Raw genomic sequence first — 72089 nt, forward strand, 5'->3', positions numbered from 1 at the left:
GTTGTATGCACTTGCAAAATACTCAGTGACTATATCTCAATTGTCATCATTGAATGAATATGCTATGAATGCAAATAGTAGTGGTGAATATGTTTGTGAGCTCTGAATAGTGAGCAACAACTGCTTAAGTGGTCTGAAATTTGCAACAGTAGTGAGCAGTAGTTCTGAGACTTGAAGCAATAGTGGGCAACAATTCCTTACGTGGTCTGAAGTTTAAAGCAACAGTGAGAAACATTAGTAGGTAGCATGTATGCATATACTCAACCACATTGTCCCTATGGACAACAACACGGTTCCTATCAGCAACATGCATATGGAGATTCTTATGCCACGCAACCATATGGGAAGCTGCCTCATGGAGACCCTCATGCAATGTAGGAGTGACAAGCAAGTGATTATGACCGACATCATGCCGATACCTATGCTCATGGACTTGCCAATCATCATACTTATGGTCAGCCTAGGATGCAAGGACACCATTGTAGTCATGTTGGATAGTCATCATGCAATCTTGGGTAGCATGTTTATGGGCAACAATATGACCAAAGTTTTGGTAGTAGGCAACAGAAAATAGATGTATTTGGGCAGCAGCATGGACATTTTTGTGACATGCATTCTCATGTTGAATAGTCATCATGCAATCTTAGGCAACATGTTGATGGGCAACAATATGACCAAATTTTTGGTAGTAGACAACAACAAATAGATGTATTTGGGCAGCATCATGAACATTTTTGTGACATGCATTCTCATAGAGATTATGGATAGCATGACCAATGTTGTGGGATCAATGATCAAAGGCAGCATGATTATGACGGTTATGCGTGTGATGCGCAACAGGGCTATTATCACCACATGCGGTATGGACATCATGAGTATCATTATGAGCAGCAGCCACATTGCTACGACCATCCATATGGACAGCATGAGCATTATGGTCGTGAGCATGGATAGCCATCTGTTGTATATGAGTAGCATGCTTATGTACGTGAGCAGCAAACATTAGTGGAAGCAAATGCATATACTCAACCACATTGTCCCTCTAATGCGCAGTAGGGCTATTATCACCATATGTAGTATGGACAATATGAATATCATTATGAGCAGCAACCACATTGGTATGACCATCCATATGGACAGCATGAGCATTATGGTCATGAGCATGGACAGCCATCTGCTATACATGAGCAGCAAGATGACTATGAGCAGCATGCCAGAACTATTACTAAGCTGACTGATGGTGATGAGCATGTGTGTAAATTGCTATTTAAGGCTAAATGCATTAGACACCTTACTAGTGATACGATACGGGAATTGCATGTTGCGGGCTTATGCTATCGATGTGCTAAGTCAATATCTTGTAATCATCAAGCCACATGTAGGGAAAAGACTACCAAAATACTTTTGGTATTCGAGTATTATAATGCAAAGGATGGAGAAGATCTTGTTGAAGACCATTTTGGTATGGGTCCACAACAAGAACTTTAGCTCAAGAAAGAAGATCATGGGTAGCACGTGGATTTGGATAATCATGACCCCATGCGGGAGCCCCTTCAGTCCACAAACCTATAGTTTAAATGCTTGAACATCACTAAGAATGCAGGGTCCATGAATATGCAATACTTAGGGGCTAATGCAGTCCATGGAATGGTGACTTCAGCCTCATATGCTTCAGTCATACAGAGCATGGTGATGCCTAAGAGGCTTATGGAAGAGCTAGCGAATACCACCATGCTGATCATGCTTCCAACTATACTTGACTTTGACCTTATGGAAGCTGATCCAATGCATGGCAGTGATACCACTTTCCCTTTTGATCCGGGTGGCTACAGGCTGACCTTGACCCTCTACATAGACTAGTACTACTCTTGAATATTAGGCAATCTTTTATTGGGTCTATGCCAAGAACCCCTTCCCCCCACTATCTTTTGCCACTTGTAATGCTGTACAGAGTAGTACTCTATAGCCCACTACTTGGCTATATCAATAAGTCCAATCTTTGTTTTTGAGGACAAAAACTTCATTTTGAGTGGGGATGGATTGTAATGGAGGGAAATACTTAGGTCAAGTTGACCTAAGTATAAAAGGTGTAAGGGACACTACATAGGGATGATTTTTTGAATATACATCTGTCCTTTCACCTTCTTCCCTGTCCTTCCATGGCTTCCAGCCATTTCTCTCTCCTCTTCTTATCTTTCTCTCTCTTCAGCTAGTATTTCTCTCTCTTCTTCCCTCATCTTCTTTCCTTTCTCTCTCCTCTCTGCAGTCTCTCCCTTCTCTCCTTCTCTCTCCTAGGTCTCCTTCATTGCAGAGGGGGACACAAATAGAGAGATAGAGGTAAAGATAATAATAGAGAGCCAGAGAGAAAGAGAGAAAAGTAGAGAGAGATGGGGAAAGATAAATAATAAGGAAAACATGAGTATATAGTCTATCATAAAATATACAAAATATACAATGATGATGGATGTGATATTCAAAATCATGAGGTGTATCTGAATCAGTATGTCTCGTGTCCTTATACTCAATGTAAGCTGCTAATTGGACAAAAGTGTCGCTTATCTATATAGCACGTGCGATGCGTTGGCGAGTTTCAATTGGAGATCATTGATCAAGCAATCTTAGAATTTGAACAAAAGTCTAAGATTGCTGGTAATTGGACAAAAGTGTTGCTTATCTATATAGCACGTGTGATGCGTTGGCGAGTTTCAATCGGAGATCATTGATCAAGCAATCTTAGACTTTGAACTAATGGTAAGAAAAGTATGTACCAATTATGGTGTACATTCAAATTGTAATTAAATATCATGTACAATTATACTAGATGTATATTGGAGATGTCTTCAGAGAGGTATTGTTTCGTCCCAAGGAATATACCTATTGTAGCCTATAAGAAGAGTTCATGGGTATGCAATGGATAGATTACCTAAGCTAATAAACCCATTAGAGAGCATGATGCTAGTAAACCCAAGGAATATATCTATTGTAGCCTATAAGGAGAGTTCATGGTTATGCAATGGATAGATTACCTAAGCTAATAAACCCATTGGAGAGCATGATACTAACTACACCCTTGACACCAGTAGAGATGATGGGCCGTTTGGACATTTTTCCAATCTTGGAGCCCGAGATGGAGGCAACGATCGATGCATTACTATCCATGGATGCTAAGTCATATAATCCATTAGGAGATGAGATGTCCACACCATTATGTGATGGGTGTTATGTATCTCACATAAAGATGCTACTTATGCTCTTAAGTGTACAAGAGAAGTATGGATGGAGCAATTGTGAGTGCGATTGAGTTGTTTAAGTACACACTATGCTCCTTTGTCTTTGACTCCATTATAAAAATAGCTTTTATGCTCTTCAAAGGTTCTTGAGTTTCTTTTTTCAAGTTTCTAAAATATTACATATTGCCACTTGAAAACATAATGCATGAGTCTCATGATGGTACACCACTAGTGTTACAAAAGCTTGGTATGGACTACAATAGTATTTATGCATGTGTGAACGACTATACAATGTTTTGAGGAGACTATGGGATTATGGAGACATGTCCAAGGTGTGATTTTCACAAGTATCAATAAGACCAGTAAGGAAAAACTATCTCTCTAAAGATTCTCAGTCACTTTTCACTTATATCGCATACATACCACATTTTTCACAAGTCACACATGGTGATCTTGACAATGTGGCATTCTTAAAATAGATTCTTAAATGGATTCAAATGAATACCAATACATTCATGTGCATGGAGTCACATTGACTCCACCTTTACAATCTTTGCGGGAGAGACAAGAAATCTTTGGCTCCATCTTGCTATGAATGGCATGAATCCATTCAGTCTTCACTAAACTTCTTACAATGTGTGGCTTGAAGTCCTCGTAAACTACAACATCCCACCATGGATTTCTATGAAGAAGGCATATCTAATTCTTAGCTTACTTCTTCTTGGACACTATAAATTCAAGAACATGGACATCTATCTCTGTCTAGGCTCAAGATTTTGTGGGAGGAAGGGGTTGTGGTGAAAGACAAGAGCAAGCATACTGGTCAAGAATTTGCTAATATACGAGCCATTCTTATGTGGATAATGCATGAATTTCTAGGATTTAGAGAGTGCTTAAGTAAATGAGCTTCCATTCTCATTTGTTGATATCAGACATGGCTTGTTTATATTTATGCTGACTAGATAGAGATATTGTGATAGGTCTGATTACCTCAAGTTATCATTCTTGTCCATTGTGTGGTGGACCATAGTTAGACTCTCAAAGTTCATGCAACATTAAGAAAATGGTATATGAGGGACATGCTACTTTCTTACTAGAGGGCTATAAATTGAGGGCATGTTTTCTTGCACAACCTTCAGCATGAATGAATACCCAAAGATGGTACAATTTGAAAATGGTCCATGAGAAGTTGCTTCTAAGTGAAATGTGAGTGTTCTTAGTTTTCTATGGGTTGCAATATTGGACCCAATTATCATTTGTTGGATCCCATGCACATCTTTAAGAATGCAGGTAGATTATTATAGGACCATATCATAGGAAAGAGAGACACTATAGGGGCACGGATGGATTTGAAGGAGATAGGCAAGATGGAGGCACTTTGGCCACAATCCCAATAGCTCTAATGGTCATATGCAACACCTTGTGCTCCTTGGGTTCTATCTACTAAAGAAGAGTGCTTGGTGAAGCAAATTATAAAGTCTATCCACACCTCAATGGCAATGATACATTTCCTTAGTTCTACTTTTTCTAAAGACGACCAACTAACATGACTAAAATCCTATGATTGGCACAAGATATGCCTAGTTTATCCCAACCTTAATACCAAGTCCAATCAATATTTCAATATTGATTTGATGTTTGTAATGCTTTAAATTTTTGATAGTTTGTACTACCAATCTTTATTGAAAGTTGTCTCACTTGAGAAATATGTTCAATGATTTATAAGTTGTCAAATTTAGTACAATGGATCTCACAGAAGGAGCTAAGGATATCCTCTATTGAATTCACAAGGTGGGGAGCAGTGGAGATGATCTATCTCTTTGAGAAGTACTTGCCCAGGAGTATGCCCACAATATAAACTCACCTCCTACATGCAGTAGAGATTCTGAGACCTATCCATACCCAATGGTTGTTCTTCTTAAAGCACTTCATGAAAACCCTAAAGGGATTTTTGCATCAACAAGATTCTCTTGAGGGTAGTATGGCTAAAGGTTGGCTAGTGTCTCTATTAATTTCAACACCCATTCTAGTGTATTCAATTGTTTCTAAAGATTTCATTATATGTGCAGATACTAATGGAAGATATATTGGAACTATTCTATATTAAGAGCATGATATAATTACTTTTGAGAGTAGAAAAACGAAAAGTTCATGTTTGAGTAGGAAATGCTATCCATTAAATATGCAATCACAAAATGGTATCATGCATCTATGGTAGCCATTTTAAGATCAAGAGTGATCATAAAGCATCGAAATATTTTCTCTCAGTCCCCTTTGTCTCCTAAGCAATAATGATGGTAAAGACAATAGTTCCAACTGATACTTTATCAAGCACATGGGCTTGTTGACTTTCTTCTATTTCTACTTTATACAAAGCATGGATTCATGATATAGCAAAATAGTACTTAGTGAGAATCTAGCCATTATGATGAGAGCATTTCAGTAAGAATGAGGTGAAGAGTATCCAAATTTTACATGGCATAATGGATTGTTGTGGTTCAAAGGTTGGGTTTGTTTGATACCTCAAACATATCTCAAGCATCACATTTTTCAATTCGCCTTTGGAAAGTCACCATGGGTCCTTGCAATTGACACTATCCATAAGACTTTTTGTTAAAAGGGCATTTGGAGGGATGTCAAAGATTATGTCATGCAATCTTTACGACATCAACAAAATGAAGATTTTGCACTTCTATCCGATGGATTACTTCAACATTTACCTATTTATCAAGGAAAATGGATTGATACTATCATTATTTTCATAATGAGATTTCCAATCATGAATCATGGTTGTAATAGCATTTATGTCGATGTTGATATGTTAAAAAATCTACCCATTTCATCCCTACTAAAGTCCGATTTATAGCTAGTGGCTAATAAATTTATGAAGAGTGTGTTTAAGATTTATGGATTGCCACTAAATATAGTACTCAATCATGATATTAAATTTGTGGGTAATTTTTGGTAAACTCTATTTTCTTCTATGGGCACTAAGTTGACTCCTAGTATGGTCTATCAACCCCAAATGGATGGACAAACAATGTGCCAATAAATGGTTGGAAGCTCATCTTTGCTAATTTTTCCATGACACTCAAGCTTCTTGCAACCAATGGTTGCATTTGGCTAAATTTTTTTACAATGATACTCATCATATGAGTATTAGCATGTTATCTTTGGAAGTGCTCTATCATGGGTATAAAGTGCAAATACCTTCCATTCTTTTCCATGATGACGTAAACCCACAAGCTAAGGATGAACTTGAGAAGATGGAAGATTTTATGAGTCAATGCAAGGAAAATATTTGCAAATATCAAAGTATCATGAAAGCTTATGCTAATGAGAAAGCAAGGCCATTGGAATTTCATGAGGGTGATTAGGTTTCTTCCAAAGTACCCATGCCTAAGTATGCCTCTTTGAAGGGAGGCAATAATGAGGTTACTCATTGATTTTATGGTCCTTATCAAATCCTTAGGCAAGTGGGAGTTCCTTATTATAAGCTTTAATTTCCTTCTTCATCACACACATTCATGATGTCTTCCATGTTTCTCAATTCAAGAAGTATGTAGATATAGCCATTATAGTTTTGGAAGGGTTGTCTTTAATGGATAAAGATGTACTTATCATTTATGAGCCAAAAAACTTAATTGAAAAGAGAGAAATTTTTGAGGAATTATGATGGCCATACATACCTTGTTGTCCATACATACCATGTTGTGCATTCATCCCATGTTTCCCATTGTAGCCATTCTACCCATTAATGCCATGCTACCCATTACTACCATACTAGCCATTAATGCTATACTATCCATGATGGGTCTAAGCAATACAAGTTTCATTGGGGCTCCAAGGAAGAGAAGGGGAGCCTCTACCAATGGTGGGTGAGGGTCTCACAAGAGGGTTGATTGCATGGATGATGGGGGAGCTCAGCAGAGACTTGTCATTAACATGAAAGGATTCACCAACTTCATAGTAGACGAAAACTATTGTTAACCCTTAGAAGACTAAGACAAAAAATCCAAAAATTTGGAAGCAGAAGATAATCTAAAGGAAAAATCTCTAAATGTAAGAGGGAGGCACATAAGAATAAACACACCTTAAGATTTTTTCAAGAACAGAGCCAAGGCCACTGTAATTTATTTTGTAAAAGAGTGTCGACTCTTTCTCATGCAAGTTGTGAAGAATGAGAGGCATGGGTTAAGGTTGTGCTAATAGAAAGGAGGAGAAAAGAGGGAGGAGGAATGGTGGATAAAGACAAGACCAAAAAGAGAGATGGATATCCAAGGAGAAGATAGGGCATGTATAGATGTTAAAAAGTGAATGAAAAGGCTCATTATATGTGTAGTCAAACCTACTATCTTCTTGCTTCTTGCTCTTGCTTCATTCTTGTGTATAAGAGAGGGAGAGAGGGAGTGAGAGAGAGAGAGAGTGTGTGTGTGTGTATGTGGAAGAGTGAGGGATTGTAGAGAAGCTCTTATTCTCCTCTCTTCATATTATCCTTCCTCATGTATGACTATGGAGCTTCAAGATGGAATTTTTAAAAAAGTGCATCATAAATCATTGAGCTACCAAGAGATTTGTGGGAGGAGGCAACTCGATTGGATTCAAAGATAATTTCACTACATTTATGTGGGGCAGAGTACACCTAGCCATGTGAGAGATAGACATACCTCTTAGCTTGAAATGATTGAACCAATAAGTGGTTTGTGGATCTTGGTAGTGTGCTCGTGAGAGTAAAAATATTTTAGTTTCATTATTTGTAGATGCCAACAATTTCAAGCTTGAGAGTTTGCATGCTCTAAATAATCGAGTGATGGAATAGGCATTCATCTCTAAAAAAACACTTGGTTTAGGTAGGAAGTGATGGAGTTGGAGGCCATTTGATCTCCCTTGTGGATTAGTTTAGGTTTAGGAAGCCTAGTGTGCATTGGTTAGAGTAGAAGAAGTGTATTTTGATTGGATTTAAGACATGAAGGTTTGAGAAATAAGGAAAAAATAAGGAAAATGAAAGTCTATGTAATAACCAAGAAACAAGAGAACATAGAAAGAAAGAAAAAAAACTTTTTATACTTGGGAAGAAAATTAGAGTATAAGGGAAGAGAGACATAAAGAAAAGGTGAGAAAGGGGGAAGGGAGATCTCATTTGTATACTGAGAGATTGATAGAGAGAGCTATTGAGAGAGAGAGAGAGCCACAAGTCAAGAGACAACAGCAGTAAAAGTGACAATCTATGGCATCATCATATTTGTATGTTCTAGGTATGCTCTAAGTCTTTCCTAATGTTTACTGCATGAAGTCAGAATCTTGGATACGTCAATAATTGTTGCATGTAATTGGTTTGATCCATTTCTTGCCATTCAGCATTTTTTGTTCACTGCTTAGATAGCAATCCACAAGCCTTGGACACTCAATCAAGTACCCCTCATTTGAGTCTAAATCTAATGACTCGGATGGTCACAAAGCCTAGTTGGACAATGGAGTCTAGGACTCATATGGGTGGTCTAATACATAGAATTTGACCATTTTTTACCATTCCAAGACTTGCTAAGGCAAACATATAGCTACCCAGTAATCAAGTTGGAATCCCATCTGAAAATGAGACCATAGAGTTGATTGCCCCTAGAACTTTGACCTAACAGTCTAGGAGCAACTAAAGTTACCCATTTCCAGCAGTTTACCTCTCATAGAGACCTAATTTGACCTACCAAGCTGATCACCCATTAGATCACCTGTCAAAACTTAGGAGGGACCCAAAATCAATTGTTAGAAGTACTCAAAATTCGTGCAAAAGAGATGCCACTACATAAAATTGATTGGATTTATTGAGTTCAAATCAAAGATTGAACCCTACAACATAAACACTTAATTGCATAGAGCTCACATCCAGACATCAATAACTTATTACACAATATGACTCAATAGACAGGGATAACACATCATGAAAGGCCTACATTAGGCCAATATCGTAGTTGATCTTGAGGAGGAGAGAACATTAGGAAGGATTGCATTGTAGTACATAGCCAACTATAGCTAGGAGCAATGGGATCAAAGGTTATGCTAGGAGAGAGAACTCAGTGAGATTCACAGGATCCTAGTCATCTCAAGTAGAAAGAGAATGAGAGGCAATGGTGATAGAGAGAGAACCTTAGAAGCAGACCTTACAATGAGTCAGCTATTCATGAATCAATTGCTAGTAGACACCACCAACACCAAATAAAGTGGGGAAACCTTGGCACCATCATTGCTAGTAAGGGTGGGAGTCACCCTAAACGCCAAGTTGATAGAGATATCCATACTTGCTAAAAAATTTGACAAATATCAAGTGATGATATCTATAGCTTCTTTGACCAATTTGAGAAAGTGTGCGAGGTTAACAACCTCATGGATCCCCTCAACAAGCACAATCATTTGGTCTTTTCTTAGGAGACAAGGGAAAACTTGGTTTACTAGTCTAGATAATGTTGAATGCAATGCTTTTAATGATCTAAAGGATCTCTTCATCAAGAGATTCCTGGAGGCAAGATACTCCAACAAACTCATCGTTGAGCTAATGAATGTCAACCAAAAAGACAAAGAGAACATACAAGACTACATCACTCGTGTCAGGAGTCTCTATAAGGGGATACCTACAGCACTTGAGTTACCCAATAAGAGAGGGGTCTCCATCGTATTCATTAATGGGATTTGCAATGAAGAACTCTATAAGGCCTTAGCAAGCAACTCCAACCTACAAAGGGTTGTGCTAATAGGAGCCTTTAAGAAGGCCATAGCAAGGGAACAACATGTTTAGAAATGGCAAGAGAACTGCAATACTTAGCAAATGATTAATCCCTAGTGAGAAAGATAAAAGAAACAATGTTGAGGAGACCTAAGCAATAGCTGATTGCAAGAAACAACTCTATAAGGCCTTAGTGAGCAACTCAAACCTACAAAGGGGTGTGCTAGCAAGAGTCTTTGAGAAGGCCATATGAGTGCATGACTTGGTTAGAGAGAGAGGCTCTAGGGCTATCAACATAGGAACAACACATTGAGAAATTGTGAGAAAACTGCAGTACTTAGGAAATGATTAAATCCTAGTGAGCAAGATAAAAGAAAGAATTTTTACTAGACCTAAGAAATAGTTGCGGAGCTAATTTAAACACCATATTGGGGAATATGGGAATTTTCCATAAGTTTAGGACATGTGGTCAAATCTTTGGATTTGTCATAACTTGAACACTATAACTCCAAATTGAGCGCTCTATAGCTCAATAGATTCCATTTCTCAATCGCTTTCCAATGATAGGTCACATAATATAGTTTTGAAAAACTTATGGGCATGTTATATGGGTGCCACCTTTTTAGTATTCAAAAAATGGGACTTGGGAGATTCCCAAACTCACTAATATTGTGTTTTTAGACAACATAAGTCAATATGAAGGCCATTGTGACCTCACCTACAATGTGTGCATTGTGAAGGGAACCACATGCCATCTAAGTATTTTGATCCTAGATCTTGGCCTTGTCCCAATTGTGGAAGATTCCAACATGAGGTTATACACTATTGATTGCCAAGACAGCCGTCATACCAACAACCCTATGCTCAACCATACTATCTAGGAGTTACACAATCTTATTTTGTAAGGGGAGTCTCTTTGGCTCTACTCACACACTAATGATTCAAAGCCAACTGCTTCAAGTATTCACATCAACCCAACAAGAATCCCCAGACTGCAAGGAACTATAGTGACCCACCCACTAAGAAATGCTCCAATGCACTTTTGTAGAGTGTAACGTGTCCACCTATTCGCTTGCAGGACATGTCTTAGCAGCCCATCGAAAAGAGGGTCTAGAAAGCTCCACCCGGCACTGATCCCATGGAATGTTACGGGGTTTGCAATCTAGATCTTTTTGAGTCTGCCACGTAGCAGAAGTATTTCGGCCATTCCCACTTAGGATCGACCTGAATCAGGGTTTCCCTAATGGTCAAGTTCCGAGAGAGTAAGCAACATCGAACCCCAGGCGAACTACTTTACATAGAAATGTCCGGGTCGAAGCAGATTCATGCTGCACTTGGTTCAAGGAGAATGGGAAATGAGAGAGATGCAAAGCTTGACCTCTCTTCCCATAAGACATAGTCCCATTCTGTTCCCCTAAAATAGCATAAATTGGGATTCTAGTAACCTAAACTCTAGGTCAGCATTGCCTGCTATTCATTTCCTTCAAGAAAAGTTCCCTATTGTCCATTTCGCTTGAGAAAAGTTCGCGGCCAACCGGGACTACCCATCTGTAGGATAGACCCATGGCCACATCCAGCGCACTTTCCTCAAGGTTGCTTTAGTTGTCTAATTACCTACCACATTTAGTTGGACATGCATAAAAAAACTTTCTTAATTAGATAATTAGTGGTTCCTTCACGTAATCTTAGCACTTGACATAAAAAAACAGTGTCAATCAAACTCCTTTTTAATAGGTTATCTTATTTATCTTTGGAATACATCCATATAATCCAGCTCGTAGGCTAATCCATAATCCGCCCGAAGGCAATCCATAATCCGCCCGAAGGCAATCCAGCAATCCACATGGATTACTAATCCAAGATTTTACCCGTAGACTGGTATGCGGGCCTTGAGATCCAATCCCGAGTCGCGTTGGCTTCTTGTGCAAGGCCAAAAAGGCAAGGGATTTACGTCCAGAGCCCCCTAGCACCCAAGCGTCCTCCTGCTCCAAGTAGCGCCCAATAGAGAGACCTCTTGCGGTGGGTTTGGTCCACATTCCTGGTGTGGCTAACAACCCCCTTGGTTAGGGTCAGGCAGATAGTCGGGGGTAACTGATGCTGCCTCTCCCTTCAGGCCTTCAACTTGAAGCATTAATTATCTTTTCATCTTTAGTTCCTTGAGCAAACAATGTAAACAGTGCTCCTAAGTTGTTACAAGCACAATCAATCCAGTGGTCGTTTATTTGGCCAACTACTAAGGAGTGAGTCCTCCTCTCTGAATGCATCCAACATTCGATCCAGGATCAATTGCGACTTGGCAAGATCCCCAAGGGTTTCATTGTTTGTGTACCCTTGTATCCTTGGGCTAGGGTTATACCTTGTTAACCCAACTTAACCAACACCTTAGTGTTTCTTAAATTAAGACAGTAAATCTTGGCAACCATGTCGCTCTAACTTGATTGATCCTTTTCTTGCTAAGCAATATATAACTTCCCTTAACTTGGCAAATCAGCCCAAGAAAGGTGATGTCACAGGATGACTACTCATCCTCTTGTAAGTTAGACTTTCCCTAGAACTTGCCAACCTCATACCAAGAAATGGTAAATCCATCTTGTGATTAAACCACAAAGCCATGCGACGTTGCAACTTATTGCACAAGTGTCGCACCTAACTCATGGGATTATTTCACCCATCAATGGCATTTCTTGTCAAGGAGTATGTTTAGTTAAGATGTAGGGTTCGGGGTGTCTTCTTACCTAACCCAACCCTAATTGTACTAGGCTGACAACGGTCCTAGGGTTTCCATGAGTTTTAGCATTAGGTCGATTCATCCTTAGGGTAGAAACCCTAGATCGTTGTTTGGATGGGCATCCAATTAACCCAAAAATTCCGTGAATGTAGGTAAGAACTTTGGGTTTAAGGTCTCAACTTGGCATCCAAGTGCGATACTAGGCAGAATTTCTATCGTGCTAAAACCTAGTTAGCACTTGAGGTGTTCATCGTATCGACTAGTTATACCTATATGAATCCCTTGAGGGTTATACCCTTACAAGTGATCCCCAGCCAAAACCGGTCTACTTGTCTTGCGACAAGAAATGATCTCTTCTTAGAGATGCTAAATTTGTTCTAAGGGTGTGAATAGTTGCAAGACATCACATTACATGTAAATATGCGATTCGATACCTCTATGTACTATAAGGTTTGCAATAGCCCTTTTCTTCTCTCTCCTAAAGTCATGACGAATGACAATTTGGAGAATAGCTTGCATGAAACCTACAAGGATTTACATAAAGGAACTATGCCTACAACCTTTCATTTAATGCAATGGAGTTTCATGCTTTGATATGACATGCAACCTTTTCTACATGCAACTTCGATGAAATGAAATTTACACATCACGAATATGTAACATGCAACCCTTTCCTAGGTACAACATCGTTAATGAAGTTCATGAAAGAAGAATATGTACCATGCAACCTTAATCCATTCTACAAGCGTCCTCGCATGCAACATGCAGTGTCCATGGTTTCATTTCCATGCCATGCAATGGATGTTTAACAATTTTCTCATGCGAGTCATAGCAAGGAAGTTATTGACTAAATGCAAGATACACTTGTTCTTTCACGGCCAATCAAGGATGCACTTAACAATTTCATCTTTTACCCTAAGCAATATGCGTTTAGGCTCATTAATTTGGAAATACACCAAAATGGCAACTTGCAACTACGCTCGTAAGATGAATAAGAAATTTATATTCATAGCTTCCCTATGAATTTTAAACATGCCCAACGCAAAATTAACTTTGAAGAACCTGGGTTTGTGGATCCGTGGGGATGTCCACGTGTAAACTCGGGTTCGAATCTTCCACACATGCGCCTTGCGACTTGGACTTTGGAGCCATCGTAGACGAAGTGTGTTTGGACTCCGGGTTTATCTTCGGCCTTACACGATCTATGAATTCCCTCCAAGCTTGATAAACAGCTTCAAAATCTATCTGCTTCTCCCTTACGCAGGAATATCCCTTTTCGAAAGTGGGTTATAAGGCCTGGGAAAAGATCACGTGCACAAGGCTTAAGAGGTTTTCCTTTAGAAGCTTCTAAAGAGCTTATGTCTCCCAGAATCACGTGGGAGAAAGGGCCAACGATTGGTAGGGGAAAGTTTGACGATGAGAGGGGAGATTGAATTGATGATGGCGATAATGGAGCTAAGGGCAGCAGCAGGGCTGCAATGGTTGCAACAGGCGGCAATTCTAGGCATGGCGGCGATCTGCAGGCATCACGGCAACGGCAGATTCTTTTCGTCCTCTCTCTATGATCGTGCCTCCCCCCAGTGCCTAAGGGGGAGGTTATATAGTGCTAAGGGGGGGGAGAGACTCCACACATGTGGAGCCCTCATGCTTCTCTCTTCTCCCCATGCACTCCACCTCTACACATCCCTCTCCCACTCCCTCCCCTCTAGCCATGCATCGGCTGGGGGAAGGGATAATGAGTAAAAAAATTTGCCTAAATTTTCATCATTATCCATTTCCCCTTTATCCAAGAAGGGTGTTCTTGCCAGCTTGCGGTCTTCGTTCCCCGGCCTTAATTGCACCTTGCGGATGGGGATTTTTATTGTGCGTGCAGGGTAACCACTTAGCCATCGTCATTAGTCCACGCGGGAGATAATTTTGCACAATTTTTATGCGGGCGTGCGGTGATCAAAGCTCCTTAATATTTCGAGCCAAAATATTACATAAAGAAACCATTGGAGGAAGATACATAGATGAATCCTTATGTATCTTATAATGAGGAAGGTAATTCCATAGTGTTGGAATTTAGACCTATGCCAGTCATGGATTTAGGGAGAGGTAGAGATAGATGTTAAAATATCAGATCTAGAGCATGGAAGGAACTATGGAGGTTCAAAGATGAAGACTAAATTCATGTTAACATAGACAATGAGTAGACAATAATTTGTTACACAATTGAATTAGGTTCCAAGATGGAAGCTTGGACTCATAAAGAAAATCTTGTGTATTGGACTGACAATGACACTAACTGAAAGATGAAAGCATCATGATATTGTATTCATCATTATGAAAGTGATAGTCAAGTACAATGCTTTATAGAAGTTGGGTTTTTTCACTCTCCTCATTGTGCATATGGAATTCAGGACATCTCTTCCTCAAGCATACATCATTTGTCATTTCTCAACACCCCCCCTCAATTAATGAGTATCTACCCTTGCTGGCTTTTGTTCCCCCATCCCCCCCACATAGTGACATGGCCTAGTAGACTAGCTCATAGGCATCCTAGTCAAGTTAAAGTTTGAAACTTTACATCTTTTGCAAGTGGTTTTTACATTTACTATGGGAAACAAAAAGTCCACTATGGAAAAATCATATGAAAGATACAATGAAAATTCTTTATAACAATCTATCAGAGTTGTTTGATGGTAGTGGAAGCATCTTCTTCTTTGTCTTCTTCATTCATGAACTAGTTTTGGTGGTGATCATTCTACATCTGTTGTGCTCTTTTCTTATGGAACACTACAAGGATACAGAGGCATAGCAATGACACTTTTCGATGCAAAATAGCGACATCCCTATTTGCGTCGCAAATAGTGACGCAAATAGCAATGGTGCTCAGACGAAAAAACATGGGCCGAAACCCGAGTGCGTTATTTTGCGTGAATGAACGAAAGAGAAAGCAAAAGGGAGAGAGAAATCCATCTTGCATTTGAGAGGGAGAGGGAGAGAAAGAGAGAAAGAGGGAGAAGGAAAGCTTCTCACTGCCGTTGCCACCATTTGCGAAGAAGAGAAGGAAGTGTACGAAGGGAGAAGAAGAGCCGCCGTTGCAAAGAGAAGCCGCCAAATCCATCCTTGGGCCTTTGCGATGAGTGCATTGTTCCTTCTTGCTTTGTTTTTTTTTTCTCCTTTTCTTTTACTTGTTTTTGTTAAAAATCATGTGTATTGAGAGAGGGAGAGAAAATGAGAGAGGGAGAGGAAGAGAGAAAAGAAAAGAAGGAACAAGAGAGAGAGGGAGAAAATATTAAACATAATAGGAAAAGAAAGAAAGAGAGGGAGAGACAGGGAGGAAAGAAGGGAGAGAGAGAGGGAGGGAAAGGTTGTTATTATTGTGGTTGTTGTTTTATTTCTTCTTCTCTTTTTTTTGTTCTTGTTGTGGTAGTAGTAGTAGTAGTAGCAGTAGCAGTAGAAGTAGAAGTAGCAGTAGCAGTAGCAGTAGCAGTAGCAGTAGCAGTAGCAGTAGCAACAGTAGCAGTAGTAGTAGCAGTAGTAGCTGCTGCTAGTAGTAGTAGTAGTAGTAGTAGTAGTAGCAGCAGCAGCAGCAGCAGCAGTAGTAGTATTCTTGTTTATTGTTGTTGTTGTTGTTGTAGTTTTTTTTGTTTTCTTGTTTATTGTTGTTTAGTTTTCTTGTTTTTTGTTGTTATTTTAGTAGTGGTAGTGGTAGTGGTAGTGAGAGAGATATGTTTTGTTAAAGGAAATCAGTAGTAGAGAGAGAGAGATGTTTTGTTAAAGGAAATGAGAGAGGGAGAGGAAGAGAAAAAGGAAGAAGAAACGAGAGAGAGGGAATAAAAATACAACATAATAAAGCAATAGAAAAAGAGAGAGAGATGGAAGGAGAGAAGAGAATGAATGGATAAAAAACAAAGAGAGAGTGGTGGCGAGGTCCGGTGAGGTCCGTTGCAACACCACAAGACAGGAAACACTCCAACATACGTTAATTTGTGGGTGGGTGGAGACTTTACATGCATTAATTTTGCTGAGTTACAAGAGAAGAAATCCCTTCTCAAACAATTTAAGAAAGAAAAAAATAATGATAACAAAAACAAATTGTTTGTTGTAACGTAGACAAAATGGAAGACGATGAAGGTCGTGATGTTCAAGATCACAAGGCGTATCTTAATCAGTGTGTCCCATGTCCTTGCTCTCAATGTAAGCTGGAAATTAGATGAAAATTTCAATTGTCTATAGAACACGTACGATGCTTCCGTGAGTTTCAATCTGAGATAATTGATCACATGATCTCAAATTTTGAGCAAATGGTAAGAAAAATGTATATCAATCATGCATTGTACTTGTAAGCTAATTGAATACCATATACAAAAACGTTGGGTGTGGCTGGAAAAATTTTCTATCCAGGGAGGTGACGTCTCGTCCCAAGGAGGAGTGCACCCTTTGCGTTTAGTTAGAAGAGTTCGTGGGTGTGTGATGGATGGAGTCCTGAGCCAATCTACCACTTGGAAGGTACTATCCAATCTATACCATCAATACCAGAGGAGACAAGAAGCCTTCTAGACTTACCTATAATCTTGGAGCCTGAGATGGAGGCAATGATCGATGCATTGATGCCCATGGATGTCGAGACTTCTGATCCACTTAGAGAGGAAGCATCCATACCATTATATGATGGGTGCTGAGTATCTCACCTGAAGACACTACTTGCACTCCTAAGTGTGCAAGAAAAATACGAGTGGAGTGATGCGAGTGTGACCAAGTTGTTCAGGTACCTTGTACGTACGCTTCATTGATTCCTTTTTAGCATATCATTGAAAACATTTGTACTTTTTCAAGGTGTTTTGTGATTTTTTTCAAGTTTTTGAAGTACTATATATTACCACTTGCAAATACCATGCCTAAGTCTCGTGATGATGCACAACATATTTTACGAAAGCTTGGCATGGACTGCAACAGCATCCATGCATGTATCAATGATTACATATTGTTTCGAGGAGAATATGAGACTATGGAGACATGTCCCAAGGGTGGTGCTCACAGGTATCGATAGGACTTGCAAGGGAAAACCATCCCTCAAAAAGTTCCTAGACACTTTTCGCTCATCCCCCGCATAAACTACATGTTTTGTACGTCCAGCATGGTGAGCTTGACAATGTGGCATGTGTAGAATAGGTCCACAGATGGAGTCCAACAAATATCAGCGGATTCACACACATGGAGCCACATTGACTCTAGCTTCCTAGGCTTTGCTTGCGAGCTAAGGAATCTTTGGCTCGGTCTTGTAATGGATGGCGTGAGCCCATTCGGTCTGTGCTCAACTTCTTATAGTGTGTGGCCTATAGTCCTTGTCAACTGCAATATCCATCCATGGATTTCTATGAAGAAAGGACATCTCATCCTTAGCTTATTCGTTCCTGGTCGCTACAAAGTAAAAAATATGGACATGTATCTTTGTCCATTTTTGGATGAGCTTAAGATTTGGTGGGAGGAGAGGGTCACCGTGCAAGATATGAGCAAGCGTGATGGTTGATGGTCTGCCAATATTTGAGTCATTCTCATGTGGACCATGCATGACTTTCCAGAATTCGGAGAGTGCTCAGGTAAGTAGGCTTCCATTCTTGTTGATAATATCTATCATAGCTCGTTCAAGTTTGTATTTACGAGATGGAGGTGTTGGGACATGTTTGGTTACCTCAAATTACCGTGCATGTTCATTGTGCGGACCATAGTTAGACTCTCGAAGGTCACAAACCATGAAGAAGAAGGTATATCAAGGACACACCGCTTTCTTGCTAGAGGGTCATGAACTTAGGAAAGGTTTTCTTGGACGACCTCCAGCACATATGAATGCCCAAAGCTGGTACGAGCTGAAAATAGCCCACAGGGAGTCACATCCAAATGGAATGCGACAGTTCTTAGTTTTCTACAAGTTGCCATATTGGACCCACTTACAGATCAACCATTTGTTGGATTCCATGCATATTTTCAAGAACGTGGGAAGCTTCCTATGGGACCACATCATAGGAAAGAGAGACATTGTTGGGACATGAATGGACTTGAAGGAGGTAGGCAAGATAGAGGCACTTTGGCCACAGTCAAGTGCTTATGGTCGCTTGCAACTACCTCGCACTCCTTGGGTTTTGTCCACTACTAAAGAAGAGCGCATTGTGAAGAAAATAGTCAAGTCTATCCGCACTCAGACGGGTATGATGCGTTCTCTTAGGTCTACATTTTCTAAAGACGACCAATTATCAAGGCTAAAATCCCATGATTGGCATAATATATGTTAGGTTTGTACTACAGATGGATTGTAAGTGGCCTATGTATTTTGCTATTTGGAATGTATTCATTGTTCATAATGCTTTTTCGTTTCTAGTAGTTTGTACTACCGATCACGATCATAGGATGCCTTGCTCTAGAAATACGCGGGGCGATTTACAGGTTGTCAACTTTAGTGCAATGGATCTCACAGAAGGAGATTAAGACATCCTCTATTGAATCTGCAAGGTGGGGAACAATGGAGATGGTCTGTCTCTTTGAGAAATACCTACCTACCAGTATGCTCACGATACAAATCCACCTTCTTGTGCATCTTGTAGATGAAGTGGAGATTGTTGGACCTGTCCATATGTGATGGATGTTCTTCTTGGAGCGCTTCATGAAAAACCTGAAAGGATTTGTGTGACAATAAGCTTGGCCAGAAGGTAGCATGACTAAAGGTTGCTTGGTGTCTGAGGCGCTAGTGCATATTTCACAATGGCTACTAATGGTAGATAAGACAGCAGTGGTCGCTAAAGGATGATGATAGACAGACCGAAGATGTGGTGGTTGAAAATGGGATAGAAAAAAGAATGGATGCTGCAATGGAGGAGAAAGTGAATTGCTTTTGCATGTTGCACCATGCCTCTATGGAGACATGGCTCGCTAGGTACCAGGAAGCTAGGAAAGATCAAGAGGAAGCGCAATCTGAATTTCGAAGTAGTATGTGCCATTGACTGATTCAATATCCTGAGGGTATGGAAGAGATACCACAATTTATATCAACGCGATGGTTGCATGGAGCTTTGATCACAACGTCTCGCAAAGGGGTAGAGGTCACAACCGAGGAGACACCACAATTTATATCAACGCGATGGTTGCATGGAGCTTTGATCAGAGTGTCTCGCAAAGGGGCAGAGGTCTCAACCGAGGAGTGGGAATTCTGAAGGGGATGTAGTCCAAAGGTGATAACATATTTAGGGTTTGTTGTATCTATATTTTATATGCGACAACTAATTGAGTGTTTCAATGTACAGTACAAAATATATAGTGTAGCATGGTCGCGGGGATGGCATTTTTGCATGGAGCGTATTGACAAAATGTGCTCCACAATAGATTGTGGTATCATGGCAAGGTTCGAGCAAGAGAGCCGACGATAAGCAATGGATCCAAACACGGTTATATATGAGATGGAGTATTTTGGGAACTTGCAAAGTATTGTCACGGTGGATTACCATAGCTTCTGCATGATCCTATTCAATGTGTAGTGGTTCAAAGTGGTACTTGAAGGAGCTGGAGCTACAGTTTAATGAGGTCCATCAGGATTTCTCGAAATAGATTCTAAAAAAAAATGGACGGATTTGTATGACGCATTTATGTGGCCAGCCCATTGTGAACAGGTGCATGAACTCATGTGTTTTTTAAATGTATTACAACATGGTACATGTTATAATAGTTAAATATCTCTTGTACGTGATTGCAAACATGTAATTTTCTATCCAAACCCCCAACAACCTCGATGATGGCATGTTATACCTTCAGCTCCCTGAAGTGCGAGAGTATATGATCAAAGTGATGTTCCGAGCATAAATGAGGACAATATGCAAATAGAAGGGTCGATATTGCAAGGGGTGGACACCACCGAAAGCTTGGAGCATGTAGAGGAGCCAACATTGGATAACAATGATGGAAATACAAGAGTCTAATAATTCTTCAAGAATGAGGTGGACTCATCCTTTTGTGGTGACATGTCTATTGACCTTCTAGTGTATGCAGAGTTGTGTCAGGAGATTGACATGGGACCATAAGGTACTTCATACTTGAAGCATCCACCTACTCAATTCGTTGATGAATCACTTATAAGAGTACATAAGATATGAATTTTAAGTAAGATCATTCTTTTAAGATTTATATTACCGTGCTTTGCATGATTTACATTGATTATGCTAACATCATTTTTTGTCTGTGCAGGTGACCTTTGTGGATATTTAGATCATCAGGATGAGTCGAGGGATGAGCAACAAGGAGCTACAGGAGATCTTTAGGCATATGTCTCTAGATCAGATGGAGCGATTCAGAGATATGGCAGACCACGAGTTGTCTCGGACACCGTCAGGCCGGTCTATTAGATCTACTTCAGCGCACTCTAATGCTTCAGTTTCTAACAGATGAGGTCAGTGCTCCAGACTTGGGCTAGATGGAGGGAGTGAGCCCATGGTCAGCTCAGGATACATGGTGCTACTTCTTACTCTTGTGTGGCATTTGAGAGAGCATGGCTTAGGTGGTTGCTGTGGAGATACGGACGCAGTGTCTCCGTCTCCTGGTTTTGTTGGAGTTGCATCACCTCTGGGATTTGTCACACCTGTGGGGATGTCTACTCTAGTCACTCTGGCTTTTGCTCAGTTGTCCGCAAGTGGCACCCCTATAGGTTCTACTCTGATAGACACCACCCTGGTAGGTACACCAAATGTACATGGGTCTCTTAGATATGCCCAGGAGCGTGGTTGCATGTGGGAGAGGACCCACCTTAGGCATACTCGAGAGGGGTATGCCTACCTTGTAGATGATAGGTCAAGAGCCATCATCATGAATGATGAGAGGAGGAGGGTGATGGCTCGCATGAGAGAGTTGTCCCAACAAGGTTTTCGACACAACGTCTTGGATCATTGGAAAAACATACTGGAGGGGAGCAAGGACTACATAGTAGCATCCATGCATTAGGAGTTTCCAGTACTAGCCACAGCAGATAGGTTTTCTACGGGCTGGATGATGGAGTGTATGCATGCATATATGTCACACAGACGATCGGACGCATGCAAGGCACTCAAGAGTGGGGCTTCAAAGCTCGAGTGGCTAGAGGCTGACGACTGGTGCCGAATAAGGGAGGAGGCTATAGATTCTCCAGGTTGTTGGAGATAGCAGCGCGAGGCGGCAAGGGCAAAACTAGAGGTCGGAGTGTTCTATCATCTTGGGAGTGGCAGCCACAAGATATATCTGGAGGACTTTGTAAGTTTTTCTTTTGTTTTGCTTGCTTATTTTTTTGCAATATCCTTTGTACTGACAATTGTGTTTCTAACATTTATATTTTATTTTCTTTGTAGCACTCCATTAGAAATTATCATCCGACCAGTCTTGAGACTCGATATGCAGAGAGGCACGGTCTCACTACATTGATCGATCGATTGTATGGATGCAACGGCCCTGTAAGTCACTCATCTTTTGTAATATTTCCGCGTATCGTACCGTAAATATTAACTTTCCGTATACCGTGTAAACCCTGTGCAAAGGGTATCTCTCGCATTTAAATTATTGGCCACGTAATGTGTGAGCCGCACGAGGGAAATAGGGTCTTCTGCGAATGGTAAATCGAACCGGGTGTTCAAAAACCAAAACCGCACGGAAACACCCTCTTGGGAGGGGCAATTCAATTAATTAAAGGCAATTTTTTTTTATGTATTTATCCCTTTCCCCCAGCCGATGCATGGCTGGAGGAAAGGGAGTGTGTGGGGGGGGATGGGAAAGTGGGGTTTGCATGGGAAGTTCTCCCACGTGGGGGGAGACCCACTCCCCACCCCCACGGCCTATATAAACACCCCCTTGATGGGGGGTGTGCTTAAGGAGAGAGGAGGAGGATTCTGGGCGGACAGAGAGGGAGAGAGAGGGAAGTCGTGTGTGGGAGGAGAGAGGAGGAGGGAGACTGTGAGGAGAGGGAGAAGTCGCCTTGCTGCCCCGCCAAGCCTGCCGTGTTGCTGCCCCGCCAAGCCTGCCGTGTTGCTGCCCCGCCAGCCTGTCGTGCTACCGCCCGCCAGCGTCGCCACCAGCTACCCCCGTCCGCCGTGCTGCTGCTGCAGTCGCCAGCCCATCGCCATGACGTCCACGGCCCTGCCACGTGCCACAGAAGCTCCTTTGGAAGCTTCTTTGGAAGCTTCCATAGGGGGGCCTCCCAAAAGGCCCTTCCCACGGCCCTATTTTCCATCCTTTGCCACCATTTCAAAGGCAATTTCCCACCATTTTGGCCCAAAGGCCTTTCCCATGGCCATTTTTCCAACTTCCCTAAAGGGATTTTTATTCCACCCATTTCCAAAGGTTCCGTCCCATCCCAATTCCGGGAAAAGGCCTTCCTATTCCTCCCTGGAACGTCTAAGAAGAGACGGCGGAGCCTCAAAGACCACCGCAAGATCCATCGAGTGATCTCCGCAAGAAGGGATAAGCCGCAAGCCGTCCAATTACCGCGCCGATTCGAATTCGTGGAGAGTCCGAAGCTTTGTTGCAAGGTCTATTCCGAAGAGGAAACCATCCGCATACGAACACAAAAGCAACTCGTAAGTCGAATTTACGACTACGATGGCTCCTAAAAGATCCCAGGAGGCAACCGCGGGAGGTTCGACTCCAAATGTGCAAGTGGACATCACCCCGACACCACAAGTCCAGGTTCTTCCGTGTTAATTCCGCATAAGGAAATGTTTAGGCGCGCTTAGAAAGGGAATTTCATGTTTACGTTTAAATTAAAAGCATATGGAAATTGAAAGAAATGCATCTTTTGAACATTATAAAAGATTGAACGATTAGAGAGTTAGATGCATGTAGATGGTACCTTATCAAGGTAAGGAATCTAATCCTAAGCAAGGAAACGGAGTTTATATGTGCATTAGTTGCCATCCTAGATATGATGAATTAAGCGTATATGCACATTATGATTTCATAGGGAAAGTCTAACACCATAAGGTTTCATTCGGAAAGAATTAATAGGGTACTAAAGTGAACTTATAACTTGCAAAATAGTTATACGATGGAATAGAGCAACACTAGTTTTCGCTTGAGTATCATCACGACTTAGTGACTAGGAGAATGTTATGAAATTGCGTAGTCTTCATGAGAAAAGGATCAATCATTAAAGAGTCGTAACTAGGTGTAAATGCATGGGATGCAAAAGGATAAACTACAAGGTAGTAGGTACGATTGTTGATGCAAGACCTAGTAGGCCCTAGGGAAAGTTAGTAACCAAATTAGCATGCACCAAGGAAAGATTGTATGACTCGCCAATGCATAAGTTCAAGAGCATAGACTACAAAGTAGTAGGCTGGATTAATTAGGAAAGTTAGCGTACATATTAGAGTAATTTACCTCACCAAGAAAACGGCAATCAATCGCTTGTTTACGCGAATTCGATTCCGTAGATTTGGTTTATCACCCTAGAAGGATCATCCTTGTCACAAACAGGCATAAATGAATTGGCTAAGTAATATGAATCACAAGGAATCATATAACATAGGAATCCTAAGAGATAACTAGGATTTAGTGCAAGGATAATTTGACCTCGCTTAGACAAAAACTGTGAACCTAAGGATCATGATGGAACTCCGACGGAGTTGCATATTCTAGAATCATGAGCCAAACCTAATTAGAAATGACTCGAAGGATACCCCAAAAATTCCTGTTACTCGACTAGGGTTAGAGACCCGTGGTCGGAACACTAAGAAATGGATAGGAGGATTCCGTAGAATGGATGCAATACTTGCGCACAAGCCGCAACATTGTATAGTCATGGAGTTGTCCGCAAAGAGTCTTGTCACCTCTCGAAATGAGGTTGATAAGTTATTGAAGGAAGTTAATTTATTGAGAATGAGTAATCATCCTGTTATTTACTTTCCTTGGGGAAAGTTGCCAAGGAAAAGGAAAGTTAAGTAAATTGCCTTGAAGCAGTTGATCGACAATAAACTAAAGCGACATGGTCGCTGGATCCTGCCACAATAAACCTAATGTTTTAGAAGGGTATGACCCTAACCCAAGAATGATGGGAATCTTGCTAAGTTGCAATTGATTCCGGATCGAATGCGGGTTGCATTCGGAGGTAAGGAGTTACTCCTTGACAGTTTGCCAGCCAAACGGCCATTGGAATTTGATTGTGTTTGTAAAAGTTAGAAAGGACTGTTTGCATTGTTTGCTCAATGAACTAAAGGATGAAAATAGAGGCAGCTTCAGTTACCCCCGACTGCCTGCCTGACCCTAACCAAGGGGGTTGTGAACCGCGCCGGGAACGTGGACCGAACCCGCCGTGAGAGGTCTCTCCGTTGAGTTCTGCTTGGAGCAGGAGGACACTTGGGTGCCAGGGGGGGCTCTGGCTGTAAATCCCTCGCCTTCCGGGCCCTGCACAAGAGACTAACGTGACTCGGGATTGGATCTCGAGGCCCGCATACTAGTCTACGGGCAGAAACTTGGGATAGTAATCACAGGAAGGATTACTGGATAGCCTTCGGGCGGATTATGAATACGCCTACGGGCGGGAACTCCTTGTATTTCAAAGATAAAAGGATATAATGATAATAAAGGAGTTGTTTGACATTGTTTTCTTTATGTCCTGTGATAAGATTACGTGAAGGAACCAGTGCTTAACAGGGTTAATCAAGGAAGCTGTTTGTATGTGTCAAACTAATGTGGTAGGTAATTACATAACTAAAACAAACTGAGGAAAGTGCGGAGGATAGACCATAGGTCTGTCCTACGGATGGGTGGTCCCGGTTAGCCGGAAACTTTTCTCAAGGTCTTCAACGGACATCACCGAAACAAGAAAGGAGAACGATGACTTGGAAATACCAATTACCCGATTCAAGCTGTTTTAGGGGAACGGAATGGGACTATGCCTTTTGGCAAAGAGGTCGAGCCTTGCATCCCTCTCGTTTCCCATTCTCCTTGAACCAAGTGCAGCATGAATCCGCTTCAGACCGGGCGATCTGCGTAAAGTAGTTTGATCAGGTCTGACGCTAGACGCTGTTAGCAAATGACCAACAATTCCATTCGATCCTAAGTGGGAAGCGCCCAGGACACTTCCGTTACGGGGCAGACGCGGAAAGGCCTAGATTACAAAACCCGCAACATTCCATGGGAGTGCCGGGCGGAGTCTTCTAGACAACCTTTCCGATGGACTGCTAAGACGTGTCGTAGAGGATGTTAGTGGACACGTTACATATTTCTTGTCCGTAGTTACTATGTTTAATTAGAATGAATTATTGTATGGTGGATTGATGTGTAGTTGTTTCTTTTTTTGTAGAGTCCGTTTAATACTCCTTTGTAGCGGGACGAGGTTTTGGATGGCGAGGATCTATAGCTCACCCTTGGATCCTTGGAGCTCACATACCCTTCTTTTTTCGTCACATGATTTATGTAGGAATTTTCTATGTAGTAGTAGTATCTTTCCATATTTGTAGCGATTGCTTTCATTATGCAATCATGTATTTATTTTATGTATTAGTGTTATGATTCAAGTACACTTTGCGTTTATTTACACGAGCATTGTATACATTATCGAAACTATTTTGTATGGCTGACTATTTTTGTCACTTTTAACATCTGTATAAGGCCTATATCTTGTTGAGATATCGAGCTCCACTCGTGATATGCCAGGGTGACTATTGTGCATTTATGTCATCGACTTGTTAGTTGCAGATGCGGTTGGTACACCGCCCATGAATAATAGCTAGATGATAGCTATCCTTATCTACTCTAGTTCGTGGCTCAGTTAATATGCCACCTTAGTTAGTTGAGTTTGGTTTGAGACCCATATATAGGGTTCTTCTATTTCTATGTACCAGAGTTCTTTTTGGCTTACACAACTAAGAAGAGGAAAATTGTTTTCAGCCTCCACCTTTGTGTGTATTCCCCCATTGTGCAAGTGAGAGAGCTACAAGTGAGACTCCTTTCTTCTCTCCCACAATCTTGACATGGTATCAGAGCCTTGTTCATGGTAAGGAGCTCAAGAAAGCAAACCAAGTTCGCAGTGTTTTGGTAAGAGGACCAGTGTTGCTTTCATTTTTCTGTTTTGGGAGCAAGTCTCTGCAGGTAGCACAGCCAGAAAGTGCAAGAGTGCATTGTCTCAAATTGAGATGCTCTTCGCGGTGTAGCAAGAGGGCAGTATATGCTACAGGAATGGGCTTTAGCCCTTGGTTGCTTTGTTTTTTTGATTTGAGGCCATTTCGGGGCCTGTTTTGGAGGCAGAATTTTTTTGCACGCACTCAGGAAAAGGCCATGTTTTATGCTGTGCGACCACTGTTCTACAGGTCGGTAAAAAGTTACCGTAGAAATTTCATCGTATGCTTGTGCGTAGAGACATTGGGAGTTACAGAATCATCCTTGTTGCCTGTTGATGCAAAATCGTCACTAAGAAGTGACTATGTGGTCGAATACCACTTTCGTCAGTTTCGCACATTTGCCCTTGTGAGGCTGAAGCTGTATTTTTTACAGTGACATAATTTTTTGCAGTGTTGTGTAATGGCGTCTGATTGTCTTTCACAGATTGTCACTGAAAAGCTTGACAAGAACAACTTCCAAGAATGGAAGTTTAGGATGACAAATTTCCTTATGGGAAAAGGAAATTGGGAATTCGTTGTGCAGGAAATGAAGAAGAACCAGTTCTTCCTGATGTTCCCAATCAACAGCAAATGCAGGCATTTAAAGGATGGCATGAGAGAGCGAGAAAAGTTATGTACTGGCTGTCTATCAGTATTTCAGACTCTATGATTGTGCATATTCAGGATGCAAGTACGCCAAAGGAGGCATGAGATACTTTGTCAAAAATGTATAGCACATATACGCAAGCCAGGAAAATGCAGCTCAAGCAAGAGTTGCACAATGTGCAAAGAGAAAGTATGAGCATCAATGACTACCACATGAAGGTGAAGAAGATTGCAGATGCACTTGCTTCCATTGGGTCGCTAGTGGAAGATGATGATTTAGTTTTTGTGACCTTGAATGGTCTAGGAAAGGATTATGCACTGTTCCGAACATCCATTTCCGTCCGTGAAAGATTTCCTGATTTTGAGGAGTTGATTGCTCTTCTAATTTCTGAGGAGTAGAGAAATGGTGGTGCATCTTCTTCAGGAGGAACTTCAAAAGAAACTATCTTCTACTCAAATGGTGGAAGAGGTAGAGGCACAAGTAGAGGAGGCCGATCTGGAGGCCATGGTAGAAATCAAAATATACAGCAAACTCAAGAAAACCAGTCCAATGGAGGAGGACATGGTAACTCTAGAGGCAGGGGGAGCCAAAGAGGTCGTGGTGGATGGCAAAGAGGCCAAAATGCAAACAACAATGTTGAATGCTACTACTGTGGTAAAATGGGTCATATGGCTAAAGACTGCTATAAAAAGCAGAATGATGTCATGAATGGAAAATTACAACAAGGGAATTATGCATCTTCCAGTAGACAGGGTGATGACAAAAATGAGCATTTGTTTATGGTGCAGCACATGAACAACTCTGTGACAAGTGCAGAAGAAAGCAACGAAGTGTGGTATGTTGACTCACGTGCGTCAAACCACATGACAGATCATGCAGAATGGATGCAGGATGCAAGGAAAATGGAAAAACCAGGATTTGTGGAGAGTGGTGATGATACTGCACATCCTTATTATGCAGATTGAAAAAATTTCTTTGTCTATGTAGGATGGGAAAAAGAAATACCTATAGGATGTATTTCATGTCCCGAATATCACCAAGAACCTGGTTTCTATTGGTCAAATGGCTGAGCAGGGCTTGCAGGTCAGATTTAATCCTCATGGATGCTTTGTTGAGGATATGAAAAATAAAGGTCTCTTGATAGCAAAAGGAAAGAAGAAGGGCAGAATGTTTACATTGGATGCAGACATGCCTGAATTGAGTGCAGCAATGTTTGCACATGGGACTGGTGTAGTTGTAGATATTGATATCTGGCATAAACGCATTGGTCATGTTAATGTACAATGACTTAAATCAATGCAGGCCCAAAATATTGTTGCGGGATTGCCTAAATTCAAGGTTGCAGAAATGCATAACGTATGTGAAGGCTGTCAATTTGGAAAATAGGCAAGGAAACCATTTCCTAGACATGTTCAAAAGAGTAAGAAGCCATTGGAATTAATCCACTCTGATATGTGGACTACTAAAGCTACACCTATTTGAGGCTGTTATTATTTTGTCACTTTTATTGATGACTATCGCAGAAAATTTTGGGTGTATTTTATGAAAAAGAAAAGTGAAGTGTTTCGGCATTTTAAAACTCTTAAAGCTATGGTTGAAAAAGAAATAGGCCTACAAATAAAATGCCTAAGGTCAAATGGAGGGGGAGAGTACCTCTCAAATGAGTTTGCAAGGTTCTTGCAGGAGAATGGCATAAAGCAGCAATATTCATGTAGTCATACCCCACAACAAAATAGAATTGTAGAAAGAAAAAACAGGCATATTGGAGAGGTATGTCGTGCTATGCTCAATGAAAAAGACCTGCCAGACTTTTACTCGGCTGAGGCAGTTGCTATAGTAGTCTACATAATGAACAAGACTCCCATTGCAGCAATACATGGCATGACTCCAGAGGAGAGGTATACTGGTAGGAAACCAGATATTTCTCATTTGAAAATTTTTGGTTGCATTGCCTATGTTCATGTTCCAGATGAGTTGAGATCCAAGATGGATCCAAAAGTTGAGAAGTGCATCTTTATTGGTTACTCTCTGCAGAGTCAGAAAGGGTATAGATGCTATAACCCTTCTACTCATAAGTTTACAGTGAGCAGAGATGTTGTTTTTGATGAGATGAGTAGCTGGTATAAACTAGTAAATGTGATTGATGATGTAGATGCACAAAATGGTAATGCTACACAGAATTCATAGCAGTAGTCACAAAATATTAGTGGACCTGGAGTGTTCTCTAGTAGTGGTTCACATTCTTTGCCATGGACAGGCAAATTGAGATCATGAGAATCTCCTTAAAACAATGCAGATAGTGGTATGCAGGTCCCACAAAAAGGAAAAGAGAAGATAGATTAGCCCATGTTTGATGTGAATGCAGGTCACTCTTATGTGGATGGTGAATCCAGTGGCTCAGAACAGAGCATTGATGATGAGTTGGGTATTCTTTCTATTGTTACACCTGGAGTAAGGAAGACCAAGGATGTTTTGAGAGCATCTGGAAGTTAGCTTACTTTGCGCAGGTCTACTAGAGCTAGGTATCCTGTGGATAGGCTGAAATATGATGGATTTACAACCATTCACTACACCTATATAGTCAAAGTGATACAGGAATCAAAACCCACTTCTTTTGAGCAAGCCATGGGAAACAAAAAATGGGAGAAAGCTATGGATGAAGAAATGGATGGTTTGAAAGCAAATGCTATATGGGAATTGGTACCTTTGCCTAGAGATAAGAATGCAATTGGTTGTAAGTGGGTTTATAAGGTGAAGGACAATGCAGATGGTTCTGTGAGTAGATACAAGGCAAGATTAGTAGTCAAGGGGAATGCACAAACATATGGCATTGATTATGAAGAAATATTCAGTCGAGTTGCAAGGATGGCAACCGTAAGAGCAGTCATTGCTATGGCTGCATCAAAGGGATGGCCTTTATATCAGATGGATGTAAAGAATGCCTTCTTACACGGTGATTTGCAATAAGAGCTTTATATGGAGCAGTCACCAGGTTATGTGCATGCTGTTCATCCTGAGTTTGTTTGCAGGTTGAAGAAAGCCTTGTATGGCTTGAAGCAAGAACCTAGAGCATGGTCTGACAAGATAGGACAATATCTTGTCACTATTGGCTTTCAGATTTCCAAGGCAGATTTCTCACTTTATGTGAGAAAAACAGAGAAAGGTATTATGCTGCTTGTCATTTATGTTGATGATTTGATTATCACAGGTGATAGTGATGAACATATCCTTCATGTGAAAATGCTATTGAAGTAGAAGTTTGAGATGAAGGATTTGGGAGAGCTGCATTATTTCTTGGGCATTGAGGTGATTAGATCACCAAGTGGGATATGGCTCTTGCAGAGGCAGTATGGATTGGACATGCTGTCCAAATATGGGATGACAGGCTGTAAGCCTATTTTAGTTCCTTTGGAGTAGAATGTGAAGTTGAGCGCAGATGCAGGTGAGCTTCTCGAAGATCCTACTATGTATAGACGCATAGTATTTGATTTATATGACTATTACCAGGCCAGATTTGAGTTATGCTATTGGATTGGTAAGTCAATTTATGCAGGATCCAAGGAAACCGCATTTGGATGCGGCTAGACGCATACTCAAGTATGTGAACTCCACATTGCAGTATGGACTATTTTATGAGACTGGGGTTCAGATACAGTTGCATGGGTACACTGATGCTGATTGGGCTGGTAGTATTTCTGATAGACGATCTACCAATGGATATGTGTTCTCTTTTGGGAGTGCTACAATCACTTGGAGCAGCAAGAAACAACCTACAGTTGCCTTGTCGAGCACAAAGGCTAAGTACAGGGGTGCAGCAATGGCTGCATGTGAGGTAGCTTGGTTGCATAAGCTACTTTATGATATGCATCAGTCCACAAATGGGCCAGTTGTCATTTATTGTGACAACATGAGTAGTATACACTTGGCAAATAACCCAGTCTATCATGCTAGAACAAAGCACATTGAGGTGCATTATCACTATGTGTGAGAGAGAGTTTTACTAGGTCTTATTGATCTAGTTTATGTCGGCACAGAGGATCAAGTAGCTGATATATTTATGAAGGCATTGGGCGTAGAGAAACTGCACAAGTTCAGAGACCTGCTTGGCGTGTAGGAATTGGGATTGAGCTTGAGGGGGAGTGTTGAGATATCGAGCTCCACTCTTGATATGCCAGGGTGACCGTTGTGCATTTATGTCACCGACTTGTTAGTTGCAGATGCGGTTGGTACACCGCCCATGAATAATAGCTAGATGATAGCTATCCTTATCTACTCTAGTTCGTGGCTCAGTTAGTATGCCACCTTAGTTAGTTGAGTTTGGTTTGAGACTCATATATAGGGTTCTTCTATTTCTATGTACTAGAGTTCTTTTTGGCTTACACAACTAAGAAGAGGGAAACTGTTTTCAGCCTCCACCTTTGTGTGTATTCCCCCATTGTGCAAGTGAGAGAGCTACAAGTGAGACTCCTTTCTTCTCTCCCACAATCTTGACATATCTTGTAGTGGAAACCTTCACTGGTTGTATGGCCAATCTTGCCATAGTAATGACATATAATCCGATCCTTGTTATTGTTGGTGTTGAGTCCTAGACCATAGCCTCTTGCTCCATAAGTGCCCTTAGTGTACAAGAGATTGTTGTTGGTGGTTTGTTCCTTTGCATCATTGCTTTTAACTTTGCTTTCTCCATCAAGTAATGAGTGTTCAATATCTTTAAGTGAGAGACTTGGAACATTACTTAGGGTGGACACAAGATTCTCATATGGATTCTTATTTACACTTGCAAGTAGTACAACTATTGCTTCATTTGTATCAATATTCTTCTTAAGAGTTGCAAGATGTGTTCTTAGACTTTTGAACTTGTGAATGCGTATGTTCATGGAAGCATTATCTTTTATATCCAATTTATAAAATTCCATAAGTAATTTTATCTTTGAATTCTTTGCTTGGGTACCAAAGATCCTGTCAAGTTCCTCCCAAGCAATTCTAGCATCTCTGATGCTAAAGATATGATGTAGCACATCATCACTTAGTCTCATGGAAATGGTTCCTAGTGCCTTGTTATTCATCTTCTTCCATTCTTTGGTTTTTGGTGGAGCTACTACAAGGATCCCACTTTTTGAATCTTCTTTCCCACCATTTGCATCACCTTCATCATCTTCAAAGAGATCCCAGGGCTCTTTCCTCAATGAGGTGGTACATGGTCTTTTCCTTCCATGCATAAAAGCCTTCTCCATTGAAAATTTTTATTTGTTTGAGATCTACCATTTATGATGATCACCAAATCAACCAGCAAAAGATTTGTACTTTAATGTGTCAAGAGACACAAGATGATTAGTATTTAACAACATTATATGAGTATTAAAAAGATACTATCTTGGAGCTCAATGTCGGATATTAATGCTTGATCTTATTTTTGCTGCTGATTTAGTGTAATGCTTTGATGGAAACTAAGTGCTCAATAAGAACAGAGTGATAGAGTCTTTAGCGAACTGAGAGAAGTAAGAATATCAAAGGTTTAATGATCTTGAAGGTCAATGGCTATGGCTGTCCATAGAGATGACAATTAGGGCTTCTCAGATTGTGATCAATAGAGAGAGTATTTTGGGGAACCCTCTTAGGTGAGGTTAGCCCACTTGGAGGGCTACCAAATCCCTATGGTGGCAGCACAGATCGCATAGTGTGGAGATGATTGCAGTTGTATGACCAACATAGGTGCAGTTTAGGACAATGAGGAAGAATTTCAACAATATCAGCTTTTGTAGTACACAATCTCGATGTGTGAAGTGATAGGATGGTGTGCCTTGAGTAGAAGAAATCATATGGAGATATTTTCTATGCAGAGAGAAAGCAAACAAGGTACTATTGTCCATGGCAGCCATGAAAGCTCTACTAAAGGTGAAGGTGAAGCTAGAGTGGAAAATGAAGACTTGAGCTTTTACCAAGCTAGGCAGAAGTGAAAGGGAGTTGGAGAAGCAGAGTGAGGAGCTGACCATGCTTAGTTGAGCTTTAATACCATGTGAAAATGTTGGATCTAGAGCATGGTAGGAGCTATGGAGTGTGGAAGATGAAGACTAAATTCATGTTGACATAGACAATGAGTAGACAACTGCTACACAAGTGAATTAGGTTCCTTGGACTCATAAAGATAATATTGTGCATTGGATTGACAATGACACTAACTGAAAGAGGAAAGCATCATGATATTGTATTCATCATTATGAAAGTGATAGTCAAGTACAATGCTTTATAGAAGTTGGGTTATTCCACTCTCCTCATTGTGCATATGGGATTCAAGACATCTGTTCATGGAGCATACATCATTTATCATTTCTTAACAGTAGAGGTCTACGAGGAGGTCAAACTATGATCCCATAGCATGTTGGATGGGTGGACATACATGGCATATCTCATCCTAATTCCCTGAAAAGGAGCAAGAAAATAGAGAGAAGATGGACTTGAGATGTCTCGAATATGGAGTCGCACATCTATTCATCAAATTTCCTAGGAAAAAAGCCCTCCACTAGTCCAGCAATTGTGCCATCTCTGCCATCTTTTGTGTTGATTCACCTGATAACAATACCACACCCATTCCCATAAATGTCATGACACAACCCCAAACAAGGTACAGTGGTATTTTATTACATGGACCTACCAACCCATATGGAGCCTCTATAGGGAAGAAGAAGGGACAGAGGAGAAGAAAGAGGACAGATGCAAAAATAACACTGAAGAGAGAGAGTTGGACACTTTAATAAAGGGAAAGTAGGTTATTGAGATGAAGCAGTGGAAACCTCTTCCCCTAAGACAAGAGAGAAGGAAAATGCTAAGGTTGAAGAGTACCCTTACCCCAACCAATAACTAAAGGGTATGGATAAGATCAAAGAATGCATAAAAGAAGCATAAGCTCACTTGCAAGATGTTAAGCCTATCATTGAGGACGAGATCAATGAACTCTCAACCATGAGCTCACCAAACTCTCCCACGTACTTGAGAGAAAGAGAGGAAGCACATGCACAATTGCATAGGTAGAACATGGATACCATGAATAGATATCTTGCCCAAGAGCATTAGCAACAAGTTCAGGAAGAAGCAGAGGGGGGAAAGATGGTTGGCAATTTTCTAACCACACTTATATCAATGCATGCAACATTGCCATTGGGAGAATTGCTTAGGTAAAACCCTGCATTGTGTAAAGTATTGAAGCAATGGATAGAATGAATTGATAGACATGAACTACAAGACTTGCCCGACCATGGCATTTTGAGCACATACCAAGCCTCACATTGAATCCAATATCTAAGCCCCCATAAGTGAAAGTCTTTTGGGAAGGCACTCAAATGAACACATTCTTACCTATCATTTCCCTAGGAGATACAATATGAAAGGGATAATAGACACATGCGTAGGAGTTAGTATACTTAGCTATGTATTCCTACAAGTTTGGTGAAACCTATTGGTGGAAACTACATAGTTCAATGTCACTCTAGAAAATGGGATAAAGATTATACCCTTCCAATTCCTAAAGGATTGGCCTTTAAATATAGCATGAATTCAATTCTCCATGAACTTCACAATCATGAAGGGAGTGGATTATGATATCTTGCTAGGCAAGCCTTGGATGATGAATGCCCAACTGATAGAGGATTGGGATAATGGCTTGATATTCTTCGACAATAGATCAAAATCATCCCAAGTAGAGATGGATTCTTAGAAAACCTCACTAGTGGACCTAGATGCCATCTGTGCCATGCTAAAGGGCAACTCAAATGCTAGGAGCAATTATGGACCCCTAACCAAGTACATTCCTTATCTTGAGGATGAGTGAGAGTGGATGCATGCGTTTGTAACCATTGATCTCCCATTCTCAAATGATGAGGATGAATATGGGAAAACTCTAGACTTAGCTAGTAAAACCAATAGAGCCACAACTTCAAATCTATGCATACTGTCTCTATGCATGATGTTCAGGAGCTCCATCAGTTCACTGACACCAATCATGTATTATGTCCCAACTAACACATTGAAACTCCATAGAATCCTCAAGTACCTATCAAGTAGTGAGTTATTTGGCAATCTAGCTAGAAACCTAAAGCCCCTCAAGGATCTCACAGAGAATAAAGAGTAGCATTTGACTAAGGTACATGACTTAAACATGTTATACAACTAGGCTATCATTACAAGTGTGAAATAACTTGAGTACATAAACTCTAAAAATGACATACAATTTGAATATGAGGATTTTGATGATGAGTACAAAGAGTGTTGTTCCAGTAGAGAAAAGCAGAGAGGAAGTGGAGAGTATAGAATATGACACAGATGGGAGAGTAATCGAGCAAATCAGAGCAAACTCCAAACCTCAAGAGATCAATGCTTTTATAGTGAATGAAGGAGTTGCCAAGACAGATTGCAAAAAAACCTAGCTAAAATATCTAGAGGTAGTAGATTATGAGAAAGCGATATTATTCCAAGTACCACATCATTATTTGAAATAGAATTAGCATCAGATTTACGACCACTAAGGGAGATAACCTCTTCCATTGAGGATTGTGAGTAAAACTCTGAGTCAAGGTAAGCTCTGATAGCGACCCCAAAATGCCTCAACCACCTATGATCAAATGCATCGAGGGGACCTCCCAATCCACCTAAGATGCAAGATGCTAAAGGAAGAGAGAAGGAAACAATCAAAGTCTTCACAAGCCATGAACGCATGTTATATAGAGAATATATATATAGTGAACCCCCCGAGGCAGATACAAAGAGAGACAACTACCCATTACCATACGCTAAGCGCATGCTAGAGAGAGTGGCAAGAAAGAAAGCCTATAGTTTTCTAGATGGATTTTTAGGCTATAATCAAGTGCAACTTCATTTGAACAACATGTACAAGATGGCATTGGCCAATGAATGGGGGTGTTTGCCTACATAGTCATGCCATTTGTACTAACCAATGCCCCTACTACCTTCTAGCACCTCATGTGTGCCATCCTCAAGGACATGCTCAGAAAATGGTTGGAGGTAGTTGTCAATAACTTTTGCATCTACACCAACTAGAAAGAGTGCTTTGAAAAGCTATGAATAGTCTTTAAATTGTGTAGGCAATACAATTTCTCACTTAATCTCTTAAAATACCAGTTTTGGATGAAGAATAGTTATATTTTAGGATGCATTGTGTCAAGGAATGGGATAGCCACAAAATCCTTGAAAGTTAGGATAGTTGTAGGCCTTCCCCCTCTAACCAACTTCAAGAGATTTTAATGCTTCTTAGGTCACACAAGATACTAACAACTATTGGTGCTCGACTATGCATTGATTGCTAGATCTTTGTACAATTATTGATAGTATTCGAGTGGACCAAAGAATGACAACAAGTCTATGAAAGGATTCAATAGGCTTCAACTTCAACCCCTATCTTTAGAGCCCTATATTGGTCCATTACCTTCCATGTGCATATTGATGCATCAAATTTTTCAGGGAGTGTTGTACCAATATGGTGAGTATAACATTGATTATCTAGTGAGCATTACTACCAAAAAACTCATTTATATGGAAATGAACTATTCCACAATAGAGAGGGAAGAGTTATCCATGGTATTTGTTGTAAAAAATTTTAGACATTATCTTTTAGTGATGCCCTTTACTTTCTTTGTGGATCATCAAGCATTGCTTTATCTTATGAACAAACCCTATGCAATAGGACCCATTGCTCAATTCTTACTTTTTCTTTTGGACTTTGACTTCTCTATGATAGTACGCAAGGGCACACAATACTATATGGTAGGTCATATGTCTCGCATACCACGTAGGCAAAGTGGCTAGATAGGGCATCATTGATAACCTATCAAATGGACATCTTTTTAGAATGTCTAATAAATGAGAATTTTTTAGAGAAAACCTCACACCATATTTGGTGGATGATATAGTCCACATCCTAGAGAATGGATTGCACAAAGAACCTATAGAAAAAGCTAGGTTGAAGAGATTAATGTTGAAGATCTAACCTTATCAATTTTTTACTTGTCAATTTTATCAATTATAATAAGATGGAAATTTAAGGAGATGTGTTTGAAAACATGAAATGCACAATGTTCTCATGGAAGTACAAGACTAGATCGCTGGAGGACATTTCACTGGAGATACCATAAGATACAAGGTGTTGGACAGTCTTAACTGTGGTGGTCTATGTTATTCCACAATGTAGCAAAGTTTATGAAACATTGTGATGAGTGCTAATGAACCTAAGTTCACATTTGTAAGGAAAAAAATGGGGTTGATCCCAGTTATCGCATGATAATCATTTAAGAAATGGAGAATTGACTTCATTGGTCCAATCAGTCCCGCGACACATTACTCGTAAGTCAAGTACAACATGGTTGTCCCACAAACTATCTCACTAGGTGGACACAAGTTTTAGTAACTCACAGAAATGACTCTACAACCACAACCAAGTTCCTTTAGGAGTATGTTATCCCATGGTCTGTTTGTCATGTAGAATTGGTTAGTGACCAAGGCACAAACTCCATTAATGAAGTGATTGCTAACTTATTATCCACATTCTTAATAATACACAAGAAATCCTCACTTTATGATCCCCAAGCTAACTATCAAGCTAAATCCATGAACAAAATCTTAGTAAATGTCCTAAAAAAGTGAGAGTAGAATTTTGGTGCTGGGAAGTGCTTAAAAATAGCTAAAAATTATGAATAGCAAGGGAAAAATATTCACCTTCAAAGGCCGCGGCTCAATCTAGGACGATTTTAAGCGTCAAAGTGCTTTAAAGGTGCCCGAGCGACACTTGTTGATTTTTCATAATTTTTCAGACAGTCGTGTGGGTTGACACAAGCAACTGGCCAATGCGGGATGCTAAGCCGGACACCCAAAATTTTTCAGAGCTCAATTCCGAATTCGGACGGGGAAATGGCCAAGGAAACGGTCAAGATGCGAAGGGGTGGACAAAATTTGGCCCAGATGAGTAAGTGACCCTTGGGAGCCCAAGAATGAAATGCCACATGAAATGTTGTTGAACAATCGTGGAGAGAGAGAGGAGAACATCACGCCAGTGTGCGTCGAAAATTGCGCTTCTTGCTTGATGGATCAACCATGGGGGTTGCATACAACCCATAGAGCAGGCATTGGTCCTTGGTTCCCCTCTGTATGCTGATCTTATCGCCACCCTTTGCTCCTCAATTGATGGCATGAATGCTGAGATGGAAATCTAGTCTTTCTCTCTCCTCCCTCTCTCTCTTCTAAGGGGGAATTCATGTGGGAAGAAGAAGGAAGAAGAAAGAATGATGGAGGCTTGTCCGGCATGGATCAGATTGCTCCACAGGCTGGAAATGGTGATTTGTGATCGTGCTGAGTATGAAGTGCTGCTGATTTTCAAATTTGCAGCCATGGACATGAAACTCGAAACATGCAAATAAGCGGTAATTCAATTTTTTCAAAGGAAATTTGAGATTTCATGGCTTTTGATTGATAAAATGTTGTTCATGTGGGCTAAAAATTGTTTACATTGCTGTTTTCCATGAGTACTTGTTGATCATAATCAGAAAATCAGAAAAACATGCATCTTGTGGCTCAAAATAATACACTAAAACATGTAAAATATGGAAAATCAAGGGAAAATGATGGTTTTGGGCATAAAATGGAAGAATAAATAGGAACACCAACTAAATTTTCATTTTTGTTGCAAAAAGAACTAAGGGCCACAGCCCATAACCTATCTTGAATTTTTAGTAATTAAATCATGCAAAAAATAAGGGAAAATATAAGGAAAATAGAGGAAAAACACTAAAAATAGGGGAAAAATGCATTTTGGGTGCGGAAAATTAATGAAAATTAAGAACAATGTTTGTGAATGTTTGTGGGGGCTGAAGCATGACGATTTGCCTCAGTTCAACCCCACCTTCTTGTTCTAGTGTGTTTTTCCCGCTCTTTACACATAAAATGATGGCAAAATGTCCTATAAATCTATACAACAATGCAACATTTGATCGATGGAAGGGTAGAGTGGTTAAAATGTGTCTAAATGTGGAGTAAAATGATGAAAAGGTTGTTGGTTTTGTTTGCATGCCATATAGGTCGGTGAATAATTATAAAGTAAGAGCCTAGTAGCATGAGGGTTTCCTCGGTGCTAGGTTTGTGCAACGCTGCATAAGAACGGTAGTTGAAAATCATTGAAAGGATGTTTTCCACATGTGCACAATATTGATTTCATAACTGTTTGAGCACTTGGCATCCACAATATGCATAAATCATGGAAATGTTAAAGGTATCAGAAATCCTGGATGCACAGCAATTGTTTTCATTAGGACCTTGATCCACGTTGAGTGAGAGACAGGACACCCTAAGCCATAGGCTAGTCGTGGGGTCTGGGGGAAAGAGAAGTAAGGACAATGGAACATTCCTATATACGATTAAATGGTACCTTGAGTGGATTTTGTGCGGAATGTTTATATGTTGAGCGACACATCGAGGGGCCAATCCTCAAGGTGTAGGAAAGTCACAGAGGGTTGATGGCATTCAGCCGCGTTGGAGGACCCCCTATGTCTGTGCTTCGTACCATTAGGCAATGTGAAAGGGACTTCCTCTGAGGAGTAATATTGGGTTAGGATTAGTTGGACTACTACGTATTACAAACGCAATGTTTAGGAAGGCAGAGATTTTGATAGACGCTCCTGGCCGCGAGGCTGAGAGGTTGTCTTGTGCGTAGTGACGAGGCCCGGCTAGTGCATGAGCCACTGCCAGCCCGTTTTTAGGTTCATCAGTGGTGCGTCTAGCCGGGAGCCGCTTAAAAGTGGTGGTCCTCGAATCCTGGTTGTCTAGGGACCAACTAGCGATTTATGCCAAAGGACACTGTGGTTGATCCGTTATTTATCGATAAGCATCGTCTAAGAGAAATCCAAAAGCAAGAGAGAGACGAAAGAGCTAGGTGACGTGCTAAAATTTTTAGGAGATATTTCCCTAAGCGTAGCGGTGATGAACCCTTACGAGGGAGTGGATCTAGTGGTCTTGGGGCCACAAGTAGTAAGTTAGGAGAAGGTGGAAGCTCTAGTGCTCCCCTTTCTTCCATAATCCAGTCTACATCAAGTGCGGGAGGTGTAACCTCACCGTCCCTTATTCCTAGTACAAATCCAATCCTCGTCATGGCGCAGCCTATTGCAATTCCAGCAGGAACGACGGATTTGCCGGCTCTAGGTTACCAACTACCCATTTTTAATGGGCTAGTTGAGGAAGATGCGGAACTCCACATTAGGGAGTTTCAAAAGATGATGTTTAACTATCGCATTCAAGAAGAATGACATTTAATGAGGTTCTTCAATATGACTCTCAAAGGAAGAGCCGCTATATGGTATCATGGTTTAGAAGCCGGAACCATATTGAATATTGATTCATTTTATGGAGCTTTTCGAAGGGATTTTTCCCCTGAAAGGGGTGGGCAATATTGGTTGCATGTACTTAACGTGACCCGCCAAGAACCACACGAGGATATTCGTGCTTATGCGAAGAAAATAAAAGAGGTTTTCCATAAGTTGGACACCTCTATTCCTATCCCCGTAGCTGCCCAATTGCAATATTTCCTACATGGTTTGGACTTTAATATCCAATTGCAATTGAGTAGTGTCCCCTTGGGGGATGTAGATACTACCATTACATGAGCACAAGAGGTGGAATCCCGACTACAAGCAGCCTATGCTTCTCGAGGCAATTCGAATATGGGTTTAGTATTGGGAAACAATATGGTGATGGCCAATGGCAGTGGTGGCCAAGGGATAGCGATGGCTAATCCTAATGGGAGAGGGAACATGATGCAGAATGTCCCTTTATTATCAGCTCCCCCTAGCATGTCGATGCCTACGACGAGCAGTCAAATGTCTCCAAATGGTGGAGGCTAGGCGGTCAATTCTAATGCTATGCCTGTGGCTCAACAACCAGTGCCTAATCGAATTGTTAGGCCGATGGAATGACATGGTAATGACCAAGGCTATGAGTCAAGCGCTTCCAATGTTCTTGGCGAGGTTAAAGACATGATGAAGCATTATACCAACATGATCACGGAGCAGTATCGACAAATAGCCGTTGATGTCAACTTCCTTAAAAAACAACAAAATTTGATAGGAAGTAGATACCCAAATGAGGGTGCACCTTCAAGGTTTAGTTGCAAATGGTGTGGTGGGCAGCACTATCCAAGAAATTACCCAAATGTCAAGTGCGACATTTGTGGAAAATCCGGCCATTTAGCAGCTACTTGCTGGAGTAAGATCAGTTCCCTCCAGCGAGGTAGTCGGAAACCAGGGCTTGTTAATCATCGTGCGCAAGGAAATGATTCCCAGTAAGAAGATGGGCCTAAACAAATACTTCAACGACCAAAGACTACAGTGGAGGAGCTACCAAGTGGTAGTGGGGTTAGTTTGATTGAGGTTGTACGCGTTAACGATGCTGAAACCTCTAATCTGCGAGTTGTTCTTACAAGAGGTCAAAAGGGTAGAGAAGCTGACAAGGATAAGCTTGTCGACGAAAACCCTAAACAAGGCGACAAAGGAATGCAAGTTTTGGATCCTGCCATGGAAGGGGGACCTTTGAAGCCCGTGGAGAGTAAAGCTGATAGGGAACCACCAAAGAAGAAGGTGAAAGTTAAGAAAGAGGCAATAAAGCCAGTTCAGCGACCTAAAGAGCGGATGGTTTGGCGTGAAAAGCGAGCTCTATCGAACTATCATGAATTCGATTTGGCGAGCTCTCTTTGTGAAGTCAATCCGGATGTGAATCTCTTACAGCTTATTAAGCTTTCCCCCAGGAGTACGCAAGGAATTTAGAAAGATCCTACATACCGGGTATATCGTAGAACCTTTGGGTATTGCGCGAGTTGGTGATGACTGGTTCGAGCATGCTGAGAAGCATTGCCCAAGGGTTGCAACCTATGTCGATGGGATATTAGTAGATTATGCCATTGTCGAAATGGGATCATCTATTAACATTATGAGTTCTGAACTGATGGAAAGGTTGGGTCTTGCGATCCAGAAAGATACCTCCACAATTCTCAGAATGGTAGATGATAGTTTGAGACAGCCGGAAGGCTGCATTACTAAGGTCCATGTCACTGTTGCAAATGTAGAATGCCTGTTGGACTTTAGGGTGTTTCGTTTTGCAGGCTGTCCAAGTTACCAAGTATTATTCGGACGACCTTGGATCTTGCAAGCGGACTGCCAAGTAGATATACCCGCCGGTCGACTAATATTCGGCAGAGGTGCCCAGCGTGTGGTGGTTGATGCTTATCCTGAGTCTCCGTAGAGTGAGAGAGCTCCTCTATCTTCTACAGAATTGGAGACATTAGAAGATTTATCGGCCAGTGAGACATCATCGAGTGATGAGTCCAAAGAGGGGTCTACCACACGGAAGATATCTATCAGATCACTTTGAATGAGCCAATAGAGGGCCAAGATTGTATAAGAGATGCAGATGTTATCGAGCTAGACCTTGGTATGCCTGATGATTCGCGGCCAATCAAATTAGGTTCTATGCTCAGCACAGCAGAAAGGGAGGACTATGTGGCCTTGATTCAGGAATTCCGTGATATCTTTGCCTGGAGTTATGATGAGTTGAGAGGCATTCCTCCTAGTTGTGCTGTTCATACAATTCCGTTGAAAGAGGGCAGTCGTCCTATACAACAGAAAGTAAGGTGTATGCCTTTCGAGTTGAGGGACGGGCTATTTGAAGAGTTACAGAAGCTTCGAAAAGCGGGTTTGATTTTTCCTGTGCAACACACGGAATGGTGTTCGCCAGTTGTGATTAGAAAGAAGAAAAATAATCAAATTCGATTATGTGTAGACTTTAGGGAGCTGAATAAGCAGACAGTTAAGGACTACTACCCGTTGCCATTTATTGACCAGATTTTGGATCAATTAGCGGGTAGGGAAATATATTCGTTTATGGATTGCTTTGCAGGATACAACCAAATGGCAATTGTAGAAGGGGACAAGTTGAAAACAACATTTATTACTGTATTTGGTACTTTTGCGTACCATGTGATGGCCTTTGGTTTATGCAATGCACCTCGTTCGTGGCAACGAACAGCAGATAAGACATTCGGTGACATATCCCCTGAAGAGTTGAAGGTGTTTATTGATGACTTAGGCGCCGCCACCATGAGAGGGAGGCAGCTCATCATTTTAAGAAAATGCTTTGAGTGCTGTAGACAATTCTGCATTGCCCTAAACCCACGGAAGTGTGTTTTTGGAGTACCTTATGGGCTATTGTTGGATCATGTGGTCAGCTCGGTAGGAATTGCGACAGACCCCGAGAAGGTCAAAGTTATAGTTGCCATGGGTCCACCACGCACTCCGAAAGAAGTTCATAGCTTTCTGTCTTCAGTTGGTTACTACTGTAGATTCATCAACGCCTTGGCAGAAAGAACGTTGCCGCTTACAAATTTATTGTCCTTTAGCTGTTCGTTTGTATGGGTTGACCCTTGTAAGGTAGCATTCGAGGATGTGAAACAAGAGCTAGCAAGAGCGCCCATTTTAAAAGCACCTAAAAGAGGTGAGGTGTTCTATATATTCTCAGCAGCCACCATGTATAGTATCAATTGCTGTTTAGCCCAAATTTGGGAAGAGAAGTGGTACCACCCGATAGCTTTTGCTAGTCGAAAATTGGGTATTTCAGAGATCAATTATACCTACATGGAGAAGTTGTGTCTAGTGATGGTCTTTGGGACCAAGAAAATTAGGCATTATATTCTCTATGAGAAAGTCGTGCTTTATACGAAGGCGGAGGGGCTTCGATTATTGATGAATAAGCTACAGCCGCTTGATCGTCTAGCAAAGTGGTTGATCACTTTGCAGGAATTTGATTATGAAATGAGGAGTAAGCCACCAAGGTTGCAAGGCATCGTGGAATGTCTTGTGGACTTTGGGGAGCCGAAAGAATCTGTGGCTGAAGGTAGTGACATGGAGTTGTTATTTAAAATAGATACGGCATCTATTCCCTCCTGGTATGCTGCAATAACGCATTATTTATCGACGGGAGAGGCAGGATCCGAATTATCTAAAGCTGAGAGAAGGAAAATTAAGCAGCAGGCGTTAAAGTTTGCCTTGATCGCAGGTACATTATATCGGCAAGGGGTTGATGACATCTATCACTGATGTGTGATGCCTGACGAGGTGCCATTCATTTTGGAAGAGTGCCATGATTCTGCTTGCGGTGGCCATTTTGCAGGACGGTTTACAATACAAAAGGCTTTAAGAGCAGGTTATTAGTGGCCTGCCATCTTCCAGGATGCGTTTGCGTATGTTAAGAGATGCAATATTTGTCAATGACATGATAGTCGAGAGAATAGAAAATGACCACTCACCCCTATTATGGCGATACTTCCATTTGAGAAGTGGGGAATAGACTTTGTGGGTCCTATTACTCCGTCGTCGACTACGCAAAAGAGGTACATCATTGTAGCAACTGACTACTTCACAAAGTGGTCAGAAGCGTGTGCAACAAGGAAAGATGATGCTAAAGAAACTGCTAGTTTCCTGTTAGAGCAGATAATATGCCGTTTTGGTCCGCCGAAAGAATTAGTGTTGGACCGCGGAACCCATTTCCTGAATAAGGTGATCAAAGGTTTGATAGAGATGTGGCAAATCAAGCATAACAAGACAACCCCATATAACCCGCAAGCCAATGGGCAAGTTGAAAGCACCAACAAGCAGCTTGTGGGCATCCTATCCAAAATTGTGTTGGAAAAGAAATGGGATTGGGATAAAAAGTTATACATGGCAGTGTGGGCCTATAATACGACCTTTAAACAAGCCACTGGCCATATGCCGTTCAAGTTAGTATATGGGGAGGAGTGTGTCTTGCCTTTAGAGATTGAGCTGCCGACTATTCGGTTTGCCATCAATCATTCTTTGAGTGATGAAGATGCACTTTTTGAGCACTTGACAACACTGGCACATTTAGATGAGCTTAAGCTGCAGAGCTTATTGCACCAAGAAGTGGCGAAGCGTCGAATGAAGCAACTACACGACCTCAAAGCCAAGAAATACACCTTCAAGAAAGGATAGCTTGTTCTGTATTATGACGCACGACGTGAATTATTTCCAGGCAAGCTAGAGCCCAAATGGGATGGGCCCTATAGGATCGTTAGAATAGGAAAGAATAAATCCACAGTTTTGTTAGTTGACCTTGAGGGGATAGAATTTAAAATAAAGGTTAATCTTAATAAGATTAAACCTTATTATTTCTGATTGCACTAATATTATGACTGCCTTGCAGGTCTGGGAGAGATCGATCAAATATCTGCAAGGAAATCGTGATAGAGGTTGATGGGTCGTCTGATCCCTTATTTAGAACACCCATATTTAGAACAGAGGTATCATCAAGGAAAGCTCATTTGGTGGAGCAAAGGATATAAGGTGATTGAGCAAGAAGGCGGGACATTTATTTGGGAGATCAAGGTCTTCTGCCATCACTACCTGCAAATGTTGACGAGCATCCCTGTTGAATTCAATGATGATGGAGGGATGGAGCCTACAGTCCATCCGTTGAATATGCTGAATTTTGATTACCATAATTACGAGTAGAGTTTCGGATGGCGGGATATGTAAACCCTTTATGGACGTACACCTTGTACTTTGATGGGGCGTCCAGGGGTGCATGCAAAAAAGGAAGTGTAGGAGTTGTCATCCGAGAACCTCGACGACGCATTGTCATGAAGTTAGCTGCTTATCTCGGGGTGAATTTTACCAATAATATGGCAGAATACAAAGCCCTGATTATGGGTTTGAATATTGCAAAGAAGGGTGGTATCCACCAATTATTGGTGAAAGGGGACTCTCAGTTGGTTTTAAATCAACTCAATGGGACGTACATGGTACGAAACCCCATCCTTTGCATGTACCATCATATTGCCATAGCCCTGCTAGACGAATTTGATAGAGTGTCTTTTCAGCTGATTCCATGGAATTGGAATCAGTCTGCCGATTTATTGGCTAATTTTGCGTATGAAGAAGACCTCTTCTTTAATTGTGGCCCTCGTCCCGATATATCTATTGACGATGAGCCAGGACTTGGTCGTTTGTGGGGTATGCTTTCTGAACATGCCCTCTTTGGCAGACGATGGTTGATCTGGGTGATACAGAGGGTAGGCGAGACTCATCTGCCTTTACTATCTTGGACCCACAGACTGATTAGGCGACATGTGATGCGAACACCTCTTGCGATATACGCAGGAGGGATGGGTCATAATCTAATGCACCTAGTTTAGGGCTACGGGCCTCTATTCCCCTGGGAATGGTATGCTTTGATGTCTATCATAGTTGTTTCTAGGAGGATGTTATGCGTAGTTATGTTTGATTTCATTAGGCCAAGAGGGACGATTCAGTTTTGTAGTGAAGTGTTTCATTTCATTAGGCCAAGAGGGCCATTTTCCTATCTAGTGCGGGTGCGTTTAATGGGGTTTTTGTTTTAAGTTTTGTGTTAGACAGGCTGCGTGTTCGTGAATGTTGATGGAGCTTGGAGGAGCCTTTACTGCGATGGAAGCTTCTTGTGGCCAATCCAGGTGATATCTCTCATTTATGAGTACCTTTCTTTCCTGTTCTATGTGTATTTTTACTTGTCGAGGGGATATATTTTTGTTGGGGACCGGCAACCAAGGCATGAAGTCCCAGGTTTAGGCTAAGTATGTTTGAGGGAGGTTGGAGTAGTCATTGCCTCCTGTAAAGACATTGTCAGGCCTCGAAAGACCTGTTTTAGAAGGAAGTCCAGTGGCCCTGTTCTGCTAGCCTACTAGGCAGCTGTTCTAGGAGTTCTTGTTAGTAGTGAGGCAGTTAAAGAAGCCTGCCAAAAGATAATAATGATAATGCCAAGAAACCCTGAACATCCTAAAAGATGAATATAAATACGAAGGTGTGTAAAAAGGGGTTCTAACCCCTATCAAAGAAGAGAAAATGAAAAAATATATAAGCAGTTGGTCATTGCCTTGCGAAGGCCTGGTAGGTTCCTGGGGACGAGTCAGACCCGGGGCCGATACCTTGTCTTCCTAGGGGTGGCTTCTTGCTGGAAAAAAAACAAAAATAATAACAAAACAAGGAAGGTTGGAGCGAAAATAAAAGTGAGTGTTAGAAAAGGATTAAGTGTCACCTTGCGAGGGCTTGGTAGGTTCTTGGGTGCCGAGACAGATCCTAAAGCCGATGCCCTGTTCTCCTTGGGTCAGTACGCTCAGCTCCCTCCTTTTTACATGCCCAAGTATGTTGATAAAATAAAAACCCTAAGAGAAGAAATGTATTGAAAGAAGATACTCCTTGATTCGACTATAGGAGTCCTCGCCTTGTAGGAGCTCCTATTTGTGTTGTCCTTCGTTGGTAAGTAGTTCAGACTACCATTTAGGGCAACCTCTTTGATAAGTTTTTCAGTTTGGCTATGTTGGAGCAGCTGGTTAGTGAATCACTTCGGATCTTCTATTAGATGATGCTAGGCCTACTTCTTGTGCATGCCATGCCTTGGTTCTATCCAGGGGTAGGGGGAGCCTTGTGCTGAGTTTTATTATATATTTGTTTTGTATCAGTTTGATGCTTCTTTGGTTGTTGATGTGCAAATATGTTCATGGATTCGACGGGCTGAGTCGCCCTATCCCGTGGTCACCAATAAGAGAGGAATTTTGGTACTAGGAAGTGCTTAAAAATAGCTAAAAATTATGAATAGCAAGGGAAAAATATTCATCGTCAAAGGCGATGGCTCGATCTAGGACGATTTTAAGCGTCAAAGTGCTTTAAAGGTGCCCGAGTGACACTTGTTGATTTTTCATAATTTTTCACACAGTTGTGCGGGTTGACACAAGCTACTGCCCAATGCGGGATGCTAAGCCGGACGCCTAGAATTTTTCAGAGCTCAATTCTGAGTCCGGACGGGGAAATGGCCAAGGAAACGGTCAAGATGCGAAGGGGTGGACAAAATTTGGCCCAAATGAGTAAGTGACCCTTGGGAGCCCAAGAATGAAATGCCACATGAAATGTTGTTGAAGAATCATGGAGAGAGAGAGGAGAACATCACGCCAGCCTGCGCCGAAAATTGCGCTTCTTGCTTGATGGATCAACCATGGGGGTTGCATACAACCCATAGAGCAGGCATTGGTCCTTGGTTCCCCTCTGTATGCTGTTCTTATCGCTGCCCTTCGCTCCTCAATTGATGGCCTGAATGCTGAGATGGAAATCTAGTCTTTCTCTCTCCTCCCTCTCTCTCTTCTAAGGGGGAATTCATGTGGGAAGAAGAAGGAAGAAGAAAGAATGATGGAGGCTTGTCCGGCATGGATCGGATTGCTCCACGGGCTGGAAATGGTGATTTGTGATCATGCTGAGCATGAAGTGCTGCTGATTTTCAGATTTGCAGCCATGTACATGAAACCCGAAACACACAAATAAGCGGTAATTCAATTTTTTCAAAGGAAATTTGAGATTTCATGGCTTTTGATTGATAAAATGTTGTTCATGTGGGCTAAAAATTGTTTACATTGCTGTTTTCCATGAGTACTTGTTGATCATAATCAGAAAATCAGAAAAACATGCATCTTGTGGCTCAAAATAATACACTAAAACACGTAAAATATGGAAAATCAAGGGAAATTGATGGTTTTGGGCATAAAAATGGAAGAATAAATAGGAACACCAACTAAATTTTCATTTTTGTTGCAAGAAGGAACTAAGGGCCATAGCCCATAACCTATCTTGAATTTTTAGTAATTAAATCATGCAGAAAATAAGGGAAAATACAAGGAAAATAGAGGAAAAACACTAAAAATAGGGGGAAAATACATTTTGGATGCGGAAAATTAATGAAAATTAAGAACAATGTTTGTGAATGTTTGTGGGGACTGAATCATGAGGATTTGCCTCAGTTCAACCCCACCTTCTTGTTCTAGTGTGTTTTTTCCGCTCTTTACACATAAAATGATGGCAAAATGCCCTATAAATCTATACAACAATGCAACATTTGATCGATGGAAGGGTAGAGTGGTTAAAATGTGTCTAAATGTGGAGTAAAATGATGAAAAGATTGCTGGTTTTGTTTGTATGCCATATAGGTCAGTGAATAATTATAAAGTAAGAGCCTAGTAGCACGAGGGTTTCCTCGGTGCTGGGTTTGTGCAACGCTGCATAAGAACGGTAGTTGAAAATCATTGATAGGATGTTTTCCACATGTGCACAATATTGATTTCATAACTGTTTGAGCACTTGGCATCCACAATATGCATAAATCATGAAAATGTTAAAGGTATCAGAAATCCTGGATGCACAGCAATTGTTTTCATTAGGACCTTGACCCATGTTGAGAGAGATAGGACACCCTAAGCCATAGGCTAGTCGTGGGGTCTGGGGGAAAGAGAAGTAAGGACAATGGTACATTCCTGTATACGATTAAATGGTACCTTGAGTGGATTTTGTGCGGAATGTTTATATGTTGAGCGACACATCGAGGGGCCAATCCCCAAGGTGTAGGAGAGTCGCAGAGGGTTGACGGCATTCAGTCGTTGGAGGACCCCCTATGTCTGTGCTTCGTGCCATTAGGCAATGTGAAAGGGACTCCCTCTGAGGAGTAATATTGTGTTAGGATCAGTTGGACTACTACGTATTACAAACGCAATGTTTAGGAAGGCAGAGATTTTGATAGACGCTCCTGGCCGCGAGGCCAAGAGGTTGTCTTATGCGTAGTGACGAGGCCCGGCTAGTGCATGAGCCAGTGCCGGCCCATTTTTTGGTCCATCAAAAAGGTAGTATTTGATTCACATAGTGATTGGAATAACGAGCTCATGGTAGTTTTATGGGCACATAGGATGGCCTAAAAAATGGCCATAGGACAAACCCCATTCAAATTGACCTATGGAACTGAATTGATTCTACCAATGGAATTATTTGTTTCAATCTTGAGAATAGCAATCCAAGAGATATTGAAGGGCAAGGAAGTATAAACAAATCGGTTGGTAGAGCTAGAATACCTATTTGGGACTCATCTCATTTTCATAGAACAATTCTCCAACGACTTTAACTTGAACAAAATTGATTCTGCTCTTCATATTCTTCATGGAATTCATCAAGAGACCACCAAAACACAAGAGAACACACTAATTTTAATGTAAAACATCACACAGTATTGTTCTTCAATAGTTCCATAGCTTTCTCTTATAATCTCTTACTCATAGATACATTGTTTTGTATAAATTTGGCTATCTCTCTCTCTCTCTCTCTCTCTCTCTCTCTCTCTCTCTCTCTCTCTCTCTCTCTCTCTCTCTCTCTCTCTCTCTCTCTCTCTCTCTCTCAATAGTACAATGAAATCATAAGAAATAATCATCCATAATTCCTCTTTGGCCGTGGATACCCCTCCCAAGAGGTATGTCTAATATGAAAGGTCACCAAAGCCACTATAGTGTCCCTTCGTAACTCAATAGTGTCATTTCACTTCAGTCTTTACTTGAGTCTTTAGCAGTGACTTTTTCCACTTATTTAAGATATTTTCAACTTGAATTTATCTCTTCCCAAGGTTAGTAAAATATTCCAAGCTACACATTCATCCAATATAACACTTAGAGAGGCATACAAAACAAAATAGAACAGAGATAGAGGCTCTATAGAAGCTCAATAGAGGGTCTACATAAAGTCATCAAAAGCTTTTAGATCAACTAAAACCATTCAAAACCATCACGAATCAACCAATAAGCTTCCAAACACTCTTAAAATCCATCAATAATTATGCTAGCCCCTCATATAGAAAGAAAACAGAGCAAAGCAGAAGCTCAACAAACTCAATCAGAATCAGTCAAACATTATTAGAACATCAACAGAATATGTCAAAACATCATATCTTCACTGAATAATATCACGAGCTTCTCAAACCTAATCAACCTCATCCAACAAAATCTTAGAAACTTCTAAATTAACTACTCATTATATAAAAATAATCAAAATTCAATCATTCAATCTTCAAAAACAATAAAAATCAACCATAAAATCGAGTCATTTCAATTCTCAACATATCCCCACACTTAATCAAGGAGCATCCTTATGACCTAGAAAAAAGAGAATAAAAGTTCAAAATATAGCTCAACTTGATCTTTCTGAGCATATTCATGAAACACCATCCAAACACGACCCCAACTCATAACCCGCATCTAATAGAGAATTGCAACAAAAGAAAAATGCCTTTATCCATTAACACAAATTAGACATATAAAAGCATGAAAAAAATTTAAAGGATATAATATGTTTTTTTATCCATAAGCATCCATTCATCACCATCACCACCATGAAACTTGCTCTAATTCAATAGGGAAAACATCCTTTGTACCATACACCAGAGCTGGAAAGGAGTCTATCTTGTTAGCAGCCTTATGAGAACTTGCATATCTCAAGAGATCACTTGAGTTGAATCAATTTGCAATGTTGATTTCCTCTTATGTTAGGATCCTATCACAAAGTATAGATGTAGCATGATATATCTTCTAATGGTAGATTTCTTATCATTGCTAATATCCTAAATGAAGTTGGGACCACATATATCTAGTCATACTCGAAGGTCTTGATGGCATGTCGGTGCTCCATATTGGTCATGGTTTGATAACCCTCTTATACTCATTGAATGCAAAGAGTATACCATTTTGATAAGAAGTTGGACTCATATTCAACTAATCATTGGAGCTCAAGAAGTTCCTATGGTGGCATGAAAATTTTACTTTTCTTGAAAGATGTGATTAATAATTGGATTAAGGCCCATTCTCATGAGATTTAATTGGCAACCATCTCTTCTAAAATGGTGGAGATCTTAGTGACGATGAATTTGTATTTTTCCTAAGAACACGACAACGAACATATCTCATTTACTATGTGTTTGTCAAGTAGTCCTAAGTCTAAGTATTCATAACTTCTAGCAAACAATGTGAAAGTTGAGCCCAATCGTCAAATGTACCTTATTAAGTCATCTCCTATGTCCATGACCATGTTGAAGCCGATTCAAGGATGGAATATTATTGTTGCGATGGCTTAAGGCCTGATGGTGGTATTGGTTTAATTGGATTGGACATTTTGGTACACGGTCTTTCCACTTTGCAATTCTCATTAAGTTTGGTGAGCATCATTTGAGAAGGTAATTGGATTTGGAGTTCGGTTGATGCTTTGGCAATTAGTTTTTACAAAGTGATCACATCAAAGTTATTAGGTGGAAGCTCCTTAATGATTGCTTTCTCATTTGACGCTTGGTTGAGATTTTGGTTAATAGACCAATAGAGCACTCATTAATTGTAACGTGTCCACTAGGATCATCCAGGACACGTCTTAGCAGTCCATCGGAAAGGATGTCTAGAAAACTCCGCCCGGCACTCCCATGGAATGTTACGGGTTTTGCAATCTAGGTCTTCCCGTGTCTGCCTCGTAGCGGAAGTATCCTGGCCGTTCCCACTTAGGATCGACCTGAACTTGGGTTTTCTTGTTTGGTCATTAGCTAGCAGCAACTAGCGTCAGACCCGAGCGAATTACTTTACGCAGAAACGCCAAGTCCGAAGCGGATTCACGCTGGACTTGGTTCAAGGAGAATGGGAAACGAGAGGGATGCAAGGCTCAACCTTCGTGCCATAAGGCATAGTCCCATTCCGTTCCCCTAAAACAGCGTAAATCGGGTAAGACGTAACTCTAGGTTATTGCTCTCATTATTCGCTTTGGTAATGATGATCATCCCGCTGTTCTTCGAGATTTTTGAGAAAAGTTCTCGGCTAACCGGGACCACCCATCCATAGGACGGACCCATGGTCCATCCTCCGCACTTTCCTCGGTTTGTTTTAGTTAGGTAATTACCTAATACATTAATTTGACATATAACAAACAACTCCCTTGATTAATCCCGTTAAGCACTGGTTCCTTCACGTAATCTTATCACGTGACATAGAAAAACAGTATCAAACAACTTCTTTATTATCATATCATCATTTATCTTTGAAATACAAGGAGTTCCGCCCGTAGGCTTGTCCATAATCCGCCCGAAGGCTTATCCAGTAATCCACTAGGGATCACTATTCCAAGCTTCTGCCCGTAGACTAGTATGCAGGCCTCGAGATCCAATCCCGAGTCACGTTAGCCTCTTGTGCAGGACCCGGAAGGCGAGGGATTTACGGCCAGAGCCCCCCCTGGCACCCAAGCGTCCTCCTGCTCCAAGTAGAGCTCAACGGAAAGACCTCTCGCGGCGGGTTCGGTCCACGTTCCCGGCATGGTCAACAACCCCCTTGGATAGGGTCAGGCAGGCAGTCGGGGGTAATTGAAGCTGCCTCTCCCTTCAGGCCTTCAACCTGAAGCATTTATATATCTTTTCATCCTTTAGTTCCTTGAGCAAACAATGCAAACAGTGCTTTCTAAACTATTACAAGCACAATCAATTTCAGTGGTTTTTTATTTGGCCAACTGTTAAAAAAAGTGAATCTTTCTCTCCGAATGCATCCAGCATTCGATCTGGGATCAAATTGTGACTTGGCAAGATCCCCAAGGGTTTGTTTGTTTACCCTTTTGTCCTTGGGTTAGGGCCATACCCTGTTAACCCAACCTAACCAATACCTTAGGTTTTATTAATAGTATATCCTGGCGACCATGTCGCTTCAATTATTGATTGGTCGTTTGCTTCCAGGCAAATACCTATCTCCCCTTTTTCTTGGCAATTATTCCCCAAGAAAGGTGATGTAACAGGATGATTACTTATCCTCTTGTAAGTTAAATTTGCGCAATAACTTGCCAACCTCATTTCAAGAAATGACAAAACTCTCTTGTGGACAAATCACAAGTCTATGCGATGTTGCAACTTTTTGCACATGTGTTGCATCTATTCCATGGGATCATTTCACCCATTGAATGGCGTTTTCTGGTCACGGAATTACCTCCAGCCGAGTAGCAGGGTTTAAGGTGTCTTCTTACCCAACCCATTCCTAATTATATTGGGCCACGGTCCTAGGAATTTCCAACTCAGTCGGAGTTTCATCATTTGAACGATTGATCCTTAGGATAGAAACCTTAGATCGTTTTATGCATGAGCATCCAATTGACTCAACATTTCGTGAATGTGGGTATGACCTTTGTTTTAAGGGTTCATCTTGGTAACAGGTGCGTGAAACTAGGTCAAGTCCTTAATGTGCTAAACCCTAGCTAGCACTTGGGATGATTATCATATCGACTGAACCATGCCTATATGAATCCCTTGTGGGTTAGGTGATTTAGACAACTCAATATACTTGTCTTGCGACAAGGATGAACCTTTCCTAGAGATAATAAACTAGATCTAAAGGAGGAAAAATAGTTACAACTGCACCAATACATGTAAACATGCGATTCATTGCTTCTACGCATCACATGGTTCACAATAACCCTATCTTTCCTTGGTAAAGTAAAAATGCCTGATAATCTGGACACTAACTTTCCTAGGTCCTACTAGGACTTACATCAAATAATCATGCCTACAACCTTGTTGTCTACACTTTCGAATCTCATGCTTTGATAAACCATGCAACCTTTCCTAAATGCGGCTCCTGATGAATGAAATTTTTGCATGACGACTATGCAATACGCAACTTTCTCCTAGCTACAATGTAGTCAATGAAGCTCATACAAAACTAAAGCTAGTGTTAACTTATTCCATTTTACATGCCACTTGCAAGTCCATAGATCATTTTCGTGCTCTTCTATTTCTTTTCGAATAACATCTTATGGGTGTTAACTTTTCCTCATGAATCATTACAAGGAAGATTTATCTAAAAATGTGACATGCCATTAATCTTTCCATGCCTAGTAAAAAGGTGTACCTCAATAATTTCAACCTTGTAATGAGGTAACAGTTGTCCTAGGCTCGTCACTTTTGAATGCACAAAAGGAAACTTACTAATAAGGTCCTACAAATGCATAGACACCTTATGCTCTTTTCATTAACTCCATTGAACGTACCAATGATCAATTTTCATATCTTAAGCTATTTCTAATAAATGTTCAAATAGCCAATTCATTTTCCAATTGCATTTAACTTGACTAGTTGAATTTGAACATGCATGAGTGCTTCCTAATCCATGAAGTTATCGTGATTAATTCAATACTTTTGTGTGGAATCCAAATAGATAAAACCTGGACTTGTGGACTCCGGGAAATATCCACGTAAATACTAGGAGAAGATCCTCCCGCTGGCGCGCCTTGTGACTTTTTAGGGCCATCGTAGGTATGATTTCGGCTTGTGGTTTGCCTTCGCGGTCTACCAATTTTACTCATCTTGGTATGCGGGCTTACGATCTTTGTCTTTCCCCATCGTACATAGGAAATTCCTTCGCGGGACTTCAGATGAATGCTGCTTGCGGAAAAAGGGGCTTTATGAGCTTCTTAGGGGGAAACTAGGGTGGTGGCTAGAAATGGATTTACGGATAGCTTGTGGGCTTTGAAGCCTATTTGCGGAAAGGCTCTTACGATGGGTCTCGCAGGAAGGGAGCTTTATAAGCTTCTTCTTCTCCTCTTCAAAATTCCGAGGCTAGGAATGGGCTTGTGGGTGATTGGTGGAAGGCTTGTAGACTTCCCCTTCTTCTCTTAAAAGTCCGGGCTAGGGGGGGGGGCTTGTAGGAGTTACAATGGGAAGGATAGATTTAAATTACAGAGGGTAGAGTGGACTTAAAGAAGATTCAATGGGGAAGGGGTTTAAAACCCGGCTAATATGGCTTTATGTGAGTCCACGAGAAGGCCTTTAGAAGAAAGCCGGGAAATAAAGTGGAATTACGAAGATTCAAGGGAAAAATGGCTTAAAACCGTCTAGTGTGGGAATCCATGGAAGGGTAAAATAGTTTTGTGGAATGCAAGGGGAGCAAGGCTTAAATCCCCGGGTTTGAAAAAAAAACCACTTGAGAAGGTAATAAGAAAAGGCCCACGGGAAGGGGGCTTTGGATCCGGGGGGGGGAACCATAGGAAGGGGGGCTTGAGAGCCCTTAGAAGCTTCAAGAAGCTTCCAGGAAGCTTCTGGGGGACATGTGGTCATGAAGGGGAAACGTGGCGGCGCAGCTTGGCCTCAGCGGCGTATGTAGCAGTCGAGGTACTCTATGGAAGGTGGCGTTCTGACTGGCAACGGTGGCTCTCAAGCGGCAACTCCTCCCTCTCATGGCGCAATGTAGCTCTCCTCCCTCTCTTACGTCTGTCAACCTCTCGGTTCCTTTTTTTTTTCAAGCCCTCTCTCCCCAATCCCTCTTTCCTCCCACTACTTCAGCACGGTGTCCTCCCGGTCCTGCAGCATGGCCGCACGGCATCGACTTCCAGTCCTCCTCTCACCTCTCAAGCCGGATTCCGCAGCTCTCCCCTCTTCCACGGCCGCCTTCCTTCACGCCCCTTCTTCACGGCTGTCTCCTTCACGACCCCCTCCCCCCTCCTTCCTTCCAACACCTTAGAAGGTGTTCTTATAGTTTGGGGGGGAAGAGAGGACCTTCCCCTACGTGGCCCCTCGCATGGCCTCTTCCCCTCCACCTCTTAAATTTCTATAATAGCCCATCCTCTTCCCTCAGCCATGCATCGGCTGGGGGAAGGAATATATAAAAAAATTTCAACAATTTTGTCCCAACATTATCCTCTTGACCTCCTCCCAAGAGGGAGTTCACCTATGGTTATGCGGGTTATTTAAACCTTGGTCCCGTTTTGCCAGTGGAGAGGTTATTTAAACCAATGCGGAGTACTCCTTTTCTCGCGTACGATCATAAATCAGCTACCGAAAATGGAGATAACCTTTTCACAAATTTACGATGTGCAGGAGGTTGGTCTAATAATATTTCAAACGGAAATATTACATTCTCTCCCCCTTGGAGGAATCGAGATGTCCTCATCTCGAGATGAACTGGGGATATTTATGGTTGAGAGTGCTTATCATCCACCCAAGTGGTATCCTTATCGGGATAATCTTTCCACTGGACGAGGCATTCTTTCAAGGTTCTAGATCTTAGTCGTTTTTCCCCTAGCATCTAAGATCCCGTCAGGCCGTAGCTCAAGGACTCCTTGACTAAATATTACAATTTGTTGGTCATCAAGTACATGGTTAGGGTTAGGTACATACTTCATTCTTCAATAGACTGATAGGGAATACATTATGAACCTTTAGGTTTTCCTAACTGTAATGAGAGTCTTGGCATAGCCAGGATGTCCTGAGAAAGGGGAATCATGAGCTTCCCACAATATCTTCTACTTAAGTGACTGGCTTGCTCGTATACATACTCTCGTCCTATAGTAGACATGTCCACTACTGACAGAGAATTCATGATACTTAGCCTCTAGCTTTTGTTCCTGGTCCTCGATAGAGACTTTCCTTAGCATCCTTTGATAGGCTAGATCATGGCATCCTTCCTCTCCAGCTAGCTCAAGTATGGGGTTGTTCGGCATTGACACCTTTGTGGCTAGAGATCTAGCTATTCATGGATTTTGCAAGATTAAGGAATGCCTTGCGACTGAGTGCATCAGCAACTACATTCTCTTTCCCTGGACGGTACTTGATCTTAAGGTCACACTCCTCCAATACTTCAATCCACCGACATTTCCTCATGTTGAGCTTGTTCTAGGTAAAGTTCCACTTGAGACTTTTTATGATCAGTCACTAGCGTAAACTTGTTACCCAGCAAGTAGTGTCTCCAAAGCTTGACAACTAAAAGTTCAAGATCATGGGTAGCATAATTCTTTTCATGGATCTTCAGTTTCTTGAAGATTTGGCTATAGGATGACTTTTCTATATAAGCATGCTAGTATCAGTTACTTCCTCTACTCCTTACTGTGGTCTAGAAGTTTTAGGATCGGTGCTGATACCAAACTTTTCTTCAACCTATCAAAGCTAGTTTGTTCGGCAGTTGACCATGCAATGGACGTTTGCTTCTTCAATAATTCTGTCAAAGGTGCTGCAATCAAAGCATAGTTTTTGATGAAGACCCCATACCATCTTGTCAGTCCAAGAAAGCTGAGTATTTCTTTGACAGTTGTTGGTATTTGGCCATCCTAGAACATTTCTAACTTAGGCTGGCTCCACTGAGATTCCTTCTACCGATATGATGAATCCCAGATAACCAATCTAATGCATAATTTCGTCATCTTAGCATACAACTTGTGTGACCTCCTTGTCTCAAGGAAAATACGAAGTTGGGATTGATGATCTCCCTCCTGTTTGGAACAGAGTGTCATCAAAGAAGACGAGCACGAAGTTATCAAGATATGGTCTAAAAATATCCTGCATTAACCTATTGAATGTGTCAGGCACCTTCGTAAGCCCTAATGACATAACTAGAACTCAAGTGTCCATATCTAGTGTTGAAGGTCGTCTTTGGGATATCTTCTTCCTTGATTCTTATCTGATAGTAGCCAGACCTAAGATAATCTTGGAGAAGATCTTGGCATCCTGAAGACTATCAAGAAGCTCATCTATTCTGGGAATATGATATTTGTTCTTGACTATTGATTGATTCAACCCTCTATAATCAATACATAGCCGAAGTGTTCCATCTTTCTTTTTCTGGGACAGTACTGGTGCTTCTCATGGTGAACTGCTAGGACGGATGTAGCCCTTTGATCTAGCACTTGTTGAGTTGTTCCTTCAGTTCAATTGCTTCCGGTATAGACATTCTATAGGGTCTCTTCTCAATTGGCACAGCTCCTATTACTAGCTTGATCTCATGATCTACTTCTCTTTGAAGCGAGAGTTCTGTTAACTCTTCAGGAACTACGTCCGCATATTCCTTTAGCCAAGTGCCCAAATCACTTTACTTCTTTATCAATATTCATAGTCAAGACAATCGTTAAAAAAAAGTTTTATTCCATTCATATCAGCATAGCCCTTTCGGGGTACAATTATTTCTTGGGGCGATGGAACAAGTTGATACATTAATTCGAAGAGAATAAGATATTATTGCATTCAGCTATAGGAACTGAGTAGTAGTACGGATTGGGGTCATCCATTTTCAGGAATCGATAGTTCATTGGAAGATTAGGGTATCTCTTCCTTCGATATCCATTCTTCTCATGACGCCCCAAAACCTTGATTCGGTCGGCAGGGATTCTTTGAATCACTTCCCCGTACACATACTTATTCTGGTTAACCCTTCGACCTCCGACCTGTAGGGTCGCATTTGCGTGAGCCTCAACAAAGACGAACAGATTCACGATCTTCAGATCCTCCATCCACTTGATTCTCTTCAAGTTAATTTGAAGGTACGCAGGTTGATAGGCAGTTATGTAATAGATCCCTGTAACACCCATCCATCTCCGTTCCACGTACACAGGCGATGGATTGTAAATGCGGTCTAGGATGTTCATCATCTCAACCCTTTGTCGATAATCCGTGGAATGCATCGCGGTCATAAACATGACTCGGAACACTAAGAACTTGTTCCATGCTTCATAATTCTTCAAGACGGCATTGAAAGTAAGGAAATGTTTGGGACAGTAGCATTTTCTTTACTTCGTAAAATTTTCCAAAAACAAATCCTTTGTTGGTTTGCTCTGATACCAACTGTAACGTGTCCACTAGGATCATCCAGGACACGTCTTAGCAGTCCATCGGAAAGGATGTCTAGAAAACTCCGCCCGGCACTCCCATGGAATGTTACGGGTTTTGCAATCTAGGTCTTCTCGTGTTTGCCTCGTAGCGGAAGTATCCTGGCCGTTCCCACTTAGGATCGACCTGAATTTGGGTTTTCTTGTTTGGTCATTAGCTAGCAGCAACTAGCGTCAGACCCGAGCGAATTACTTTACGCAGAAACGCCAAGTCCGAAGCGGATTCACGCTGCACTTGGTTCAAGGAGAATGGGAAACGAGAGGGATGCAAGGCTCAACCTTCGTGCCATAAGGCATAGTCCCATTCCGTTCCCCTAAAACAGCGTAAATCGAGTAAGACGTAACTCTAGGTTATTGCTCTCATTATTCGCTTTGGTAATGATGATCATCCAGCTGTTCTTCGAGATTTTTGAGAAAAGTTCCTGGCTAACCGGGACCACCCATCCATAGGACGGACCCATGGTCCATCCTCCGCACTTTCCTCGGTTTGTTTTAGTTATGTAATTACCTAATACATTAATTTGACATATAACAAACAGCTCCCTTGATTAATCCCGTTAAGCACTGGTTCCTTCACGTAATCTTATCACGTGACATAGAAAAACAGTATCAAACAACTTCTTTATTATCATATCATCATTTATCTTTCAAATACAAGGAGTTCCGCCCGTAGGCTTGTCCATAATCCGCCCGAAGGCTTATCCAGTAATCCGCTAGGGATCACTATTCCAAGCTTCTGCCCGTAGACTAGTATGCGGGCCTCGAGATCCAATCCCGAGTCACGTTAGCCTCTTGTGCAGGACCCGGAAGGCGAGGGATTTACGGCCAGAGCCCCCCCTGGCACCCAAGCATCCTCCTGCTCCAAGTAGAGCTCAACGGAAAGACCTCTCGCGGCGGGTTCGGTCCACGTTCCCGGCACGGTCAACAACCCCCTTGGTTAGGGTCAGGCAGGCAGTCGGGGGTAACTGAAGCTGCCTCTCCCTTCAGGCCTTCAACCTGAAGCATTTATATATCTTTTCATCCTTTAGTTCCTTGAGCAAACAATGCAAACAGTGCTTTCTAAACTATTACAAGCACAATCAATTTCAGTGGTCGTTTATTTGGCCAACTGTTAAAAAAAGTGAATCTTTCTCTCCGAATGCATCCAACATTCGATCTGGGATCAAATTGTGACTTGGCAAGATCCCCAAGGGTTTGTTTGTTCACCCTTTTGTCCTTGGGTTAGGGCCATACCCTGTTAACCCAACCTAACCAATACCTTAGGTTTTATTAATAGTATATCCTGGCGACCATGTCGCTTCAATTATTGATTGGTCGTTTGCTTCCAGGCAAATACCTATCTCCCCTTTTTCTTGGCAATTATTCCCCAAGAAAGGTGATGTAACAGGATGATTACTCATCCTCTTGTAAGTTAAATTTGCGTAATAACTTGCCAACCTCATTTCAAGAAATGACAAAACTCTCTTGTGGACAAATCACAAGTCTATGCGATGTTGCAACTTTTTGCACATGTGTTGCATCTATTCCACGGGATCATTTCACCCATTGAATGGCGTTTTCTGGTCACGGAATTACCTCCAGCCGAGTAGCAGGGTTTAAGGTGTCTTCTTACCCAACCCATTCCTAATTATATTGGGCCACGGTCCTAGGAATTTCCAACTCAGTCGGAGTTTCATCATTTGAACGATTGATCCTTAGGATAGAAACCTTAGATCGTTTTATGCATGAGCATCCAATTGACTCAACATTTCGTGAATGTGGGTATGACCTTTGTTTTAAGGGTTCGTCTTGGTAATAGGTGCGTGAAACTAGGTCAAGTCCTTAATGTGCTAAACCCTAGCTAGCACTTGGGATGATTATCATATCGACTGAACCATGCCTATATGAATCCCTTGTGGGTTAGGTGATTTAGACAACTCAATATACTTGTCTTGCGACAACGATGAACCTTTCCTAGAGATAATAAACTAGATCTAAAGGAGGAAAAATAGTTACAACTGCACCAATACATGTAAACATGCGATTCATTGCTTCTACGCATCACATGGTTCACAATAACCCTATCTTTCCTTGGTAAAGTAAAAATGCCTGATAATCTGGACACTAACTTTCCTAGGTCCTACTAGGACTTACATCAAATAATCATGCCTACAACCTTGTTGTCTACACTTTAGAATCTCATGCTTTGATAAACCATGCAACCTTTCCTAAATGTGGCTCCTGATGAATGAAATTTTTGCGTGACGACTATGCAATACGCAACTTTCTCCTAGCTACAATGTAGTCAATGAAGCTCATACAAAACTAAAGCTAGTGTTAACTTATTCCATTTTACATGCCACTTGCAAGTCCATAGATCATTTTCATGCTCTTCTATTTCTTTTCGAATAACATCTTATGGGTGTTAACTTTTCCTCATGAATCATTACAAGGAAGATTTATCTAAAAATGTGACATGCCATTAATCTTTCCATGCCTAGTAAAAAGGTGTACCTCAATAATTTCAACCTTGTAATGAGGTAACAGTTGTCCTAGGCTCGTCACTTTTGAATGCACAAAAGGAAACTTACTAATAAGGTCCTACAAATGCATAGACACCTTATGCTCTTTTCATTAACTCCATTGAACGTACCAATGATCAATTTTCATATCTTAAGCTATTTCTAATAAATGTTCAAATAGCCAATTCATTTTCCAATTGCATTTAACTTGACTAGTTGAATTTGAACATGCATGAGTGCTTCCTAATCCATGAAGTTATCGTGATTAATTCAATACTTTTGTGTGGAATCCAAATAGATAAAACCTGGACTTGTGGACTCCGGGAAATATCCACGTAAATACTAGGAGAAGATCCTCCCGCTGGCGCGCCTTGTGACTTTTTAGGGCCATCGTAGGTATGATTTCGGCTTGTGGTTTGCCTTCGCGGTCTACCAATTTTACTCATCTTGGTATGCGGCCTTACGATCTTTGTCTTTCCCCATCGTACATAGGAAATTCCTTCGCGGGACTTCAGATGAATGCTACTTGTAGAAAAAGGGGCTTTATGAGCTTCTTAGGGGGAAACTAGGGTGGTGGCTAGAAATGGATTTACGGATAGCTTGTGGGCTTTGAAGCCTATTTGCGGAAAGGCTCTTACGATGGGTCTCGCGGGAAGGGAGCTTTATAAGCTTCTTCTTCTCCTCTTCAAAATTCCGAGGCTAGGAATGGGCTTGTGGGTGATTGGTGGAAGGCTTGTAGACTTCCCCTTCTTCTCTTCAAAGTCCGGGCTAGGGGGGGGGGGGGCTTGTAGGAGTTACAATGGGAAGGATAGATTTAAATTACAGAGGGTAGAGTGGACTTAAAGAAGATTCAATGGGGAAGGGGTTTAAAACCCGGCTAATATGGCTTTATGTGAGTCCACGAGAAGGCCTTTAGAAGAAAGCCGGGAAATAAAGTGGAATTACGAAGATTCAAGGGAAAAATGGCTTAAAACCGTCTAGTGTGGGAATCCATGGAAGGGTAAAATAGTTTTGTGGAATGCAAGGGGAGCAAGGCTTAAATCCCCGGGTTTGAAAAAAAAACCACTTGAGAAGGTAATAAGAAAAGGCCCACGGGAAGGGGGCTTTGGATCCGGGGGGGGGAACCATAGGAAGGGGGGCTTGAGAGCCCTTAGAAGCTTCAAGAAGCTTCCAGGAAGCTTCTGGGGGACATGTGGTCATGAAGGGGAAACGTGGCGGCGCAGCTTGGCCTCAGGGCGTATGTAGCAGTCGAGGTACTCTATGGAAGGTGGCGTTCTGACTGGCAACGACGGCTCTCAAGCGGCAACTCCTCCCTCTCATGGCGCAATGTAGCTCTCCTCCCTCTCTTACGTCTGTCAACCTCTCGGTTCCTTTTTTTTTTCAAGCCCTCTCTCCCCAATCCCTCTTTCCTCCCACTACTTCAGCACGGTGTCCTCCCGGTCCTGCAGCATGGCCGCACGGCATCGACTTCCAGTCCTCCTCTCACCTCTCAAGTCGGATTCCGCAGCTCTCCCCTCTTCCACGGCCACCTTCCTTCACGCCCCTTCTTCACGGCCATCTCCTTCATGACCCCCTCCCCCCTCCTTCCTTCCAACACCTTAGAAGGTGTTCTTATAGTTTGGGGGGGAAGAGAGGACCTTCCCCTACGTGGCCCCTCGCATGGCCTCTTCCCCTCCACCTCTTAAATTTCTATAATAGCCCATCCTCTTCCCTCAGCCACGCGTCGGCTGGGGGAAGGAATATATAAAAAAATTTCAACAATTTTGTCCCAACATTATCCTCTTGACCTCCTCCCAAGAGGGAGTTCACCTATGGTTATGCGGGTTATTTAAACCTTGGTCCCGTTTTGCCAGTGGAGAGGTCATGATTCTTCGGTCCCGATTTACCAATGCAGAGTACTCCTTTTCTCGCGTACGATCATAAATCAGCTACCGGAAATGGAGATAACCTTTTCACAAATTTACGATGTGCAGGAGGTTGGTCTAATAATATTTCAAACGGAAATATTACATTAATTGAGCACCCTTCCTCTTATTTTTTCTCCTACCTTGTTTTGATTTATGTTTATGGGCCTTATTTTTTGGAGCATGAGATTGAGGGACATATATTTCACTTGTGAGTTTAGGCAGCCACACCAAGGTGTTACCTTCATAGTAGCCCTAGGCACACAATAGGGATTTTGGAACCCAATGCGACCTAGTCACCTGTGTACCATAGGAATGTCAACTCCTATATTTGGGTTTAGCTATGAGGCATGGAAACTATGAGTTCCTAATGATTGGAGTTTGTGAAGTTGTGGTCTACGCTTGTGGACCCACTTGATTGTTTGGTCTGTAGCTTTGGGTGTGGTTTTTAGATGCTTGTGGGACTTCATCATGTGTGTACATTGTGGTGTACTATCCCCTCCTTAGGTTTGAAACTATAGTCAACTATCGGTGGTGCTACAAGCTTTTGGGTGGTTGTGGTTCCTTTGCTAAAAGCCATTACTATTATAACATTGATGATGGCAAGATGGATGCACATAGTCAACATTATAGTAAACTTGTTTTTAAAACACTTGACCCAATATTGAATCCTTACCAAGACTTTATCTATTAGGTAGTACGTAAAATTTAATAGGTAGGCTCTTAATCTCGATAGAAACCATTAGTTTTCACTTTCCCAAGGGCGAATAGGATTGCCCCCCAAATGGGTTAGGTTTTGCATTGCTTGGTTGTGATTGGGGCTAACCAATAGTGGTCCAGTGATCATATGTGAAGATGTTAGAGTCATCTTCCTCATTAATTAGTGTGTTAAAGGTGTATGCCTTTTGAGTGGTAATTGTTATACATAGGTAGATGGGTGCTACTGCTTCTTGATCCTTATTCTCTATTTTAGTGATGGTTGCAACTCTCACATTCATTGGTGGTTCTATCCTTGGAGGTACATGGAGTGGAATATGATGGAGGGTAATACTTTTTTATGTGACATTCGTTAAAAAATCCTATATCTTTCCCCCCTACGATTTCAAGGTCAACATTGACTGTTCTACTGATATTGTGAACCTTGAACGGTTCCATCCTATGAATTTCATATTCTACTTTTGTCTCTTAAAAAGAGTACAAGAAGACTAGATCTCCTTGCTCGAAGTCTTATTGTTTGATGTGCTTTTCAAACCAACTCTTGTGTCACACCTTCTTATAGATTAGGACGTGAGTTGTGTTGAGCGTTGAAATGACTCGATTTTGTGGGCTCATTTCTATTGTTTTTGTGGACTAAATGATTGATTTTTTATTAATTTTATATGATGATTAGTTGAGTAGGAAGTTTTTAAGAGTACTTTGAATGATGTTGATTAGGATTGAGAAGCTCATGATGTTTTTCACTAGAGATATGATGTTCTATTGAGTCTCTTGAGCTTCTATTTTGCTCTGTTTTCTTTTTGTATGAGGGGTTAGAATAATGATTGATGGATTTTAAGAGTTTTTGGAAGATTATTAATTGATTATTTAATGGTTTTAGTGGACTCGCTAAAATCTTTCTGATGACTTTTTGTTGCAGACCCTCTATTGAGCTTTTGTAGAGCATGTGTCTCTAGTTTGGTTTTGTTATGTATACCTCTGTAAGTATTATATTGGATAAATGTCACTACAAGAGAAAGGCCCTGTAGACATGCACTGTACACGCGAAAAAGCGGGCGTGTTTATAAGCGCGTGTATCAGCGCGTCTTTTCACACTAGTATAAAAAACGCGTCTATATATCCGCGTTTATAAACGCGCTTATAGATGCAAAAATAAACGCACATATTTTTCATTTCTCATAAAGTCCCTGAATATGACCAAACCTCTTAACAACTATTATTTTTTTAATAGGGCATGATTGGATATATATACGACATAATTACACCTGGATCATAAGCTAGGACATGATATATATGTATAGGATCATACGGACATGATATACATGTATATACGACACGATATACATGTATAGGGCATATACATGCATAGGACATGATATACATTACCAACTTTACTTCTTTCTGAGTATTACAAATATACATCCAATCATTCAAAGCTAATTATATATATGTGATTTCATGCCCTATACAAATGTGATTGGATAGGGCATGATGATTGGATGTATATATAGATGAAAGGTTGACTTGTGCATTTGCAATATATATATATATATATATATATATATAGAGAGAGAGAGAGAGAGAGAGAGAACTGATCAATACACTCACATGTCTCATTTGTTGTGCACTTAACCTAGCCATGCATGCCAATTCATAGCATGAGTAGATTGATGTAAATCAGTTGGCTTGTGCATGTGCAAGCTATTCCAATCATGTCAAGGTGCACTTATAGCTCAAATATAATTTTAGATGGAGCACATGTAGCCAATGTGCACATGTCCTCTTTTCATCATCTTTAGCCAGTGTGTCCACTTGTTGGTGACTAAAATAGATCACTGTAAGGATACTTTGCAATAGCAAAAAGCCAACTACAAATCTCTTATCTATGAAATATATAAGTAAATTAACTTGGTTAATTTGATGAGGCCAAGTTTTCCTTCCATGGAGAGTGTGGTTGGCTATATTCTACTTCAAGGTTATAGGAACTTACAGAAGTCAATGGAGCATCCTAAAAATGACGATACTCTAATTACTATATCAAGTCACTTCATGTACATATCTTTGATTGATTGATGGATAATATGCCTTTCTCTATCTCTTTCGTATACACCTTCATTGCATTATCTCTCTCTAGCTAAAAACCATTCGTGCTTTATCCACCTATTGATACTTGCATGCAATTGTAAGTGGGATGGTCTAGTAACTCACTACATATGTGCCAATTGATTTGCCAATGTGTTATCTCTTATCCTCAAGCTCTGTTACATATGTCACCACATAGGTCAATTGATTCCCTATATGCATGCATTGATACTTACAATATGCAGGCAAACATTTTGATATTGAAAGACTAGGAAAGTCATGTCATGTTGATGCAAAAACAACCAAAAGCTAGCATGTCATTAGTTTAATTGTTCCCGCGTGTCTGTAAGCGCATGTAATAGGCATTATCTACGCATATACACACGCACTTACAGACGCGCCACACAGATATAGAAAAATTCAAAAAAAATTGTGGCTTTCTTTTCAAACTTGTGCTTTCCTGCGTTTTTTGCATATTTTCTGCAGTTTGAGCTCGACATCACTACTCGTCTCTATCTATCACTTCATGAAGACAATGAGGCAAGGAAATAAGAGTAAAAAGAGGACAGGAGGAAAGAAGAGCCAAAGAGTAAACAACAAGAGCCAAACAACAAGGAAGAGAAGAAGATTCAAGCAACTTACCAAGGGAAGGGAGAAGGAGGACAAGGAGCTTGCAACCTAGCCGCCACCCATTGGAACAAGCAAAGAAGGTGAGTTCTTCTTCTCTCTCTCTCTCAATCTTATTTGGTTTCTCTGTCTGTTTGTCTCTCTCTTCTCTCTCTTCACATGCTAGATCCTATCATCTATGGAGGTTTTTTTGCACATTTTTTAACCAAGTTTGGAGATAAATTGTTTGACTGTGCGCGTCTGTCAGCGCGTCCAGATGACAGTGTAGATGCAGGTATAGATGCGGAAATAGACGCGCTGACAGACGTACACAGAGACACAAATATAGACACAGCATCTAATATGTTTTATCTGCACAGGGTAATATGATTTTTCTTGTGTAGATGTGGAATCCTGGATCCTCCAGCACCCTATTCAACAAGGAGCAATTCATGGGGGAGATGACCAATTATCTTGGTCACCCTCCCACTGCAGAGGAGGTTTTCAGTGTGATGTCTGGGACACATATCACATCTTTGCCTACACAGGGATCAGTTGAGGTACATGGATCGGCCGAAGAACGTGCATCTATAGAGGCACGTGTATCGAGTGAGGTAGAGGGTAGTGCCCCCGTCAAGGGAGGAGGGAGAGTCATGCAGGAGGACGAGGAGATCGAGGACTTTGTGGGGGTTGCCTAGGTGGTGGCTCTCGATCACCCTCTTCCGAAAATGAGAGAGGTGAGTCTCCACAAATGTACTACTCTGTCACTGATATTGGTGGTATCTTGCATGACTCTGAGGGGAGGGAAGTGATAGCCTACTTGAGGAGTGTCGTGCATGCCACATATAAAGATTGCATGATTCCCTTCAAGCACCAAAAAAATGGTTTGTGGCAAGAGGTGTTGTAGGCAGTACATAGAAGGTACCCTAATCCCGAGAATTCACGATTCTCAAATGATTGGGGACGGTCAAAGGTGGGAGACGTGCTTCATAACAAGAGGTCTCACCTTATGATGCGCGCCAAGGAGTCACTGCGGAGACAAGAGCAAGGGCGCCCTGGATATGGCCAACCACCCAATTGCCACCACAAGGAGTGGAAAGAGGCCAAGAAGAGAGCAGCGGAGAAAATGACAAGTCGCCAGCATGTAGAGGCGTGACGTATCTAGATGGCAACCATGGGATTCTCGCATTATGGATCCGGTGGCAGGGAGTCATGGGAGGCTGAGTTTGTAAGTATTATTTGATTTCTTTATTTAAATTAAATTTTGTAATTTGTTTCACTTCATTATGTAGTGTGTTTTAATACGTTGTATGTTCAAATTGTTTTGTAGTATCATATCATTGGTAGGATGCCTACTCCTAGAGATGTATAGTACCATCGAGGTCATAACCGGATGTCCACTTGGCAGCATTTCTATGAGGAGGGACTCATCACGGAGGAGTAATATAATCGCGCCAAGAGGATTCCACCACCAGAAGAGATATGCTTTATTTTTTACATGAAAAGTATAGATAACTCTAATTTATTGTTTGTAATGGTATTTATATACCTTAATCCTTTTTGTAGGCGAACCTTGATGCAGTTGAGGATAGTGAAGGGGGGACTAGCAGTAGCGGTGGCGGCAATGGCAGTGGCTCAGGCAGCGGTGGTGGTAGTGATGATGATGCCTCTTCTGAGGAGATATAGAGGAGCCCCATGAATGCATGCCTCCTCTGGGCTTGTAATTTTCATTTTTGATATGTATTACTTTTAGCTAGTGCTTGAGACCATGACCATGCTTGAGGTCACAAGCACTAGAACTCATAATGTAAAAACGTTTCATCTATATATATGAAATTTCGTGTTCTACATACATTGTTTTGTTTTCAGTATCCAATCTTCGAAATAAACTTTCTCTGTTTTCACTAAGCATACAATTTGATGTTGATGGGAGGGAAAAAAAACCAGAGAGCATGTGGCTTTGCTCGCTAGTTTTTTTTTCATACCTCTATTTTGCGCATCTATCAGCGCGTCTAAATTGCAGGATAAGTGCTTGCCTATTCTCGTCAAAAACTTGCAAAGTAAACGCTTTTTTAGACGCGTAGATACACACGTGTATAGACGCACAATATGAATATATCTACTTTTTTTATAAATATGATTATATATTTACATAGCACTTTAATAAGCACGTCTATATGCGCGTCTACGTGCGCGTGGAACTCTGACTATAAGCACGCTTTTAGACGGGATTTTGTAGATACAGAGGTAGATGCGGTAATAAACGCAGCCGACATTTTTTTTCACAATTCAAATATTGCATCTACAAGCGCCTCTATGGAGCCTTTTTATTGTAGTGTGTGTAGCTTGGAGAAATGTTCTAACCTTGGGGAGAGTTCAAAATAGCTCAAATAAGTGGAAGAAGTAGTCGCTAAAGACTAAAGTGATAGTGACATTGTTGAGTTTCAAAGGGATACTATAGTAACTCTATGACCTTTCATAATAGACATACCTCTTGGGAGGGGTATCCATGAACAAAGAGGGGTTATGGATGATTATTCTTGATGATTCCATTGTACTATTGATAGAGATTATGAGAGAGAGAGAGAGAGAGTGAGTGAGTGAGTGAGTGAGTGAGAGATAGCCAAATTTATGCAAAACAATGTATCTATGAGTGAGACATTGTGAGAAAAATCTATGGAACTATTGAAGAAGAATGCTATGTGATGGTTTCCATTCAAAGTGGTGTATTCTCTTGTGTTTTTGTGGCCTCTTAATGAATCATATGAAGAATATGAATAGCATAATCAATTTTGTTATATGAATATATCAATTCATATATCAAAGGAGAAACCTAAAGAAAAAAACAAAGAGAATGACCATCCATGGGAGATTTAGCTTTCATTGGAGAGTTTCTAGACATCATCAACTGGTGGGAGTTTCTGAAGAAGCTTCAAGAGTCGTGGTCAGTTGAAGTTCACAAGGATAAGAAGGAAAAGAGTTGGAATCTTTTTGTGGATGCTCAACAACAAGATATGTGGGATACTTGGTTCACTTACAACCTTCTGTTTATCCAATTAGCAACCCATTGAAAGTTAGTAAATATAGTGTTCTTCACAAATAGACTATTGAAACCATTAGAAGTTGGCATTACTATGATGATGACACCACAATTATGCTTAGAAGGATGAGTTTTGATACTTTTAGAACTAAATATATTCAACTCTATAGTGGAATGAAAGCTGGATTCAGAGATATTGAAAAGATGGAGGTAGAAGAAATGTTGGCAAGAGAGTTCTCCAGAGACCGAAGTCCTTCTAATTTTGTTCTATTGAGTACATACAAATTGGGTGGGACTAACTCCTTAATGAATGATACAATAAAGAGGCAATCACTAGAGTAAGTCTAGAGGTTTAGGGTTTATAGAGAAGGCAAAAATCAAAGCTAAGAATGAACTAGCAGTAGAAGCCTCCTTTGATGCTCTAGCAGCACTCTTTAACAAGTCCCCATGGCGACTCAATGAGAGTGGAGTTTTGAGCCCGGGATGTGCCTAAAATTTGCCAAAAAATCTAGAATTTAGGGAAAAAATATTCAACATCAAAGGCGGCGGCTCCAACTAGGACGATTTTAAGCACCAAGTGAAACATGACTTTTACAAGGCACCCGAGTGACACTTGTGGATTTTTGATAATTTTTCAGACTGCCGTGTGGGTTTTTAGGAGTTGCCAGTCAATGTGGGATGTCAAGCTAGACACGTAGAAATTTACAGCACTCGAATCGGATGCATGGCGGGGAAGGAGCCAAGAACCGGTCAAGATATGAAGGGATGGACATTAGAGAGGCCAAATGAGATGCGCTTTTTGGAGGTTGGGGCCCAAAAATTTCATGTAACATCAAATGAAAAAATCATGGTAAAAAAAGAGGATCCAAACGTGGAGGAAGAAATGCCTGCAGCACGTCGAAAAATGCGCCATGAATGGATGAGATGGAGATGACCAGCTAGCAACCTACCCAACCGATATTATCCCCGATCTTCCTTCTCTCTGCTGATCATTTCACTTGTCTTTGCCCATTCAATGGTGGCCCGAATGCAGAGATGGAAATCTAGTCTTTCTCTCTCCTCCCTCTCTCTCCCCTAAGGGGTTGTTCTTGTGTGCAAGAGGAAAATGAAGAATGGTGAAGGAAAGCTTGTCCGGTTGGGACCGGATTGCTTCCGAATTGATGTAGACATGAAGATTGCTAATTGTGAAGATGTTGGACATTGAATGTGGGCTGAGCCGCAGTCCCACACCAAAAAACCGAGATCCTGAGACATGAAGCCTAAGCGGTAATTCAAATTTTATGAATAAAAAATGAGTTTTTATGCTATTTGATTGATGAAACATTG

Source organism: Lygodium microphyllum, chromosome 12 (assembly GCF_053477565.2).
Source record: "Lygodium microphyllum isolate KBCC chromosome 12, Lygodium_microphyllum_v1.1.10, whole genome shotgun sequence".
Taxonomy (NCBI): Eukaryota; Viridiplantae; Streptophyta; class Polypodiopsida; order Schizaeales; family Lygodiaceae; genus Lygodium; species Lygodium microphyllum.